The 62854-nt window shown below is 51.1% G+C and overlaps 1 protein-coding gene and 2 long non-coding RNA genes across 7 annotated transcripts; 2 read left to right on the forward strand and 1 right to left on the reverse strand.

The window, feature by feature from the left end:
- Positions 1-777: 777 nt before the first annotated feature.
- On the forward strand, positions 778-34375 carry LOC135180971 (uncharacterized). Of its 2 annotated transcripts, none has more exons than XR_010304629.1 (4): positions 778-1009; positions 18525-18698; positions 22097-22166; positions 34234-34375. It is a non-coding gene; the product is annotated as an uncharacterized LOC135180971 (long non-coding RNA). The 2 variants fall into 2 exon arrangements; XR_010304635.1 differs by having other exon boundaries at positions 778-1003.
- Positions 33569-35418, reverse strand: LOC135180978 (uncharacterized). 2 transcript variants are annotated; one of them, XR_010304637.1, is made up of 3 exons: positions 35211-35418; positions 34247-34530; positions 33569-33928 (listed from the first exon to the last, which is right to left on the reverse strand). It is a non-coding gene; the product is annotated as an uncharacterized LOC135180978 (long non-coding RNA). The 2 variants fall into 2 exon arrangements; XR_010304636.1 differs by lacking the exon at positions 35211-35418 and having other exon boundaries at positions 34247-35000.
- A 427-nt stretch (positions 35419-35845) lies between these two features.
- On the forward strand, positions 35846-59858 carry ACCS (1-aminocyclopropane-1-carboxylate synthase homolog (inactive)). 3 transcript variants are annotated; one of them, XM_064152488.1, is made up of 15 exons: positions 35846-36961; positions 38736-39352; positions 41934-41993; positions 44190-44260; positions 44736-44805; positions 47274-47340; positions 47769-47866; positions 51400-51477; positions 52424-52524; positions 53838-53927; positions 55077-55170; positions 56063-56204; positions 57083-57225; positions 57591-57744; positions 59277-59858. In XM_064152488.1, exons 1-15 carry the CDS (start codon positions 36322-36324, stop codon positions 59573-59575), a joined length of 2724 nt encoding a protein of 907 aa, XP_064008558.1. In that variant the 5' UTR covers positions 35846-36321; the 3' UTR covers positions 59576-59858. The 3 variants fall into 3 exon arrangements, with proteins under 3 accessions (XP_064008558.1, XP_064008566.1, XP_064008572.1); XM_064152496.1 differs by having other exon boundaries at positions 35847-36961; positions 55125-55170; XM_064152502.1 differs by having other exon boundaries at positions 35847-36784.
- Positions 59859-62854: the final 2996 nt, after the last annotated feature.

Here is a 62854-nt window from a genome sequence, read left to right on the forward strand (position 1 = left end):
TCTCAGCCTGGATTCTAGCCCTCCCATCACGGCTGTGGCCTCCTCTGGCTCCATTCCATCAGGGCCATGTCTCTGCTGTGCAGAGAGCTCCAGAGCCAGCCCCAGCACTGCAGGTGGGAACTCAACAGAACAGAGGGTCAGAATCCCCTCCCTCCACTGTTTGCCCACACTGCTAGGGATCAGCCCAGGACGGGGCTGGCTGTGAGCACATGGTGCCAGCTCGTGCCCAGCTCCCCCCAAGTCCTCCTCCACAGGGCTGCTCTCCATCCCTTCATCCCCAAGGCTGAGATGGTAATGGAGGTTGCCCTGACTCATGGCACACCTTGCCCTTGTTGAACCTCATGAGGTTCACAGGGATCCTCTTCCCAAGCTTGTCCAGGTCCCTCATTTTGCTGAGTGCTGTTTTGATCTAAGAACACCAAGTGAGGACGTAGAACTCCTCCTGATGCTGATGGAATTATCCACATGGATTAAACCAGGGGTCTCACAGAATATGGGGCTGAGGGTATTTAACGAGGCTCATTCCCATGAAACACACTCACTTCCCAGGGCTAAGGGAGACCTCCCTTCCTGCAGACACTAAAATGTGAACCACACAACGCCCCAAGCAACCTGACCACCTCAACATGCCTGTTTTGGATAACAGCTTGGATGAGGTGGCTTCTAGAGGTCTCTCTCCCAACTCCAGTTGTTCTTTAATTGACTAATTACACAGCTAATTAGGTCACTGCCTTTAATTGCTACTGTGCTTTACAGTGACCTTGCTTGAGGGATGCAGCTGGGATGCCTGCAGGTTTGGTGAGGGCTTCTTTCTCTCACACACTTTAGCCAAACAGAGGCAACCAGAGCCTGTGGCTGGTGTCCTTCTGTCCCTGGAGCAGGACAACTGGGCTGGCAGTGTCCAGGAGAGGTCACTCCTGTATGCCAGAAACTGCTGGACATGGAGCTGCCTCCTTACCCTGCCTCTGTCACCTGTGGTCAGAAGCAGAGTCATGTCTGGAAGGTGAGGGTAGGTGCTGTTGTTTTCCTTCCTTTCCCATCCTGGGTGCCTCCAGTGATATTGGGAATGCCAGGCAGGAGCCTGGCCCTTGGTTTCAATCAAACCTCTTTGATGCTAATTAATTCTAATAGCAGAATATTACCAAATCTTTCTGCTTTTGGCTTCTTCACCCTGATTGTGGTTCCCTTCCAAAATACTATGAAGAGCCATTCTCAACCTCCTGTTTTATTCCAGTAGCTTGGGATCAAACACACTGTAGAAGATCATTTATGCTGGAGTAGATCTCTGGTGGTCACCTCCTCCTTCCACTCACTCAAAACAGGAACAGCTTCAAGGCCATGTGGGGTTGCTCAGGACCATACGTGGTTGATTGATTCTAAGTACCTGAAGGGAGGCTGTAGCCAGGTGGGGTTGGGCTCTGCTGCCAGGCAAGCAGCAACAGAACAAGGGGACACAGTCTCAAGTTGTGCCAGGGGAGGTCTAGGCTGGCTGTTAGGAGGAAGTTGTTGGCAGAGAGAGTGATTGGCACTGGAATGGGCTGCCCAGGGAGGTGGTGGAGTCGCTGTCCCTGGAGGTGTTCAGTAAAAGCCTGGATGAGGCACTTAGTGCCATGGTCTGGTTGACTGGATAGGGCTGGGTGCTAGGTTGGAGTGGGTGACCTTGGAGGTCTCTTCCAACCTGGCTGATTCTATGATTATTGAGTATTTCCATGAAGGGTGATGCCACAGCTTCTGCAGGAGCTTTTTGCACTGCTTGACCACTTTCATCAGGATTGGGTTTTGACTTGATACCTAAGGGAAGTCCATTTGCTTGTGATCCTCCCTTAATGGGATCCTCTGTCCTGGCCAAGCTTTCTTCTCCATTTCCCGCATCAATCTTGCTGCCCTTTCTGAAGCACCTAAATTTAGCAGGGGCCAAGTGTGGACTTGATCTCAAAGGATTTGGGGCTCCTGCAAGCATGATTCCTTTTGAGGATGTGCTCTGGTGCTAGAGGGAAGTGTGCTTGCCTGGGTTGAGCTAGGACAGGACTAATTCTGCTTGGTGTTTACCTGATTTCAGGTCACAGACCTTCACAGGTGAGGTATTGGGCTGCAGTAGCTCATCTGAGCACTCACGGCAGAGAGATGTAGTTTCTTCCTGTGTCCTGGTTTGAGCTTGGACAGAGATGATTGTGCTTAGTGCTGTCACTTCCCAGCTCAGGCTCTGCTCACTGAGGGCACTTTCTGAGGCTCAAGTCAGTTTGCACAGCCAGAGGCTGCTTCTAGCAGGGAAAAACTGATGGGAAGAGTTCCTGCCAAGGGCTGGGTTGCAGAAAGGCTCTGCCTTAGACTTGTTTCTCTGCAGACTGAGGGCACTGCCACAGCTTGTAGGCTGCAGGAAGGCAGAGGTGGCAGCTGTGGGAGGAGCAGACAGGACAGGTGACCCTCAACTGGCCAAGAAGGGATTGCATCCATGGATGGCATCTTCAGGAGAAAGCTGAGAGATTCCCAGGCTCAGGGCTCTTCACTGACCAGTGCTTGAGGAGGACTTCTGCTGTTTTGCCTTCAATCCTGATCCGTACCCTCCTAAATCAAATTCCCAGTTCCCATCTGGTGCTGATTTCAGTCTGGGACTTCCCCAATGCCTGCCCCCAGCATCTCTGGTGCCAATGGTGCCTTCATTGCCATCAGGGCTCGGGTTCCACATTGGTTTGTGTCTGTCTCTATTCCATTGGACTGCTCTTTCCACCCCAGCTGGTTCAGTTTCTTCCCCAGCCCACCAGTCTCTCTGCCTTCTTCCCTTTCCTCTGGGAAGGCAGAGGGGTTCACAGAGAGCCTCTGGCACTGATTTGGTGGCTGGCCCAGCCCTAACTCTTGCCAAGGCAGAAACAGTAGGCAGCAGGGATCTCTGGCATCTCCCAGGGATGACATGGGGGACTGCACCCCCAGGCCCGTGTTTGGACAGCCCTTTGCCCACCTCTGTGGTGCATCCACTGCTGCCCGAGGCAGGCGTTGTCCTTCAGCTGCCTTCTCCGTTTGTTTCCCTCCTTGTGGGCTGGGTTGTTTTGCAGCTGGGAGGTTGAGTGGGTGGTTTGTGGTTTCTGTACTCTCTGTTCCTTGGGTGGGTTTAGTTTAGTCTGTGTGTTTTGAGTGCAGGTTGTGCTTCGTGAAAGGGACGTGACTGTCACTGAATGGCATCATCTAGGGGTTAGCTTTTACACCACAAAGCTTGAGGAGATCCAAGCTGACAGCTCCTTTTCTTCATCTGGTTAGAGGAAGTCACGATGTTTTTGCAGGGAAATCTTTATCTGGAGATCTGAAGATGTATAAACAAGTAGATACTTCCTCTGCTTCCCTTTGTCAGCCTGTCAGAATGTTCCCAGGCCAGCCTGGTTTGTGGTTTTCACTTTGTTATTCCTGCTTTCAGATGACAACAGGGACACAGATTGACGGGCAGCGGTGGTGGAGGCAATGAGCTGCTCTGGGGACAAAAGAGCTCAGCTCTAAGCGATTTGCTGTGCTTTTGGCAAGGCTGGGCTGGTGACCCTGCCCCAGAGCAACAGCTGCTTGCACGGTTATGTGTTAAGCTAGGCTTAAAGTGGCAGAAGGTGAGGACACGGCGGTGGTCGCGCTGGTGCGTGATGTGCCTGTGCTTGGCTGGAGACAGCAGTCAGTGGAGGCGTGGAAGAGGAATCAGCTGGAAAGCCCTGAAACAGTCTGCCCAGGGAAGTGGTGGAGTCACCTTCCTTGGAGGGCTTTCAAAGCTGTGTAGATGTGGTGCTGAGGGACATGGTCTAGTGGTGACCTGGTGCTGCTGAGTTAATAGCTTGACTCCATGAGCTTAAAGGTCTCTTCCAACCAAATGATTCCGTGGTTCTTTTCTAAGTAACAAGCAATGGGCCAAGAGAAAACAGCCTCAGACTGCTCCAGAGATCATGCTTCAGGACAGACATGAGGAATACTTTATTTTCCCCCAAAAGGTTGCCAAGCCCTAGAACAGGCTGCCCAGAGCAGTGGTGGAGTCGCCATCCCTGGAGCAATTAAAAAGCTGTGTAGCTGCAGAGTGAGGGACATGGTTTAGTGCTGGGTTAATGGTTGGACATGATGAGCTTAAGGGTCTTTTCCAAACAAAACAAGAGGTTGTGGAGTCTCCTTGCCTGGAGAGATTCCAAACCCACCTGGAAGTGATGCTGTGCAACCTGCTCTGGATGCCCCAGCTTTAGCAGGAGAGTTGGAGTGGATGATCTTCAGAGGTGCCTTCCAACCCTCACCCTGCTGGGGTTCCTTGTTTCCGTGACTCCCAGGTGGCTGCAGCTCAGGGTGTGCATCAAGCCTGGCACTGTTGTGACACTGCTCATGTGTTTCCTCCTCTCACCCACCACCTTTCCAGGGGGAAGCTGTGCCAATGACATGACTCCCCGTTCTTTGTCACAGAAATTGGCTATAATTGCTCCATTTTGTGCTGCATTTCGGTGGTTTTTGGAAGTGCGTCAAAGGAACAGGCTGGGCTCTTTCTGAAGTAATCAGTCAGCTGAAGCACTTGGTAGATGGCACATCAGGGCTGGGAAATGACTCAGACCTCTTTGTTAAAAGCAGTCTTTGGGTTCTGGGAATAAAATGGGAGGGAGAGAGCTGAGGCGGGTGCAGGAGGGGGAAGGAGCAGCAGACAATCGCTGTGTTCTCTGCCACTGTTGCAGCACCCAGAGGTTGCTCTCACCAGAACTCCATCATCCCTTCAGCCAAGAAGCACTTCATGGGCCAGCAAACCCGTAAGGGCCAAGGTGTCCTGAAGGGGACAAGCAAGGTGTCCCAGAAGGGAATTGTTGGCTGCTGGGCACAGCTGGTTTCAGCACAGCCCTGCTATCAGCGGCACCTGTGCTCTGCGTGGCTTTAAAGGGTGTTCCTTCTCCAGGGGTGCTGGGGGAAGCCCAGGCCTTTCTCCTGGGAATCTGGGGAGGTAAATGCTCTGACATCTGCCTAGATCCAACCTACCTCTTGCTTTCAGCTGAGCGTTGGAGGCTGTGCTGCCACTCAGTGAGGCCTGGCCAGGGTGGAGAGATGAGTGGGGGAAATGTCTGAAGTCCAACAAGGGCAAGAGTATGGTCCTGCAGCTAGGGAGGAGTCACCCTTTGTGGCAGTGCAGGTGAGGGGTGACCTGCTGCAAGCAGCTCTGTGGGGAAGGACCTGGGAGTGCTGGTGGCCTTGGGAGCTTGTTGCTCCCCATAAGTCAGCAGTGAGACCTCATGGCCAAGAAGGCAACTGGTCTCCTGGAGCATGGCCAGCAGGTTTAAGGAGGTGCTCCTCCTAATGATACCGTATCTGAAGCCCTGGGTTCAAGCTCCCCAGTTCAAGAGAGACAGGGCACTACTGGAGAGAGTCCAGTGAAGGCTACAAAGGTGCTGAGGGGCCTGGAGCATCTCTGTGAGAAGGAAAAGCTGAGAGCCCTGGGGCTGCTGAACCTGGAGAAGAGCAGCCTGAGAAGGGATCTGATCTTAGCAATATCTAAATGTTCTCCTGTGCCTTCCTGTCACAACACTGGGAACAGCCAGCAGGAGATCACCCTAGCCAGGAGCCAGTTCTCCTGCCTGGGCTCACAGAAGCCTTGTTGAGTGATCCTGCTGCCTTGACAGGGCTTGTGTGACAAACTGCCGATGGCAAACCAAGCTGCTTTTCGGTGGGTGCAGCAGAGACTGGCTCTGTTTGTTTTTCCTGCTGCCAAGGCCTTGCTTATCAAACCTCCATTTGAGTCCTCCTCTGCATGGAAATGTTCTTATTTATGCAGCTGGGGCAGAGGCTCTTTGGGGATTAACTCTTCTAAGGCTGAATTTGTCAAAGAGGGAAACAAAGTCTTTCAGGGTAGTTGTTGCCTTCTGCTGGGTAAAATGTGGTGCTTGATAGAGGGCTTGTAGAGATGAGTGCAGGTTGGTTTTCTGCTCAGCAATGAGCTGTGGGAGCATCCTCACTGCATTTACACACCCAGGCAGAATCACAGAATCATTGAGGTGGAAAAAAGACCTCTATAATGAAGTCCAACCTTCCACCCAATACCTCCATGACCACCAGACTGGGATCCAATATGCCACATCTAGTCTGGGCTTTTTTGGAACACCTCCAGGGATGGTGACTCCACCACCTCCCTGTTCATCACAAAGGGAATTTGGTCAGCAGTGGTTAAGTGTAACCTGTTTTTCTTCCCTGGTTGCTTTTATGGCCTGTCCAGGTATTCAAAGCAAAGATGACCTCTGTGGCTCCCCTCTGACAAGCATCTGTTTGTACCAGGTTATGGTAATAGGTGAAAGGTGACAGAGCTGTTGTTTAGTGATGCTCAGTACCACAGCAAACTGGTTGAAAGCACCACGTGTGCATGAGTTGCTCCTGCTGACAGAATGAGACCATTCCTCGCAGGATCTGCACTGGCAAGGTCCTCCTGATAGCCCTCCTGTAGCACCTGTGGAGAGAAATTAATCTGGGGAGGGGGGGAGCAAAACTGAGTGGAGTTGTTAGGAATGTTTCATGGAAATGTGGTTGGACAAAGGCTAATTGTCAGCCTTCACCTGGGTGATTTGCCTTTTGTGTGTTCCATCACTGCACAGAAATAGCTTCCACAGTTTGCCTCTGAGTTCCTACCCCCAGAGGTACCATCCTGGCCAAGATGGAACTTCTCTTGTCCCACAGAACACGGAGGACTGACTGAGTGAAACTGATGTGAATCTTCTCGCTCTGTCCTGTTGAGCAGCAGTGATGCTGGGAGGGGGAAAACCCAGCCATGGTGATCTTAAGGTTTACTTTAAGAATTGGAAGTCATGAAGTCCTGAGTGGTGTCCCCTCTTTTGGAAGCAGCAGGCATTTCTGCAGTGAGGATTTCAGTGTCAAACTGGTTTTGTGCCTGTTTGAAGTTATGCTTCTCACACAGAGGTGCAATCCTAGTATTGAGCTAGCCTCAAATCTGACTTTGGCCTTCCTGGTACAGAGATTTGGAGGCAGTGTGGTCCCACAAGAGAGATGTCATGGCAGCCACCACGGTCCTAGGTGGCTGTTGCTTTTCTTGCTATATAAAATACAGTGCACACTGAGGTCTGCTTGAGCACAAGCTTTGGAGGCCCCTCCAGAGCAGACAAAGTGCCCATCACCTTTGGATGTTCCTGAAACTTGGGAACTGGACCTAGGTGACCTCTAAAGGTCCCTTCCAATCCAAACCATACCATGATTTGCCACTGGAATGGGCTGCCCAGGGAGGTGGAGGAGTCACTGTGCCTGGAGATGTTCAAGCAAAGCCTGGATGAGGCACTCAGTGCCATGGTCTGGTTGACTGGCCAGGGCTGGGTGCTAGTTTGGACTGGATGAGCTTGGAGCTCTCTTCCAACCTGGCTGATTCTATGAGTCTGTGAAAACCTTTGGGGAAAAAGGCTAGTTTACAGGCTCTGATAAGATGTTGCTGTGTTCTGTCTCTACAGCATGAGTCTGAAGCTCAACAACACACACAAAAAAGGCATTTTCTGCATCTAGGAGATTCAGGAATTTGGTCATAATTTAGTGCTTAGGAGAAGGTGGGGGAAAAAGCCACCCTAGAGACTCCAACTCTCTAGAGAAGTTTATTGCCTGAAGAGCTCCTCTGACCTAATTCTAGGCAGTTTATCCTATTGCAGACTGACATGAGAGCTGAACTATTAGGGTTGTAAAATCATGGCTTGTCTACCGTGTCTACCTCCAGTCATACCAGCTGTGGAACACTTAGTTTCTCTCTCTGGCAGTTCTGGTGCCCATAAGCAAACTGACCCTGAGGTCTTCATGTGGTGAATCCAAGAGATGCAACTGACTTGCAAGCTACCACTTGTCTGCCTTGACTTCAGCAAGGCTTTTGAAGCTGTCTCCCATAATATCTTCATGGGTAATCTTAGGAGATGTGGGTCAGATGAGTGGACAAGTGAGATGGCTTGAGAACTGGCTGAAGGACAGAGCTCAGAGGGTTGTGGTCAGGGGTACAGAGGCTCCCCAGAGGTCATCACTGTGCCCACTCTTCTTCAACATCTTCATCAGCAACCTGAGTGGAAGGACAAAGTGTGTCCTCAGCAAGTTTGTTGAGGGTACCAAACAGGGAGGAGTGGTGGCACCACACCAGGCTGTGCTGCCCTTCAGCCACACCTGAAGAGTTGGGCAGAAGGGAACCTCATGAAGTTCAACAAGGGCAACTGCAGGGTCTTGCACCTGGGGAGGAATCGCCTCCTGCACCAGTACAGGCGAGAGGCTGACCTGCTTGAAAGCAGCTCTGCAGAGAAGGAACTGGCAGTGCTGGTGGATCACAAGTTCACCATGGGCCAGCAGTGTGCTCATGGCCAAGAAGGTCAATGAGAACCTGGAGTGTGTGAGTATGAGAGAGGTTTTCCTCCCCCTCTACCCTGCCCTACCAAGGCCATTTTGAGAGTACTGGGGATACTTCTGGGCTTTCCAGTTCAAGAGAGACAGGGAGCTACCGGAGAGAATCCATCAGAGGCTTCAAAGATGCTGAGGGGCCTGGAGCACCTCTGTGAGGAGGAAAGGCTGAGAGCCCTGGGGCTGCTGAGCCTGCAGAAGAGCAGCCTGAGTACAGGATCTCAGTGATCAGCAAGAGCTAAAAGGTGGGGGACAAGAGGATGGGGTCAGACTCTCTTCAGTGGTGCCGAGTGACAGGCCAAGGGGCAGAGTGCACGAACTGGAACCCAGGAGGTTCCACCTGAGCAGGAGAAACTTCATTGCTGTGAGAGTGCTGGAGCCCTGGAGCAGGCTGCCCAGAGAGGTTGTGGAGTTTCCTTGTCTGGAGAGATTCCAAACTCCCCTGGCCACTGTGATCCTGGGCAAGCTACTGTGGGTGCCCCTGCTTTAGCAGGGGAGTTGGACTGGGTGATCTCCAGAGGTCCTCTCCGACCATCATCATGGTGGGATTCTGTGAAATGCAAAATTCACCTGCACCCTTCAGTAGGTACATTCTAAATCAACTCTTGTGTCAAGCTGGGAGGAAGGTGCTGATAACTGAACTCCTTACTCTAAGGACTGGCCAACTGGTTTTGAGTTACCTTCTCTGCTGTCAGTGTTCTTGGAGTAGGGCCCAAAAGCTTTATTCCAGCTGTTCTTGCTCCTTGTTTTCAAAGTGGGGTTTGCAGTACTTTGTTGACCTGCAGGGACTTGTGAGAGGTACTTGGTCATTACTGCTTTGGAAGTATAATAAATGCACCTCTTCTCCTGGCTGTACGGATGGAAAAGGCAATATGAAGAGCTGGCTTTTTTCTCAGGCTGTGCCAGAAATGATGGAGAAGCAGGACCTGAGCAGGCAGTGTGTGCTTGCAGCCCAGAAGGCCAACGGCAGCCTGGGCTGCAGCAGAAGCAGCAAGGCCAGCAGATGGACAGAGGTGATTCTGCCACTTTGCTCTTGCGAGACCTCACTTAGAGCGCTGTGTCCAGCTCTGGAGCACTTGGTAGAGGAAGGACATGGACCTGATGGAGAGGGTCCAGAGGAGGCCACGAAAATGATCAGGGGCATGGAGCAGCTCTGCTATGAGGACAGGCTGAGGGAGCTGGGGGTGTTCAGCCTGGAGCAGAGAAGGCTTCTGCAGCAGCCTGCCAGTACCTGAAGGAGACTACAAAAAGACCGCAGAGGGCTGCAGGGGCAGGATGAGGGCAATGGCTTGAAATTACAGAAGAGCAGATTTAGACTGGATGTTAGGAACAAGTTCTGCAGCGTGAGGGTAGTGGAAGACTGCAACAGGTTGCCCAGGGAGGTGGATGTGACCCCATCCCTGGAGATACACAAGGTGAGGCTTGACAGGGCTCTGAGCAACCTGCTCGAGTGGAGGATGCTGATTGCAGGGGGCTTGGACTTTGAAGGTCTCTTCCAAACTGTTCTTTAATTCTGTGACTACTTAGTCTAGACTGAGAAGAACACTTTCTGATGCCAGATCCTTGCTTTGGTCATCCTGTTGCTGCCTCTGTGTTTGGCTCCTCATCCGAAGTGCAGAGAGGACTTGCACCTTGATGAGGAACCAGAGCTGAAACCTTCTCACGTTTCCTCTTTACCAACCACATTGTTGGTTTGTTTCTTTGTTCCTGGGACTGTCTCAGATAAGCTTGGTCCCTTGACTCCGATTCCTTCGTGAAGGTTTGTTTTTGCTGTCAGGCTGACAGCACGCTGATGTTTGGCACTTGGCTGTGGAGCACTTCCCATGACCTCAGCTCGAGATATTTTGGAAAGACTATTCAAACAAGCAGAAAGTGGCCCCGAAGGAGATGTTCAGCATGTGTGTGCCTTGCAAGCACTGACGTCAAGGGAGCCAGGCATCGCTGCAGACCTCTGCTCTCCCCAGAAGCCTCGTCCTGAGCTGGTGTTCTGAGGTGCTGGCTGCTGACGTGGAAGGACCTTCGTGATGTGTAAGCAAGGTCTGGTTGGCGTTCCCCCACGTGCTGACAGTGCCCTTGTTGATCCCGTGTACCAGTGGAATAGAGGAAGGCTTTGCTTCTGCCTTTTTGGGAGTGCTGAACATCTGCCTGGTACCAGAAAACCTGAGCTTCTGCTGTTTTGTTGGGTTGTCTACTCCAAGGCTGCTGACAAAGCTGCATGTGGGCCATAAAATAGGTCCAGCTGGGTTTAGGTGAAAATAAGGAGGTGGTTTTAGCTCTTTCTTGCAGATCTATTTCATTGGTGTTTCTGTAATGATATATTTTGTATTCTCCAGACTTGGATTCGTGGCTGCCAGTTCTTGTTGGGGTTTCCAGCCCACTCACAAGGGTAGATGACCTCCTGGTGGGAGAGACCCATTTCCAAGCCTCCTTCTGTAAAGCCTGATGCCCCAGGCTGTCACCAGATTTTGCTGTAGGGATGGTGGGATGGCCATGAAGATGCTCAGGGAGCTGGAGCCTTCTGCTGTGAGGCCAGGCTGAGAGAGTTGTTCAGGCTGGAGAGGAGAAGGCTACAGGGAGACCTTCTGGTAGCCTTTCAGTACTTTGCTGCAAGAGTGGGGATTGGAACAGGCTGCCCAGGTGGGTGGTGGAGTCACCATCACTGGAGGTGTTCAAGAAAGCTATGACCATGGCACTTGGAGGCATAGTTCAATGGCCATGGTGGTGTTGGGTTGCTGGTTGGACTTGATGATTTTAGAAGCATTTTCCAGCCAAAACCATTCTGTGATTCTGCTTAAAGGAAGCCTGGGAGAAAGCTGGAAATGGACATTTTAGCCACCTATGGGGACAGGAGGAGGAGTGATGAGTTGAAACTCAGAGGGGTTATTTAGACTGGAAGAGTCTTGTTTGGGTGTTTTCCTGTTTGACACTGAGGGTGGTGAGACCCTGGCTCTGATTGCACAGGGAGGTGGTGGAAGCCCCATCCCTGGAACCGTTCCACATCAGTTGTCTGGGACTATGAGCAACCTGCTCTAGCTGCAGATGTCCCTGCTGACTGCAAGGTCGGGGAGGGAGGGTCGGAGTAGCACCCTAAGCACTGCAGTGTGGGTGGGAGATGGAAAGCAGCTAAAGGGCTTTGCTGACCTCCAGAAGCAGCGAATCAAGCTGGCAAAACGAGCTCCTTAATTGCAGAGCGGCGCCGTTTCCATCCCCTCTGCTGTGCCCCCCGCGGGGCCGCGCTGCACGGATGCCTCTGGCTGGGGGGGCTGCCAGCAGGGCTCTGCAGAGGCTTTGTCTCTGGATAGGAGCTGTGCTCCGGCAAAGCGACTGCAGCTGTTAGCTGCTTGGGCAGTGCAGTCACGGCTGCAGCTTTATGTCCCTGCGCTGCTAGAAGACAGCTTGTTCCTCTTCCCCTCCCTCCCCCTCGCCTTGGTGAGGAGGGCAGGAGCCTTACCCTGGGCTGAGTAACAGAGAGGAGAGACAAGGCTGAGTAGAGGCACTGGAGCTGGAGGCGAAGGTATCCTGTAACACACGGGCAGCATGCCTGCGGGCAGAGCTGCTGGGCAACCACAGCCAGCGACAGGAGAGCGACTGAGGCCGTGGCACAGCCACCTCCTTGGCATCAGGGAATGGCATCAGGACCGTGGGCTCCTCTGGCCCCGCTTCAGCAGGTCCCTGTCGCTGCAGAGCTCAGGGCTCCAGAGCTGGCCTCGGCACTGCAAGTGGGGCCGCAGCAGAGCGCAGCAGAGGAGCAGAAGCCTCTCCCTTCTCCCTGCTGCCCATGCTGCTGGGGATGCAGCCCAGGAGATGGCTGGTTTCTGGCTCCCCAGTCCTTCTCCACAAGGCTGTTTTCCAGCTCTTCATTCCCCAGCCTGTATTGATACTGAAGATTGCCCTGACCCAGGTTGCAGTGCCTTACACTTGGCCTTGTTAAACCTCGTGAAGTTCACACAAGGTTTTTCCTCTTGGTTGTGACGAACCTTCTCTTTCTGTGTCTGATTCAAAATGCAGATCCCTTGCTGTAATTACTTTCCCAGTTGTGTCCCACTTAACCCTGTGCTGCCTGGGCACTTGGAAGTGCTAAATTCTGAGCAGTCGGCCTGGAGCATGCTCTTGTTTGGCTACTTGCCCGGACTCCTCCTGGGATATTACTGCTCTGGTGTGCTTCAAAGATGGCACAGAGAAATCTGCACTGACCCCTGCTGCACTTCACCTTCTCATTGTGGAGTCTCTTTCTGTGCAGAGATAGAGATGAGCTGGAGACAGAGGTCAGTGGACAAAGGGGTTTATTGGGGTCATGAGAGAGGGACATGAAACAGGCTGCCCAGGGCAGTGGTGGAGTCCACATCCCTGGAGGGATTTAAAAGCCATGCAGATGTGCTGCTGAGGGACACGGTCTAGTGGTGACCTGGCTCTGATGTCTTAATGTCTTGACTTGACAATTTTAAAGGTCCTCTTCCAACGAAAATGATTCTGTGCTTCTTCTCTAAGTTACAAGCAATAGGACAAAAGGAAGCAGCCTCAGATTGCTCCAGGCGGTTTAGGATGGGCAAAAGGAACACTTTTTTTTCCCCAAAAAAGGTTACCAAGGCTTGAAAGAGGCTCCCTAGGGCAGTGGTGGAATCACCATCCTTAGAGTAATTTAAAAGTTGTGTAGATGGGGGGTGTGGAGGACATGGTTCAGTGCTTGGTTAATGGTGGGACAGGATGATCTTAAGGGTTTGGGTTTTTTTCCCAACCAAAGCAAGAGTTTGTGGAGTCTCCTTGTCTGGAGAGATTCCAAACCCACCTGGAAGTGATGCTGTGCAACCTGCTCTGGTTGCCCCTGCTTTAGCAGGGAGGTTGGAGTGGATGATCTTCAGAGGTGCCTTCCAACCCTCACCCTGCTGGGACTACACTAACATGCATTGCAGGTTTTCTCTCTGACCTGGGAGATGGTGGTGAACATCCTTCCTTGTGCCATCTCCGGGCAGAGCTGAGCTCAGCTCCCTAGAGGAGGAGTCACCAAGCAGGGTGAGTCACTTGTGCAGCGTTCTTTCAGAGCCTGATTCCATGCTTGTTGATACATGGAGTGGTTTCTTCCTGCCTGCTGAAATCAGCGAGAGGACACATGCCACTGTGTCAGCAAACACAGGTTGCTTTAGGTCAGGATTAAGCACAAGGATAAGATGTGGTGATGAAAGCTGCCTCCATGTAACCTTTCTTATCTTATGTGTGCTTTCATGTCACAGAAGAGCTCAAGTGGTTTAGTAGCTTCTGGAGCTGGTGGGGTGGAGAGGTGGCATTCAGTAGGCCAGAAAAACATGCCATGGAAATGCACAGCTCTCTGTGGAGCAGGGAGATGGATATGGTGCTGATCTTCACTGCTTTTGTTTCCTGAGAAATCCTTGCTCCAGAAAAGACATAAACTTCCTCAGACTAATGGAGCTAAGTGCTCAGGAAAAGTCCTTAGATCTCTGAAATCACCCAAGAAGCTTTCCCCTGCGTGCCATGAAATAGATTTCTGATGTTTGCAGGAATAAACCCACCATAGCGGGGGGTTGGAAGGGACCTCTGGAGATCACCCAGTCCAACCCCCCCCTGCTAAAGCAGAGGCACCCACAGTAGCTTGCCCAGGATCCTAATGCCCAGGGGGGGTTGGAATCCCTCCAGACAAGAAGACTCCACAGCCTCTCTGGGCAGCCTGCTCCAGGGCTCCAGCACTCTCACACCAAAGAAGTTTCTCCTGTTTAGGCAGAACCTCCTGGGTTCCAGTCTGTGCCTGTTACCTCTTGTTCTGTCACTTGGCACCAGCGACAAGAGCCTGGCCCCATCTTCTTGATCCCCACAGATCCTTCAGCTCTTGCTGAGCATTGATCAGATCCCCCCTCAGGCTTCTCTTCTCTAGACTCCACAGGCCTAGGGCTCCTCACAGAGATGCCCCAGCCCCCTTGGCATCTTTGTAGCCTCCACTGGGCTCTCTCCAGCAGTGTCTTGCTTCTCACAAGCTGGGGAGCCCAGAACTACACCCAGTACTGCAGATGTGGCCTCAGTAGGGCAGAGTAGCAGGGCAGGAGGACCTCCACTGGCCACTCTCTCCATCTGCCCAAATCATTCCCTTCCCCTCCTGTCACTTCTGCTATAACAAACTCAGTCCCTCCGTCAGGTTCCTGAGTATCCTGGCCAGCCTAACTGGGAAAGACTTCTTGTACTGAAGCCTTCAGCCCTTCTGTGTGAGAGGCTTTGTCTTAGTCACTTCTCTCTCTTTCCAGTTAAACCTATTTCAGAGGCATAAAAAGGCCTTCTGCTTATTTTTGCCATGTTTGTAGTCTTGCAGGGATGTCTGGTTTGTGTCTCAGCCAAACAGCAGAGACAGCTCAGCTCTGGGAGTCAAACTCAGCTCTGTCTCTCTCTTGTCTGTCTTCTCTGCGCTCCCATTTTGAAGCCACCCATAACCAAGTGAGAGCATCCCAGAGGACATCACCCACAGAGCTTAACTGGGACTGTTCCTTCTCTGCTTCAAGACATGCTGTACTTTGTCTGATTCTGTGAAGAAAAAACCTCTTCTGCAGAACAGCAGCACTTCCCCTGGTACTGAAATAGGACTTTTGCAAGCTTTGACCCTGCCAGATCTAGGGCAAGAGACCCCTGAGGACAATAAAACAGGGTCCTGGGCTCCCACTGCACTCACACCAGAGTACTGGTGAGTCAGGCTGGCTTCTGTGCTGCCTTGTGAGCTCTGTCCTACTTCCTCTCCTTCCTTTATCCCTTTTTTCCCCTCTCATGGCACAAGCAGTTCAGCCTCTTCTCCTTTAGCCAGGAACTTTGTGGTGTTTCTAAAAATCCAGTTCTGTCTTCCCACGCTGCAGAGATCTTTTTCCATGCTGGCTGTGAGATCGCTGTGTGGAGGCCTTTTATTTCCTGGGACCCCTGGCAGCGTGGGTGAAATCTAGGTTCAAACAGTTAAGGAGTTTGTGGTGGGTTTGTTATCATTATTATTGTTAAAGACTTTCTCAAACAACTACCAGAGGCTTCAATGTTCTCATTTCCCAAGCAATTAGATAACAGAGTAGGTCAAGAACCTGCCTGCCCCACTTTATCACTTTCCACCTCCTTATGTCCTCGTTCTGCAGCTTTTAATCCTTGTAATAAAGAATCTCTTGGGAGCAAAGGTGAATCCTATGAAACTTGGGAGACCTGGAGTAGCTTTTCCCTTTGCAAGCTTTACCTAACTCATAAGACATCAGTGAAATGCAGAGCAGAGGAGAAGGGGAGGAGAGCAGAAGCTATGCTAGGAAGAATATGCTAGAAAAAGATCACAGGCTCACAGGATGTCAGGGGTTGGAAGGGACCCAAGGAGATCATCAAGTCCAACCCCCTGCCAGAGCAGGACAATGCTATCTAACACAGAGCACAGAGGAACACATCCAGACAGGCCTTGAAGGGCTCCAGAGAAGGAGACTCCACAACCTCCCTGGGCAGCCTGTGCCAGTGCTCCGTGACCCTACCAGTAAAGAAGTTCCCCTTGTGTTGAGGCAGAACCTCTTTTGCTGCAGCTTACACCCACTGCTCCTTGTCCTATCCCAGGCAGCAGTGAGCAGAGCCTGTCCCCCCACTCCTGGCAGCCCTCAGATACTTATAGACATTGATCCAATCCCCTCTCAGTCTTCTCTTCTCCAGACTGAGCAGCCCCAGGGCCCTCAGCCTCTCCTCATCAGCCATACCCTCCAGTCCCCTCATCATCCTCGTAGCCCTCCACTTGACCTTCTCCAGCAGATCCCTGTCCCTCTTCAACTGGGGAGCCCAAAACTGAAGGCAGTATTCAGGAAGAGAGTTTTCACATTATTCAAAAAGAGAACTTCTCCCACTTGGTTTAGCACCAGGCAAATGAGAGATGAAGAGGAGGATGAGCACAGCCAACCAAGCTCCTACTTCCAGGTCTCTGGGTGGTGCCCAGGGCTTTTTCAGGTCTCCTAGGGACAGCAGCTCTGGCTGCTTTCTCTTTGGCTCTCTGAGGTTTCACAGCTGGAGAAGTCTCATGGGCCACTTAGGCTCCATCTGTTTAGACTGTGAGATGCTCTGCAGGGCCATATCCATAGAAACAGAGTCTCTGCAGGCAGACGTCCCTTGGGACTTGAAGTTCTGTGCTTCACAGGATGAGCACGAAGCTGTCACCTCCTGGCAGAACCTCTGCCCCCTCAGACCTCCTCTGCAAGTGTCCAAAATCTCCAATCAGGGGTTTGTTATTGCTGTAGGTTTGCAAAATGTTTGCTCTTCACTATGTCTGGTGTCTCCAGAGATCTGAGACAGCTGTGAAACTCTACATGGTGTGCGTCACCTTCTGCAGTGTCTACCAGCCTAGAGTCATGGAGTCACTTTGCTTCAATCAAACCAATAAGATCATGAAGTCCAGCTGTTAATCCAGCACAAAGAATCATTGAATGCTTTGGGTTGGAAGGAACCATCTAGTCCAACCCCCCTGCAATCAGCAGGGACATCTGCAACTAGAACAGGCTGCTCAGAGCCCCGAACAACCTCACCCAGAGTGGTTCCAGTGATGGGGTTTCTACCACCTCCCTGTGCAACCTGGGCCAGGGTCTCACTACCCTCGGTGTAAAAAGTTTCTTCCTTCTATCCAGCCTGAATCTCCCTTCTTTCAGTTTGAACCATCAGCCTTTGTCCTCATGTTTTGGTTATAGAAGGCCTAGAGGAAAAGAAAGTGCCCCAGAGATGGAGCTCAGCTTGTCCGCTTCAAACCCTCAGCTTGGGCTTTGACTTCATTATTGCTCTGAGACAGTTCTGTCTGGAAGTGGAGGACGTAGGTCCTCCTTGCCTGTTCTTCTTGATCAAGACTTTCAGGTGTCTGTTTGAACTGTGACCTGAACTTCCAGGTCAGAGCCTGCCTTCTGATGAAGACCACCCATGGAAATGGGAGTGAAATTCTCAACATCTCTGGCTGCCCAGGTATTTACTGAGTTCTCCCACACAGACTGCAGCTGTTTGCTGGTCTGGCTGCTTCATTAATTCCACACTCCCCCTCCCCATCCCTGAAAAACCCACCCAGAAGCCCATCTCTAGAGCTCTCTGATTGCTCTGGCAATCCCTGCCCCCCCCCCCCCCCCCCCCCCCCCCCCGACTAATTCATCTGACTAATGATCCCCTGTGTCAGTTTGTTGTGAATGCAGAATTTTGGTGGCTGCAATTTGCTCTACCCTTGATGAAAAAAATCCCAAGTCCTTGAATAAGGATGATCAGGAAAAGCCATTTGCTAATGGAAATTCAGCAGCGAAGAGTGGCAGCCCTACTGGTGGGCTTGGCTGCCAGGTGGGAGAGTCTCTGCTGCAAACAGCAGAAATTTGGCTGCTTCAGAGAGGTTGGGCAGGAGTTTGCTTCATCATCCACTGCTGCAGCAGGTGCTGATTGTTTTCCTCAGCAAAATACTGTTTGATTCATGAGGGTCTTCCCACCGGGAAAGATGAAGGGAACCCACTGGGACCTGAAAAGGAGAGGTAGGCTTCCCTTGGTGGAAGTGTAACAGGTGGTAGGACAAGAGGAAATGGCCTCATGTTACACCAGGAGAGGTTTAGGTTGGACAGGAGGAACAATTTCTTCTCCCAAAGGGCTGTCAAGGCCTGGAGCAGGCTGCCCAGGGCAGCTGTGGAGTCCTTATCCCTGGAGAGGTTTCAAAGCCATGCAGATGTTCAGCCTGGAGACAAGGAGGCTGAGGCTGCCTTTCATTGCTCTCTACAACTTCCTGAAAGGCAGTTGGAGACAGGTGAGGTTTGGTCTCTTCTCCCAGGAAGCAAGCCACAGGAGAAGAGGAACCAGGCTTGAGTTGCACCAGGGGAGGTTTAGCTTGGACATAAGGAACAATTTCAGGTTGAACTGACGTTGGGGACACACAGACCTATTTTTGTGTACATGAACACACACTATAACTCAGCAGCTGACAGAGACAGACCTATGTGAGCTGTAAATAAACCTCCTTTTCTTCTTCCCTCTTGCCAATCGTCCTGTAAACAGCCACCACCAGTTTGGGACCAGAGGCCAGACCTTGAGCATGTTATCAGTGGCTCACCTGTGCTTTTTCCCCCCAGCATCACTTGGAAGCACCTGGCAGGTTCTCCAGGTGGGGCAGGAGCGTGGCTTCTACCTGGGTTTGGTAGGGAGACACCAGTGATCCCTTACTCTTCCCTCAGTCATTTGGAGCACAAGAGAGTTCCTGGTGAGCCAACACAGCTAAGAGCTGACTCCTGCTTTTTGATGTGAGAAGTCTTCCACGCTTTCCCCCTCCTGGAGACATGAGAGTGACAGACAACGTTGCCTCCTGGGTACAGAGTGACCACTGCTGTTGAGTAAAGCCCCTGCTAAAGGTAAGTCAGCTCTGGAGTGGTTTGAACCTAGATACTATTCTTAAAGCAGATGAATAGTAGCTTAATCTTTCCTCCTGTCTGCACCCAGAGGGGTTGGAACAAGATGGTTGGGAGATCTGTGTTGCCTCTCTGAACATTGCTCTGATTTCTCTCTCTGGATTTAGTGAGGATGAAGGGTTTTGGAAGTAGAGTGGATGAAATCCTATCCCTGGATGCAGGCAGAAGGCAGGGCTTCTGCTTGCCAAAATATTTCTTGCATCCAGTTGGAATGAGGCAGGTTATGAAACAAACAACCTCCTTCAGTCCTGGCCTCTGGGCCAGAGACAGACTTAATGGTTTTTCTGTGAGGTATTCATCAGTCCTGGCTTGAAATGCAATTCATTTACTTTGTGGAAGTCATCATAACTTTGGCCAACACTTAGCTGAAGCAGTTTCAGTACAAAAGAAGTAGAAATCACATGGAAAGAGGGTGGTGCACACGTTCCAAAGGGGAGCTTTGTGTGTGGCTACCTTGAAAATGACCCTGTTCAGCTGTGATTGGAGCCTAAAGTGCAGAGGAGAAGCGGGGAAAGGACATGACCTCAAAAACCTGGCCCCTTAGATTGGCTTTTAGGAGTGGAATAGAATTTAGGTTCAATTACAGTGAAGTCTCTGAAGGGTGGGAAGATATTCCTGGAGGATGGAGCCAGAGGATAACAGGACAGGTTGAAAAGCTGAGGAACTGGAGATGTGATGTGAAGGCTCTTGCTTGTAAGTTTGATAGTAATGCTGGTGAGATTGTGCTTCCTCTCTCCCACTCATCCTTGGTTTACTGCCACTGCGCTCTTGGTTACAGAGCCCTGACTCGAGCCCAAGGCAAGGAGCTCATATCCTTTTCAGGACCAGGCTCTTTCCAGCAACAGGACAAGGGGCAACAGACACAAATTGGAACACAGAAGGTTCCATCTGAACATGAGGAGAAAATTCTTTGTTGTGAGGCTACCAGAGCCCTGGAGCAGGTTGCTCAGAGAGGCTGTGGAGTCTCCTTATCTGGAGAGATTCCAACCCTACCTGGCCACTGTGACCCTGGGCAAGCTGCTGTGGGTGCCCCTGCTTTAGCGGGGGCATTGGACTGGATAATCTCCAGAGGTCCTTTCCAAATCCTCCCAGACTGTGAGTCTGTGATCTTTCTGCTGGGGATTTCCGTCTCCTTTCCTGTGTCAGCTGGTGTGGTGATGCTCCTGGATGTGCTCCTGGCAAGGACGCCTGGGCAGAAACCATTTCTGCTTGGTTTCTGCTGCACGGCTCCTGTGACACCAAAGCAGTTCCCTTTCTGAGGTCTTGCCAGATGCATCAAGGACTTAAATAAAGACTGAAAAGAATTCTTTGATCTCTTGCCATCACCCATCAGTTTCAAGCTGGGTAGCAGTGGCAGGGTGGCATGGGAAAGGTTTTCATTGTCAGCTGAGTATGATGTGCCCCTCCTGGCTTTGTTGAAGTCATGAGTACCCTGGCACTACCTTCACCTACTGTATTTAGATGCTACTTGCTAAACTAGAGCAGAGTGGTTTGCTTCCACCACCTCTCATGTTTGCAAAGCGACACCAACACATCAGCAGCAGAGTCTGGCTTGATAAATCCTGCAAAGGCTGCTAGTCTTTGACTTGCCAGAGAGGTATCAGCTTCAGAACTAACACAGGCTCTGGGATGGGAATTTTGGAGGATTGTGGAATGGTTTGGATTGGAAGGGACCTTTCAGGGTCATCTAGTCCAACCCTCCTGCAGTCAGCAGGGACATCTGCAACCAGAGCAGGTTGCTCAGAACCCCAAATGACCTGGCATGGAATGGTTGTGGGAATGGAGCATCTGCCATCTCTTTGGGCAGGCTGGGTCAGTGTTTCACCACTGTTCATCACATTTCTTCCTTCTATCTGGTCTGAGCAGGCACATTTGCTGGGATGGTCTCAGGTGAAGGAGGTAATCTCAGCAGAAACCCTCTAGTCTTTGCAAATCTGAAGTTAGGGGTTGGAAGGCCATGGTTAGTGCTCTGCAAGGGTGTGATACCCAATTGTTACGAATGTCTGTAGCCGAGCAGCCCTGCCTCTTGAAGAGCTGAAAGCATTTCCTGAAGTGTCTTCACAACCTTTTGTGGAGCTTCCTAGAATCAGTTGCTGCTGGACAAGAGCTTAGTAAGCATCATGCATGGAATCGTAGAATTGCCAGGGCTGGAAGGGACCTCAAGGATCATCCAGTTCCAGCCTCCCTGCCATGGGCAGGGACACTTCACACTAGATCAGGTTGCTCAGAGCCACAACCAGCCTGACCTTAAAAAGATCCAGGGATGAGGCTTCCACCACCTCCCTGGGCAACCTGTGTCAGCGTCTCAGCACCCTCACAGTGAAGAACTTCTTCCTAACATCCTGGACATGGTATAGTTTGAAACAGGGATTGAGGTCTCAAAGACAAGGTTTTCCAAACAACAAACTCTAATCATAGAATCAACCAGATTGGAAGAGAGCTCCAAGGTCATCCAGCCCACCCTAGCACCCAGCCCTGGCCAATCAACCAGACCATGGCACTAAGTGCCCCAGCCAGGCTTGGCTTCAACACCTCCAGGGATAGTGACTCCACCACCTCCCTGGGCAGCCCATTCCAATGCCAATCACTCTCTCTGACAACAACTTCCTCCTAACATCCAGCCTAGACCTGCCCTGGCACAGCTTGAGGCTGTGTCCCCTTGTTCTGTTACTGGTTGCCTGGGAGGAGAGCCCAACCCCACCTGGCTACAGCCTCCCTTCAGGTAGTTGTAGACAGCAATGATGTCTCCCCTGAGCCTTCTCTTCCCCAGGCTAAACAACCCCAGCTCCCTCAGCCTCTCCTCATAGGGTTTGTGTTCCTTGCTGCAATAAAACATAGAATCCCAGAATGCTACTATGGTTAAGGTTGGAAGGGACCTCTGGGGATCATGCAGTCCAACTTTCCTGCTAAAGCAGCATCACCAGAGCACCTTGCCCAGGATTGCACTGTCCAGGTGCGTTTGGAATCTTTCCAGAGTAGATTCTGCAACCTCTCTGGGCAGCCTGCTCCAGGGCTCTGGCAGCCTTTGAGAAATCAGATTTTAAGACCCTTGTAGCAGTAACTGTGATTTCTGAATGTTCTCTCTCACCCCATGGTTAACAACCAGCACACATGCTGCTCTTTAAACACCGCAGGGAGGGCATGTGAGCCTCAGCCAAGGGCAGAGGCAAACAAGGACACTGCTTCTGATCAGGGCAAACCTTGCAAGGGGGGGTGTGATTCTCACACGTGGCTTTTGTGGGAGCTCCTCGATCAGTCTAAGAATCACACCTGCGAAAGCAAACAAAGCCCAGAGAGAGCAATTCCATAGCCTTTCTTGTCTTTCTTTCTTTTTTTGCCAGAGGTACAACAGAAGCTGTGCCCAGGATCATTAAGCAAAATCCAACCAGCTGTCCACCAGTCCCCCAGCAGGTAAGAGCAGAATAGGACTCTCTTGTTCCAACTGTCTTCTGCTTCAGCTGTGAGTCGTGGGGCAACACTTTTGTTGGCTTGATGCAATGGGTCTAATTTCTGGGATATCCAAGTTCCAGAGAAATGATCCTGCTGCTGTGTTGCAGGGTACAGGACTTTGAAAGGGCATTTCTTCCTGGTACTTCTCCAGATGTGTTCTTTCTGACTTGCTTATAACTCACAAGGAGCAATGGGTGTAAGCTGCAGCAAAAGAGGTTCTGCCCTAACACAAGGGGGATCTTTGTTACTGTAAGGGTCCCAGAGCCCTGGCACAGGCTGCCCAGGGAGGTTGTGGAGTCTCCTTCTCTGGAGGCTGTCAAGGCCTGTCTGGATATCTAACAAGGCACTGTGTTAGATAGCATTGTCCTGCTCTGGCAGGGGGATTGGACTAGATGATCTCCTTGTTGTAAAGGTGCTGGAGGCCTGGAGCAGGCTGCCCAGAGAGGCTGTGGAGCCTCCTTGTCTGGAGGGATTCCAACCCCAGCTGGCCATTGTGATCCTGGGCAAGCTGTTGTGGGTGCCCCTGCTTTAGCAGGGAGCATTGGACTGGGTGATCTCCAGCGGTTCCTTTCTGACCTCCACTATGTTAGGACCCTGTGACAGAAGCATACAATGGGTATTGAGATGAAGGAGGTGTATGCTGGGCCAAATCATCTCAGGATCAGTGGATCCAACGAGCTCTCTGGGTTTACACCACTGTAACACAGACCCAAGAAACAGTGGGACCTGGACAAGACGGTGAGGTCAGAGCAGCTAGCATCACATGGATGTGATTGCTCTCTTTGAGGACTGAGTTGGCTCAGGACCAGCTTCAGAAGGAGTGAACCTCTGCCAGATTGGAGCTGGCTTTGTGTAGCACTGCTTGGCATGCAGCACAATTTTGGCACTGCTCTGGCATTGCTTAGATCCATGTCTTCATGTTCACTTGGGGAAGACCAGTGTGGAGGAAAGTGGCTGAGACAGCTGCAGAAGAGTTAGGAATTATTTATCCATGAGGTATTATGGAGCATTGGTGGGAAAGGTAGGACAGGAGCGCACAAAATGCGGCAGCCTCTGCAGGAAGGAAGGAAAGAGGTGAAAAAAACTGGGTAGCAGCCACCTCTTTTCCAGCTCCTGGGACAAATGAAGTGAAACAAATGAGGCCTGCATAAGCACAGAGAAGATAAGGTGGGAAGTTGCATACTCACAGGTCTGTCAGAAGAAATCCCATCAGAGCAGCCTGCCCTCTTTTCTTCTTCTGATGGAGTAACCAACTAGGGGGGGACAAGAAAAAGGAGATGTCCTATATTCTGATCTGCTTCTTCATATGATCTCCTTGTAAGGCAGCTGTGGGCACACACCCTTAGTGGAACGAGTGAGATGTGTGTGCAGAGCCCCATGGAAGAGCCTCTTTGCTGAGCAGCTCTTGGAGCTCTGCAGCAAACAGGGAGGAACTCAGGAAGGGACCTGTGGAACTTGACATTGACAGCTCCATAGGTGCAACAGAAATAATGCTTGTCAAAAGAGATGGCAGTGCTGTGCTGGGGCTGTGCAAGCACGTGGGAGAACTGGGTCAGAATGCAGAAGGGTCTTGTGGTGGTAGTGGAATGAAAGGAAAGAGGATTCTGTATGGACAGGCCCCAAATGGGAATGAATCATTCATTGCACCAACTCAAGGTAGACCATGAAAGGGACCTTAAAGATCATCTAGTTCCAACCACCCAGCCACAGGCAGGGACACCTTCCACCAGCCCAGGTTGCTCAAGGCTCCATCCAACCTAGCCTTGAACACCTCCAGGGAGGGAACATTCACAGCCTCCCTGGGCAGCCTGTGCCAGTGTCTCACCACCCTCACTGCAAAGAATTTCTTCCTAATCTCCAGCCTAAATCTGCCTGCTTCCAGCTCAAAACCATTGCCCCTTGTTCTATCTCTACAAGCTCTCACAAAAAGTCCCTCCCCAGCTTTCTTGTAGCCCCTTGCAGTTACTGGAAGGCTGCGCTAAGGTCTCCCTGGAGCCTTCTTTTCTCCAGGCTGAACATCCCCAACTCTCTTAGCCTGTCCCAAACTTGGCTTCAAATGTCTTGGGACCATTTGCTGTAGAGGGATTTCAGGTTCTGGGTTCCCGTGGGAAACTGGAGGGATTTCCAGTCTTGGGAAAGGTGACTTCCAGCCTGACAACTTCCAAGTTTCTTTCCTTGACAATGATGGTTTCCCAGCCTGTTCCCAGGAATTCTGCACTCAGATACAATCTAAAAATAGGAGTTTCTCTCCTGAGAAAGGGACAATAGACAAAAATTGAAACCCAGGAGGTTCCACCTGAACATGAGGAGATCAAGGGGACACAGTCTCAAGTTGTGCTGCGGGAGGTCTAGGCTGGATGTTAGGAGGAAGTTCCTGGCAGAGAGAGTGATTGGCATTGGAATGGGCTGCCCAGGGAGGTGGTGGAGTTGCCATCCCTGGAGGTGTTGAAGCAAAGCCTGGCTGAGGCACTTAGTGCCATGGTCTGGTCGACTGGCCAGGGCTGGGTGCTAGGTTGGACTGGATGATCTTGAAGGTCTCTTCCAGCCTGGTTGATTCTATGATTCTATCTACCACGCTATGATTCTATGATTCTATCTTCTCTGTTGTGAGGGTGCTGGAGCCCTGGAGCAGGCTGCCCAGAGAGGTGGTGGAGTCTCCTGGTCTGGAGGGATTCCAACCCTAGCTGGCCATTGTGATCCCGGGCAAGCTGTGGTGAGTGCCCCTGCCTTAGCAGGGGGGTTGGACTGGCTGCTCTCCAGAGGTCTCTTCCAAGCCCACCATGCTGGGATCCTGTGATTTCAGGCAGAAGTGGTGCAAATGCTTTATTATGTTAAATGAAAGTACAGAAGGATTCTCTCCCATGGTTTTATCTTGCAATCTAACCACGACTGTTTTCTGTCTCAGACCAAACGTGGAGTTCTCTGGGTCTGTCTTTAGAGCCAGCTTAAGGGCCAGTTAAACATTTGCTTTGCCTCGTGTTTGGCTTTTCTCTTTTAAGGTAAATGGTTACAAATCCTGAATCCACTTTACTTAAAGCCAGAGGGAGGAGCCAGCTGATGGCAGATAAAGGGTGAAGTCCAGCCAGCCTCGGAGAGGGGAGCACATTGATACCTGCTTTTGTTGTGTTATTCCTCAGGGCATTTCATTTCTTGTACGTACCTCAGGCATGCAATTTAGAGTTACCAAGTCCTCATTTTGTAGGGCAATCATAGAATTGTTTTGGTCAGAAAAGACCTCTATAATCATCCAGTTGAACCATCAGCCCAACACCACCAGGGCTGTTAAACCATGTCCCAGGTGCCATGGCCACACATTTCTTGAACTGCTCCAGGGGTGGTGACTCCTCCATCTCCCTGGGCAGCCTGTGCCAATGTCTGACCACTCTTGCAGCAAAGAGATCTTTCCTGGTGGCCAACCTAACCCTACCCTGGCACAATTTCAGGCCATTTCCTCTTGTTGTATCACTTGATAGTATAGTAGAGAGAAGAGCCTGGCCCCCACCTCTTCATGTATCCCTGTAGGTTGTTGCCACATTTGCAAGTGTTTTGGGGTGTAATGGCCCTTTCAAGATAAAGGAAAATATCATCAAAGCACTGTGATAAAACCTTGTCAAGCTGAGGTCTTTGTGATCTGTAGATGTGAGGTTGGAAGCCACGAAAGGGGCTCCTTGGCTCAGTTCTCCAATGACCCATGTTGTTTTCTGGCAGCAGCTGAGATGGAGGGAAATGTTTACATGTCTCCTTCCAAAGAACTCGCAGTACAGGATAGAGCCAGCCCAAGAAGCAGCAGTGGCCAAAAAAAAAGAGACAGAAACCAGACAAAAATGCACAACTGGCTCACAGAACCACGTAAAGAGGAAAGCGACTTTGAGGGCTCCTTTTCCAGCCAGACACCCTCCTCCTTCTCCTCTTTACCTCTTCAGCATGGCTTTTCCCTGCACTCCTCTCCCAGAATCAGTAACTGAGAAGAAGCTGCACACAGAGAGAGGTGGCTTGGCCAGCTACAACACAGTGTTGTGCCCTTCATGGTGAGAGGCCAGGCTGAAGGAGCTCTTCAGCCTGGAGAAGAGGAGCCTGAGGGGTGACCTCATGCATGTTGATAAATATGTGAAAGGTGAGCGCTAAGAGCATGGAGCCAGGCTCTGCTCAGCCATGCCCAGTGACAGCACAAGGGGCAGTGGGTGGAAGCTGAAGCATAGGAAGCTCCATGGAAACAGGAGGAAAAATTTTGTCACTGTAAGGGTGGCAGAAGCCTGGAAGGGGCTGCCCAGGGGGGTTGTGTAGTCTCCTTCTCTGGAGGTATTTGAAACTCACGTGGATGTGTTCCTTTGAGATCTGGTATAGGAGACCCTGCTCTGGCAGGGGAGTTGAACTGGTTGAGCTTTTGAGGTCCCTTTCAGCCCCTAATGTTATGTGATCCTGTGAAGCCTCTGTCCTACTTGGTGAAGTCTCTCAGGGTTTCCTTCTCTAGGGCAATGCAATATCTGCCCTGCAAGGAAATTCAGTGGACATGTGAATCTGTGCCAAGCATCTTGACTTTGCTTTGGCCAGGAGAAGCCTGGCAAGACTTGGTGGAAGGGTAGACATGCAGGACATGAAGAACTGCCAGAAATTCTTCTCCCCATAAGAACAGGCTGCTCAGGGAGGTGTTAGGGTGACCATCCCTGGATGTGTTCATGGTACATGTGGACACAGCACTTTGAGACATGGTTTAATGGCCACTGTGGTCTTAGTTTGAAGGTTAGACTCAATGATCTTGGAGGTCTTTTTCACAGGATGTGAACAACTGCAAGAAATTCCTCTACCTACAAGAACAGGTTGTCCAGGGAAGTAGTGGAGCCGTCATCCCTGGATGTGTTCATGAAACATGTGCACATGGCACTTTGGGAAGTGGTTCAATGGCTCTGGATGTGTTCATGAAACAAGTGCACATGGCACTTTGGGAGAGGGTTCAATGGCCATGGATGTGTTCATGAAACATGTGCACATGGCACTTTGGGAAGTGGTTCAATGGCCATGGATGTGTTCATGAAACATGTGCACATGGCACTTTGGGAGAGGGTTCAGTGGCCATGGATGTGTTCATGAAACATGTTCACATGGCACTTTGGGAGAGGGTTCAATGGCCATGGATGTGTTCATGAAACATGTGCACATGGCACTTTGGGAGAGGGTTCAGTGGCCATGGATGTGTTCATGAAACAAGTGCACATGGAACTTTGGGAGAGGGTTCAGTGGCCATGGATGTGTTCATGAAACATGTGCACATGGCACTTTGGGAGAGGGTTCAGTGGCCATGGATGTGTTCATGAAACAAGTGCACATGGCACTTTGGGAGAGGGTTCAATGGCCATGGATGTGTTCATGAAACAAGTGCACATGGCACCTTGGGAGAGGGTTCAATGGCTCTGGATGTGTTCATGAAACATGTGCACATGGCACCTTGGGAGAGGGTTCAATGGCCATGGATGTGTTCATGAAACATGTGCACATGGCACTTTGGGAGAGGGTTCAGTGGCCATGGATGTGTTCTTGAAACATGTGCACATGGCACTTTGGGAAGTGGTTCAATGGCCATGGATGTGTTCATGAAACATGTTCACATGGCACTTTGGGAGAGGGTTCAATGGCCATGGATGTGTTCATGAAACATGTGCACATGGCACTTTGGGAGAGGGTTCAATGGCCATGGATGTGTTCATGAAACATGTGCACATGGCACTTTGGGAGAGGGTTCAGTGGCCATGGATGTGTTCTTGAAACATGTGCACATGGCACTTTGGGAGAGGGTTCAATGGCCATGGATGTGTTCATGAAACATGTGCACATGGCACCTTGGGAGAGGGTTCAATGGCCATGGATGTGTTCATGAAACATGTGCACATGGCACTTTGGGAAGTGGTTCAATGGCCATGGATGTGTTCATGAAACATGTGCACATGGCACTTTGGGAGAGGGTTCAATGGCCATGGATGTGTTCATGAAACATGTGCACATGGCACTTTGGGAAGTGGTTCAATGGCCATGGATGTGTTCATGAAACATGTGCACATGGCACTTTGGGAGAGGGTTCAGTGGCCATGGATGTGTTCCTGAAACATGTGCACATGGCACTTTGGGAGAGGGTTCAATGGCCATGGATGTGTTCATGAAACATGTGCACATGGCACCTTGGGAGAGGGTTCAGTGGCCATGGATGTGTTCATGAAACATGTGCACATGGCACTTTGGGAGAGGGTTCAGTGGCCATGGATGTGTTCATGAAACATGTGCACATGGCACTTTGGGAGAGGGTTCAGTGGCCATGGATGTGTTCTTGAAACATGTGCACATGGCACTTTGGGAAGTGGTTCAATGGCCATGGATGTGTTCATGAAACATGTGCACATGGCACTTTGGGAGAGGGTTCAATGGCCATGGATGTGTTCATGAAACATGTGCACATGGCACTTTGGGAAGTGGTTCAATGGCCATGGATGTGTTCATGAAACATGTGCACATGGCACTTTGGGAGAGGGTTCAGTGGCCATGGATGTGTTCATGAAACAAGTGCACATGGCACTTTGGGAGAGGGTTCAGTGGCCATGGATGTGTTCCTGAAACATGTGCACATGGCACTTTGGGAGAGGGTTCAATGGGTCTGGGGGTCTTAGCTTGAAGGTTGGGCTCAATGACCTCAGAGGTCTTTTCCAACCAAAACAATTCTATGATTCTGTAACAGGTGTCAGTCTCATATGGAAAGTTCAAGTTATTTACCCTAGTAGAGAGGTTGGGTTGGATTCCTTGCCTGAAGCATCAGCTGCTGAAGAAAACACAGCCCCTGTCACTCCCTGGTTAAACTATGTTGTGCTCATTGGTTTAGATGTGCTATCTGCTCCTGCCCTGACATTTGTCACCACTTCATCTGTAGCACAAATGCTTATTTAGTCATGACTTAGAGGAACTGTGTTGTGGCAGCTGAATCTACAGGGATTTAGATCTCCTTGAAAAAGAAAATTGGTTTCTCATCATTTCAGTCCTGTCTGTGCCTAGGGCTGCAGAAGTAAGCTTGGGTGTAGAAATCTGGATCCATTCCTTTGCTTCAATTCCTCTAATACATGAATTTAGACACTCAGGTTCACTTATCTCTGTTTTTTATTAGGCACAAGGTTAGCTAGCACTTAAACCACCACCCCCAACCCTATCACTGCATCCAGCTCCAGGGAATATCAGCAACTAGTTGCATGGGATGAGTAAGCAAAGTGATTTGTGCAGAAAGTAGGAAAACCACGATTTCCCCCTGTTTGTGTGGGTGGAAACCTCTTGGCACTTCCAATACCTCCCTCACAGCCGACAACGAGACTGGCCTGTGGGGATGGCCCTGTTTAATTGGTTATGAACCTGACACTTGGGAAGCCAAAAAATGACTCCCAGAAAATCTAGGTTCTTAAAAACCAAAACTCTAATCTTCTCCTGCAGTTTTCCTTGCCCAGTTCTTACTGTAAAGGACCTTAAATAGCTCTCGGGGCAGGTGGTGGGAGCATGAATGCTTCAGAGACTTTTGTTTCTCTCATGCCCCTGTGCTGCAGATGCTTATTGAAATGATGTCTTCATTTAACAACACCAATTGTACTCTCACTATGCCTGCAGTTAGTATAAGAGAAGACTTCTATAAGTGGTTGTTTGGCTTCTTTGCTCTGACATCTGGTGAGATGAGGGTATAGAGAGGCTCTTCAGAGGGACTTGGGTAGGCTTAGATCAAAGAGCCAACATTAATGAGATGAGTTTCAACAGGGCCAAATGCCAGCTCCTGCACTTGGGCCACAACAACCCCAAGCAAGGCTACAGGCTTGGGGCAGTGTGGCTGGAGAGCTGCCTGCAGAAAGGGAGCTGGGGTTTGTAACAGACAGCAGCTGAACAGGAGCCAGCAGTGTGCCCAGGCAGCTGAACAGGAGCCAGCAGTGTGCCCAGGCAGCCAAGAAGGCCAATGGCATCCTGGCTTGTATTAAAAATGCTGTGGCCAGCAGCAGCAGGGAGGTGACTGTGCCCTTGTACTGGGCTCTAGTGAGGCCACACCTCGAGTGTTGTGTTCAGCTTTGGGCACCACAACATGAGATGTGGAGGTGCTGGAGTGGCTCCGGAGGAGGGCAAGGAAGCTGTGCAGGGCCTGGAGACTAAATCTGATGAGGAGTGACTGAGGCAGCTGGGGATGGTTAGTGTGAAACAGAGGAGGCTGGGGGCAGACTTCACTGCTGTCTACAACTACCTGAAGGAACACTGTGGAGAGGCTGCTGCTGGGCTCTGCTCACAGGTGATTGGAGACAGAACAAGGGGGAATGGTCTCAAGCTGAGACTGGGGAGGTTTAGGTTGGATATTAGGGAAAAAGTTTTTCATGGAGAGAGTGGTCAGGCACTGGAATGGGCTGCCCAGGGAGGTGGTGGAGTCACCATCCCTGGAGGTGTTCAAGCAAAGCCTGGCTGAGGCACTTAGTGCCATGGTCTGGTCGATTGGACAGGGCTGGGTGCTAGGTTGGACTGGATGATCTTGGAGGTCTCTTCCAACCTGATTGATTCTGTGATCCTATGATCCTATGTAGGAGATCCTGCCTTAGGTTTGGTTTAGATGCTTTACTTCAGCCATCATCCTTCAGCTTTCAGGGGCTGTTTTTTATTTTTTAGCAGTGTCATCTCTGAAGAAGTAGACCTGAGTCTGTTCAAACCCTCTGAATCCAAGTCAGTTCTGATTTTGATTGTGGTGCTGTTGGACTTCCAGTAAACTGCTGCCAGCAGAGGCTGCACATCCCACAGAAGTAATCACCTTCTGGCCTACAGCATTGTTAAGAGTCAGTCCAGCATCCTCTTCCTCATCACAGGCTGATGAGACTTATGTTCTACTTAACTGCAGCAGAAGCTTCCCTCTATACCATGTACTGAACCTTGAATATTGTGCTTGTTTTTGGGCTCCTCAGTGCAAGAAGGACATTGAGGTGCTGTAGCTGGTCCAGAAAAGGGCAACAAAGCTGGTGAAGGGTCTAGGGAATAGGTCTGTTGAGGAGCAGCTGAGGAACTGGGGTTGTTCAGCCTGGAGAAAATGAGGCTGAGGGAGAGAAAAGTTTGGAGTTGCCATCTTCTCCCCAGTAACAAGTGACAGGACAAGAGGAAAGGGTCTCAAGTTGCACCAGAGAAAGTTTAGGTTGGATATCAGAAACAATTTCTTCCCCAAAAAGGTTGTCAAGCCCTGGAACAGGCTGCTCAGGGCAATGGTGAAGTCATAGCCCCTAGAAGAGTTTAAAAGCTGTGCGGATGTGGTGCTGAGGGACATGTGTTAGTGGTGACCTGGCAGTGCTGGGTTAATGGTTGGACTCGGTGATCTTCAAGGTCTTTTCCAAGCTAAACAATCCTGTGATTCTACGAGCTTCTGAGAAACAGCCCTGCCAGGCAACTGTCCCTCCGGCTTTAAACACTTCACTGATGCATTCCCAGCCTGCCAAGGTCCCTTCGCTTGCCTCTGCTCCTCCCCACCCGAGGATTTCCACAAACCCCTGCAGCCTGCTGCAGCCCTGCTCCAGCTGGAGGAAAAAAGCCGGGACTGGAGCACCCTCTGCAGGGATCTTTTCCCCATCACTGCCTGCCTGCCAGAAACACCTCCATCCTGCTGCACCTCCTCCTGAGGACTGGAGATAGATGTGACCCAAAATTCTGAGGTTTTTCTTTGCAAAGCTTCAGCTTGAGTTGTGCCAACAGTAGGAACCCCTAAACATTTTCTCACTTGGGAGGGGATGCAAGTGGCTGTATCTGAGAAGAGTAGAATCACAGAAGCCATGGTGTGGATTGGAAGTGACCTTTGGAGATCATCTGGTTCTACCTCCCTACTAAAACTGGGTCACCCACAGCAACTTGCCCAGGATCACAACAGGCAGGTGGGTTTAGAACCTTTCCAGATGAGGAGATTCCACAACCTCTTTGGGCAGCCTGGTGATTATTGTGGACATGCTAACCCAAGCTGCTGCTCATTCTCAGGCATCTGCTGCACAGCATGGAGGCCTCACTAATTTTAAGGTGCCTTTTTATATTAATAGACCAAAGGAAATTATTGTGAGATTTTAAATGTGCTTCAAGTCCCTCACTTGCTTTGGTGAGGGTTTTCTCCACCAAAATGACCAGGAGAAACTTCTTCACTGAAAGGGTTCTCAAAGACTGGAACAGGCTGCCCAAGGAGGTGGTTGAATCTGTGTTCCTGGAGGTGTTTCCAGGCTGCAGAGATGTGGTGCTGAGGGACGTGGTTGAACAGGTGACTTGGCATGAATCAGAGAATGCTTGAGGCTTGAGGATCTGAAAGGTCTTGTCCAACCCAAATGTCTTCCATGATTTCATGCTGCCTTTATTTGTATTTGCTGTTCACCTCTCCTCAATGGCTCTTATTCACTGTTGCCCAGGTCTCTGTGTCCTCCAGCAGCTGGTCAATGTCAATAGCCTTATTTAATTATTGTTATTGGAGAACAGAGCTGCTCCTTCTGCTAGGGAAATAAAACCACCTCTTCCTCACAAGGGTGTGGACCTACAAACCCTACTTAAGCAGCCCAGCAGGGAAAAATCCTAACTGATCACAAGTTATTAGAATCATAGAATCAACCAGGTTGGAAGAGACCTCCAAGATCATCCAGTCCAACCTAGCACCCTGCCCTATCCAACCAACCAGACCATGGCACTAAGTGCCTCATCCAGGCTTTTCTTGAAGACCCCCAGGGACGGTGCCTCCACCACCTCCCTGGGCAGCCCATTCCAATGGGAAATCACTCTCTCTGTGAAGAACTTCTTCCTAATATCCAGCCTATACCTACCCTGGCACAACTTGAGACTGTGTCCCCTTGTTCTATTGCTGGTTACCTGGGAGAAGAGGCCACCCCCCACCTGGCTACAATGCCCCTTCAGGTAGTTGTAGACAGTAATAAGATCACCCCTGAGCCTCCTCTTCTCCAGGCTAAACAGGCCCAGCTCCCTCAACCTCTCCTCATAGGGTTTGTGTTCCAGGCCCTTCACCAGCTTTGTTGTCCTGCTCTGGACATGTTCCAGCACCTCAACATCCTTCTTGAATTGAGGGGCCCAGAACTGGACACAGTACTCAAGGTGTGGTCTGACCAGTGCTGAGTACAGGGGAAGAATAACCTCCCTTGTCCTACTGGCCACACTGTTCCTGATGCAGGCCAGGATGCCATTGGCTCTCTTGGCCACCTAGGCACACTGCTGGCTCATCTTCAGCTTACTGTCTATCAGTACCCCCAGGTCCTGATAGAAAGCCTTAGGAAAGGCTTATCACCATTTTGAAAGCCAAGTTCTATCCTTTTCTTTTTTTGTCCTCCCCAAAGTATTTCACAAAGCAGAACGAAGACCAAGATGTTTATTTTCACCTCACAGACACACAAATGAATCACAGGTGCTAGGATTTGATCTGTTAAAATCCAGAGGGAAGTTTGTATAGTTAGATTAAAAAAAAAACCCAGTGCTGCAGTGAAGCAGGCGGTCTGTTCTCATGACACCTCACCTGGAACACTGCCTCCACTTCTGGTGCCTTCAACACAAGGAGGACATTAGGCTGTTAGAGGAGGTCCAGAAGAGGGTCACAAAAATGACCCTTTGTCTGAAGAACTTCCCCTGTGGGGACAGGCTGAGAGAGTTTGGGTTGTGCAGCTTGGAGAGGAGAAGGCTCCAAGACCTTTCAGCAGCCTTCCAGTACGTGAAGAGGGCTACAAGAAAGGTGAAAGGGATGTTTTATAAGGGCTTGTAGTGATGGGACAAGGGTTTGGATTTAGACTGGAGATTAGGAAGAAATTCTTTGCAGTGAGGGTGGGGAGACACTGGAACAGGTTGCTCAGGGAGGCTGTGGATGCCCAGCCCCAGAGGTGTTCAAGGCCAGGTTGAATGGGACCTGGAGGAACCTCGGCTAGTGGGAGGTGACCCTGCTGTGGGACACCTGCTCATGGCAGTGGGTTGGAACTAGATGATCTTTAAAGTCCCTTCCAACCCATTCTATGTTGTTTTTCTCTAAAAGGTAAACCACAAACCTGGTGCTGGAGAGCCTGCACACCAGCTGCAAAAAGGGTGATGCAAGGTACAGCCACACTGTGTTTTGTTCTGGGTTCTTCTCCTAAACCCCAGGGTTTATGTTCATACTTGCTGCCTGAAGACTCAGTCCTTGTCCTGGCAGGCTGAGGTTTGGTCTGAAACTTCCAAACCAGTGGGCCACAGTGCAGCGTGTTCCCCTGAGGCCATTGTCAGGGCTGATGTGGCAGGACAGCTCTGTGAAAAGTCAAGTTCTGCAGCCACAGACCCCTGCAGGGAATCTGGCCTGGTGATGCGGGCAGAAAATAGCAAAGGTAGGCATTAGCTCTCTCCAGTCCCCTCCCCCTCATTTCAGGGATGCAGCAGAGGACCAAGGGGCTTTGGAAGGGTTTAAACCATAGCACTAACTGACAGAGGTGGTAAGGAGAGGAGTGAACTAGTGTCGTGTCTGGTCCCTCCCTGCTGCTTCTAAAGCTCCCTGGGCATGAGAAGGAAGACCTGGCCACACAGGTCCGTCACTGATGCCCAGGGGCTGCCGGTACTCATTTGTTCCCCCTGGCCCTGCCTGAGTGGCCTGAGGGTCTGCCATGGGCAGTCGCTAGCACATCCCCCACCCCATGCAGTACTTGCCAAGCTGAGAGCCACAGAACCCCCTCCAAGCAGAGAAGTTGCCACCACAGAAACCCCTGTCCCAGCAGGGATCCCTCCTCACGCCTGCTGTAAGAGACCCTGCAGCTCAGACTTCCCACCCCAGACCCCTCTACACAGACAGACTCCTCCTCAGACCCATAAATACGAAACCCCTCACTTCGGATCCCCCAGCAACATCCACCGACCCAGCACCTCAGCCGACCCAGCACCTCAGCCCCCCCAGCACAGACTCGGCCTCCCCACCAGACAGCCACCCTCACCGACCCTCCCCACCACGGCTCTCCAGACCCCTCACCGCAGCCCCCCCGTGCCCACCTCCCGCTGGCTGCCGCCTCCCTGGCCCGGAGCGCCGCGGGCGCGGCCGTGCCGAGCTGTGCCTGGCCGCGGCAGGCAGGGCAGGGCGGGACAGGGGCGGTGCCGGCTGCCGGGGACAGGCGGGGGAAGGCAGCCCGGACCAGCTCGGCTCGGCGCTGCCTGCCGGGGACAGGCGGGGGAAGGCAGCCCGGACCAGCTCGGCTCGGCGCTGCCTGCCGGGGACAGGCGGGGGAAGGCAGCCCGGACCAGCTCGGCTCGGCGCTGCCTGCCGGGGACAGGCGGGGGAAGGCAGCCCGGACCAGCTCGGTACGGTGCTGCCTGCCGGGGACAGGCGGGGGAAGGCAGCCCGGACCAGCTCGGCACGGCGTCGCCCGCCGCGGGAAGGCAGCTCGGCACGGCGCCGCCCGCCGCGGGAAGGCAGCCCGGCGCAGCTCGGCACGGCGCCGCCCGCCGCGGGAAGGCAGCTCGGCACGGCGCCGCCCGCCGGGGGAAGGCAGCCCGGCGCAGCTCGGCACGGCGCCGCCCGCCGCGGGAAGGCAGCTCGGCACGGCGCCGCCCTATTCCGGGGTAGCTTCAGCCCGGCGCAGCTCGGCACGGCGCTGCCCGCCGCGGGAAGGCAGCCCGGCGCAGCTCGGCACGGCGCCGCCCGCCGCGGGAAGGCAGCCCGGCGCTGCGGCCGCCTGGCCCGGGCTGAAGCTACCCCGGAATAGGGCGACACGCATGTGCGTCACCCCGGATGTGAACATGCCTGCCCGGCTCGCCGCTAGCTTGCTCCGCCCGGTTCCAGCGGCCGTGCCGTGCCGAGCCGTGCCGAGCCGTGCCAGCGACCGCACAGCCCATTAGAGGCGTGCGGGAGGGGCAGAGGACGAGAGAAGGAGGCAGGGTCGGCCGGGCGCCCTCCCTCCGGGGCGGTCGGAGCTTCCTTCCGGTGCGGGGCCCGACCCCCAGGGCCGTGGCCGGCCGGCACCGGGGACAGGTGCGCGGGGCCGGGCCGGGCTGGGCTAGCGGCGGGCGCGGCCTCCGCTCTCGCCGGGACTGCCCGCGGCGGGGCTGGGCAGCGCGGAGGGGCACCTCCCCGCCGCCCCGCGGAGCACGGCGGGCCCCGGCAGCGATGGATTTCCGTGGGAAGAAGTACGAGCGCGGCAGTAACTGGTCGGACCCCGAGGTGGTGGAGCTGCTGCAGCTGTGGGCCGACGAGTCGGTGCAGCTGGAGCTGGAGAGCTGCCTGCGCAACCAGCACGTATTCAACCGCATCGCCGAGGTGCTGCGGCAGAAGGGCATCCACCGCACGGGCGACCAGTGCCGGGAGAAGATCAAGAAGATGAAGCTGGAGTACCGGCGGATCAAGGACAACAGCAAGGCCCCGCGGGGCGGTCGGACGTGGAAGTTCTATGAAGTGATGGACCGGGTGCTGGCCAGCCGGCCCCCAGCCTTGGCCTACGGAGCGCTGAGCGGCACCATGATGGCTCAGCAGGTGTTGCAGGGCACCATGGTGGAGACCTACCATCACCAGTTCGCCTCCTCTGCCCTGCCCTTTGGACCCTCTCCGCACCCTGAACTGATGGAAATCAAATGTGAGGAGGTGAACTCTGATGAGCACAGCTTGACCCCAGAGCCCCCACCACCCATGTCTTACCAGCAGGGCTCCCCTGAAGAACATGAGATGGAGAGAGCCTTCTTGGAGAGGGCCCAGGACGACTCTCCCATCTCCAGGGTGGAGATTCCCATTGAAAGCAGTGTTTCACCCTCAGGTACGGATAGCCCTTTACATCCAGGGTGGAGATTCCCATTGAAAGCAGTGTTTCACCTCCAGGTATGGATAGCCTTTTACATTCCAGCCTGGTTTTCCCCAGAGAGAGATGTGGTTTTTCTCTAGGGCAGAGATAGACCCCTGGTTTTCGCACTGACGTTTGGATCCAAAAAGCTTTCCAAGTAGAAGGCTGGTGTCTGCTATTTGTGGTCTCTTGGCCATTCTTGAGAAGTATCTCACTGCTGGTAAAGTCTAAAACCACTACGTTGGGCTCTTTATTGTGGCTGAAATCCAAAGGGCAGCCACAGCTTCCATAAGCTGGGCAAGGTGTTCATGCTAGGTTCCTGCCCAGAATGCTGACAGTAACCATCTTGACCAAAAATCCTGGAAAATTGCATGCTTTTTGGTACCTTCTGAGTGTCACCATGGCTGTCTGTCTGTGCTCCTCATGCTGAGTTGTGTCAGGAAACCCTCTTCTGCCACGGCTGTGCTGTAAACCTGCAGGTGAAACTTTCCATGCCTTCCTTTCAAAATATTTCCCATATCTAAAATGGTAGAGGAGACTCCACAATGAAGAACACCTGGGAGCAATCATGGCCTGGCTATCCAAGCTCTCCAGCAGGAAAGAAGATGGTTTTAAAGGTCACTGACAGAAATGGTGTAGCTGTGGTACAAGGAAATGAGACTCCTGCATTCAACGTGCACTTGGCTGTTGCTTGGCTGCTAGGAAGGGCACAGCCTGGAAATCCTGGGGATTTCAAAGTAGGCTGGGACAGGCATGGCATGGTGTGAGGTTAATGACTGGGAGCAGGAAGAATTGTTGTGCTCACATCCTTGTGGTTAGTCTAGTGGAGGGAACTAAGGGTCACTGAGGTTAATCACCCAGAATCCCAGAACTGAGTGAGGTAATTCTCCTTCTCTGCTCTGCACCAGAACTGGAGCACTGTGTCCAGTTCTGGTGACCCCAGTATAAGAGGGACCTCTGGAGGAAGGCCACAAAGATGATCAGAGGGCTGGAGAACCTCACCTATGGGGACAGGCTGAGAGATTTGGGGCTGTTCAGCATGGAGAAGAGAAGTTCCAGGGAGACCTTTCAGCAGCCTTCCAGTACCTGAAGTGGGCTACAAGAAAGCTGGTGAGGGACTTTTTACGAGGGCATGTAGTGGCAGGATGAGGGGTAATGGCTTTGAGCTGGAAGAGGGGAGATTGGGGTGAGATTACGAAGAAATTCTTTCCAGTGAGGGTGGTGAGACACTGGAACAAGTTGCCCAGAGAGGTCATGAGCACCCCCTCCCTGGAGGTGTTCAAGACCAGGTTGAATAGGGCCTTGAGCAACCTGGTCTAGTGGAAGGTTTCCCTGCCTGTGTCAGCGGGGTTAGTTCTAGATGATATGTAAGGTCCCTTGCAACCCAAACCATTCTATGAACCTGTGGCTCTGTGACCCCCAGCAAGGTGGGTTTGGAAGATCATTTAGTCCAACCCTCCTGCTAAAGCAGGGTCACTCAAAGCAGGTTAACATTGCTCAGCTGCAATCAGATGCTGAGGATGGCACTGGGAGCATCACAGAGTGCCCAATGTGTGAAGTTAAAACGAAACTCCAACCAAACTTGCCAAGCTTCAAGATGTACCTGAGAGGTTTGAGCCTGGCTTCCCTGGACAGCTCCACAGGAGAGTGAAGGATGGTTCCTAGGAGGGGCAAGGGGAGGCATCAAAGTGTATGTATGCCGCTTCTCATGCTGTGCAGTTAAATCTTCCTTGCTCTGTCCTGCCCACAGGTTTCAGCGAGCCCAGCATGGCAAACTCGTCACGGATCCAGAACGTGGTTCCCCGGCCTGGCTTCTCTGCCTTGCATCGGCTGAGGAAGAAGCGGAGAGGCCAGTGGGTGAAGGACCCACTGGATGAACTCCTGCTGAAGACTCTGACCTCTCAGCGGGCCATGGAAGAGCGCTTCCTGCAGATGGAAGAGCGCCGGTTCCAGCGGGACGTGGAGGTGGAGGAGCGCCGGATGCAGCTGGAGCAGCGCCGCTTCGAGCAGGAGCGGGAGCACGAGTTCCGCATGTTCAGCGTCTTCGCCCAGATGCTCAGCATCCTCAAGCAGAACCACAATGGCTCCTCCTCCTCTGCGGTGATGCCTCGAGGCTTGGACTTCAACCAGGCGCTGTCTGAAGTGATAGGGATGGGAGGAGGAAGAGGGGGTGACCCGCAAGGGGCGAGGGCTCGGCCGCTTAGCCAGGGGAGGGTTGATATGCAAGGATTCTGCAGCCCCAGGGACTTCCAGAAGAGCCCCTACCTTTCTGCTCGAGGCAACCTCACCAACCTTTTCCATGGCTCCACTGAGGAGGGGTACAAAGCCTATCATGCTGATAAGTATGATGAAGACAAGAACCCCAATGTAAGTCAGGGCCTCAGAGTGTTTTCCTGAGGCTTGTGTTTTGACATCTTCTGCCAGAAGTGCTTAAAGCATGTGGGCTTTGGTTTCTTTCACTAATCTGTGGTTGGTCAAGTTTTTTCTCTGTGCAGAGTAGTTTTGAGATCATCTGAGATGAGTGGTGTGTTCAGCTCAGGCTTGCTGACTCTGATTTCCTTCTTGGGAAAATGGTAGGAGACCTTGAAAGAAGCCTGCAGGAACAGAGCTCCTGTTCTCCCTTACACTGTGAGGCTGAGGAGAGACCTCATTGCTCTCTACAGCTCCCTGAAAGGAGGTTGGAGTGAGGTGGGAGTTGGTCTCTTCTCTCTAGTATAAGGTGATAGAGAGGAAGGAAATGGCCTGAAATTGTGCCAGGAGAGGGTTAGGTTGAGGATTAGGAAAAAATTGCTGCAAGAGTGATCAGGAATTGGAACAGGCTGCTCAGGAAGGTGGTGGAGTCCCCATCCCTGGAGGTGTTCAAGAAACCTGTGGCCATAGCACTTGGGGACATGGTTTCGTGTCCATGGTGGTGTTGGGCCGATGGTTGGACTCTCTGATCAGAGATGTCTTTTCCAACCCAAACAATTCTGTGATTCTATGATCATGTCTGCTACCTACTGAAGACTGTCTCTGATGTCCTCCAGTTATTACAGGTGATGGGTACGGGAGGTAGAGTAACTAAGGAGTGGAGATTTGGGGGGGGAGATTACTTTAGCTAATCAAAGACACCATCAGAGGTGATTCTAAGTAACTTTCAGCACTTTTTCTCCCTTGTGCTGGTTTGAGACTAATTGGAATATTTTAATGAGAGAAATAAGATGATAGGCTGTGAAAAGGAAACAGTGGTGATGTCTACTTCACTCATAGGCTTGCTGAGATGTATGAAAGCAAGGACACAAATATAGATAAGACAGTGTGAGTCTCTATCTGTCAGAGTTCAGCGTCTGTGTTTTTCTCTCTGGGCTTCTGCTGCTCTGCTTGGATCTGTGTAACCCAACTAATCATTCTGCTCCTAACCCCCCTTGCTGATCCTCCCAGCTTACCTTGCACGTAAGGCAGGCTCTGGGATAAGGTAGAGAGGTGGAAAGAAGGTGGAAGGGTGGTTGGGAGCCCCTGCTGGGCACTCTGATTTCTGGGAGGGCTGTTGTGTTTCTGTATTACTTTTATCTTGTTTATTTCTGTCTATAGCTGTAAATAGTTGTAATATATTGGAAACATCTGCTTGTATAATTGTGCTAAGCTGTGAATATAAAACTTCATTCCTTCCAGGCAGCTGAGTCTAGTCTGGGTGAATTAACTGGGGGGGTAGGGGAGGCGAGGCAAAGCAGGTAACTGCCAAACCAGCAGACCCTTGATTACGGCCAGCTGCTCAGCTGCAGGTAGCTCATCTGAACCCCTTGTGGCACCAAGGCTGAGTGGTAGCAGCTGAGGGAAGTTATTACTAAGTTTACTAAATAACGATTTGAGGGCTAGGAAGATGTCAAAGGGCCTGGAGCATCTCTGTGAGGAGGAAAGGCTGAGAGCCCTGGGGCTGTTGAGGAAGAGCAGTCTGAGAGTGGATCTGAGCAATGCTCAGCAAGAGCTAAAGGGTGAGGTGCAAGAGGATGGGGCCAGGCTCTTTTTAGTGGTGCAAGTGGCAGGACAAGGGGCAACAGGCACAAATGAACCCAGGAAGTTCCATCTGAACATGAGGAGAAACTTTTTGTTGAGAGGGTGCTGGAGCCCTGGAATGGGCTGCTTAGAGAGTTTGGGAGTTACTCGCCTCCCCCCACCAGTGAAATCACCCAGACCAGACTCAGCTGGCTGGGCATTAGGGAATGAAGCTTTCTATTCCCAGCTTAGCACAAGATACAAGCAGATACTTACAATAATTACAGCCATAGACAGCAATATACAGGTTAAAGGTAACACAGAAATGCAGTACCCCTCCCAGAAACCAGAGTGCCCAGCAGGGGCTCCCAACTACCTTTCCACCCCCGTCCCTTGTCTCAGAGTCTGCCTTATGTGCAGGTGAGTTGGAAGTATCAGCAAGGGAGGGGCAGTTAGATGCAGAACGATTAGTTGGGTTACACCGATCCAAGCAGGAGTTAATACAGCAGAAGCCCAGGGAGAAACACAGATTCTGACTGCCTTGTCTGTGTTTATGTCCTTGTTTTTGTATCTCTCAGCAAGCCTATGAGTGAAGTAGACATCACCATTGTTTCCTTTTCACAGCCTATTGTCTCATTTTTCTCACTAAAATATTCCCATTGGCCTCAAACCAGCAGAAGAGGTTGTGGAGTCTCCTTGTGTGGAGAGATTCCAACCCCACCTGGCCCTTGTGGGGCAAGGTGCTGTGGGTGCCCTTTCTCTAGCAGGGGGATGCTCTCCAGAGGTCCCCTCCAACCCCCACTGTGCTGAGCTCTGTATGTACACACACAGATAATCTTCAGTTCCATAGGGTGAAGTTTGTGAGCTGTGTTTTGACTTTTTGTCTGGAGGCTTTTGGGAGGCTGTTCAGTGAAGCTAAGGTGGTGTACAGACTTGTGTTTAATGTCTCTAAAAACAAATGTTTACTTCTTTTTAGGGCATAATAAACTTTGGCACTAGCGAGAACAAACTCTGCTTTGACCTGATGTCTAAGCGGGTAAGTAAGACCTGTTCCAAGAGGACTTTGTTGTTTAGTTCCTCCTCAGTGCTTGCCACTGCTGTTGCTCAGGCTTCTCTGGTGAGGTTTTTCACTGTGTGTTCTGTTACTCGTTGGACATTCAGCTCTGCCCATTTATTGATGTTACTTTTGTTCCAGGAGGATAGGAAGCAGGGTGTTTTTCTTTTCCTCTTTTGAGTTTCCCTTTGGGGAACGCAATTTAGACACACCAAAATGTGCCAGGGTGGCAGCAACAAGCAGTGGCAGCTTTTGAGATCTCTCACAATCAGACTTGGGCAGCTGCTACCTGCTTGCTTTGGTATGACAGCTCCAGAAATAGGAAAAACCAAGAAAAGAGCAAAACCCTGCTGGGGAGGAATGTTTCTTGATTTCCATTCAAAGTACTGCCTGGGTAGCAGCTTCTCCTACCTGAAGGCGTCTGTTGGTGAGGGAAGGTGGCTCGAAGTCAAGCAGTCCAGCCTCTGTGGTTTTGAAGTTCAAGGTTGCTCCCCTTCCACCGATTCCCACCCTCAGAATGTTCCTTGCTTTGTTCCTGCCTGCCACTCCACTGCCTCGGGGGATGCTGCCCCACCACTCGTCTTCCAGCTAAAAGAACAGGTAAGGCAGAGCTGCTGCCTGCACCAAAAAGGCGCCTTCTGGGCTGCAGGGTGGTCCCTTCCTTCCCTGTTCTTTCCCCTTCAGACTAACACCAAACCTGCAGTACATAATGCAGAGGGAGATAGTAGTCAGCAGCCTCTTTATTAGCCAGATGAATAAGAAGAGTTAAGGCTTTCTCGGCCATTGTGCTTGTGGCAACACACAAAGCAAAGATCTTGTCGGCAGTTTGGCTGCAGCCTGGCGTTACAGCATGGATCACTGAAGGCAGCACCAGCTGGGACTGCAGGCAAAGAATGCATTGCTATTTGGGATGATAAATCCTCACTGTTCCCAATGGGTCGTGTAGCAGCTCTCTGCGGCTTTTGACCCTGCATTCAGAGACCATTTTGTGGTGTGAGTTCTCAACTGGTCTTCCGTTCAGCTGTCCCACTTGGTTTCCTCAGCCCAGGGGTTCTCTTTCTTACTTCATAGTCATTTTTTGGCCACCTCTGCTGATATCTTTTGTGTTGCTTTCTCCAGATTTAAGTTTAGGAGAAAGAGAGCTAAGGAGGCACAGTTCTGTGCTATGTAGGCTTTCAGAGCATATCTACAGCTGAACTCTAATCCTGTAAGATCAGGTTGGAATTCTGCATGGGATAAGGAACAGAGTCTTTCAACTCCAGACTTTGGCACTGGTTACTAAAACACCAACTCAGACCTCGTGGGTTTGTTACTCTGGGAGAGACTTTCACACTGCATGTTGAGCTTCCCTCCTCCCCCACGCTGTCACCTACCTCTGTCCTCCACCCTCATCTTTATTAACTAACAGATTTGGTTGCCAGTAAATATTCAGAAGGTATCTTGTACTGGATATGTCTTTATTCCCATTTTGTGTGTATGAAATGTCTTCTCTCTGCCCCTATCACCACTCAGCTTGCTCCTTGCAACTTCAGAGAACTAGTTTATGTGAACCCCTGACACTAACAAACTTGGAAACATGTAGATACCTACCTAAATATGAACATTAAAAAGGGTTCCAGGTGAATCTGTCTTTGAGATCAACCTGAGCTCCTTAATAAGGAGCAAAAAAGTGCCTGCCCTGGGCAAGAATTCTTAAGCAGATCATTCAATTTTTGTCTCCTGTTACACTTCATCAAAACTTACCAGGATTATGGAGCTGAAGGAGCTGATGTAGCTTAGAGCCTTCTGTCTTCTTCTGACAGCCTAGAGCTGAACTTGCACAGTTGGGACCTACTTTCCAACTGCAAGCTCTTCTCAGAGCTGCAGTTGCTTCATTTGTTGAGGAGGTCTTGTAGAGGCAGCTTGGTTCTGGGCCTTGGTGTGGTTATGGTTACTCAGTTTGGGCTGCAATAACTTGGCTGAAGCTACAGCTTCACACCACCCCAGGTCAGCCTTTACCACTTTGCTGGTCCTTGCTTCTCCAAGCTGCATTCATGCTGATGGTCAGTGGCTTTCTTAATCCAGTTTTACAGCTGTTGAAGATGCTCCTTTGTGTGTGTATGTGTACATGGATCTTACCCAGCTCCATGTTTCTGATACAGTGATCATACTTTTAATGGTTCTTCTCGTTGTTCCCAGCTGTCACAGGCAGATATGAACCTGATGGAGCCTCCCCTGCTTCAGTATCCTGACTGGAAGGGGCACATGTTGTAAGTCTCCTCTTTTCTGTCACCTTTCTCTTTGTCTGTTAAGCAGAATGGCTGAGAGCAAACCTCTACCCTCCCAACTTCAAACTTTCTTAGGTCATTTCATTGCTGTTTTCTTTGCAAACCCACAAATGAGCTGCCCTACCTGTTCACCCAGCTAAAGTTCCTTATCTGGGAGAGAAGATGCAAATTTTCTGGAATCAACACAGCTTAAGAGCATTTTATAGAGGTTAACAAATGAGCTAACACTTGGGGACTTTAATCCTTCTCTTCCTTGCCTGCATTAAAATTCAGCAGCAATCTGTGCACCGTGCCCAAGGCTATCCGTGACGTGTTTGTGGTGTGGGCCTCAGCTATCCTGTTTTCTAGCTATCTTTACTGTGCTCTGGTTTTATTTTCCTGAGATGTGGGCCTGGGGAAGCCCAGCCTCATGGAGAGTAAGCTCAGTCAGTAATGTCTTGCTTTTGTGTCTCTTCAGTTTACGGGAGGAAGTGGCTCAGTTTTTGACCTATTACTGCAAGGCCCATGCGCCGCTCAAGGCAGAAAACGTGGGTAACTCGCCACTGTGGTGTCGCTTCTGATGGCTTGTCAGTGTCAGCTTTGTGCTTAAACATTTGTTAAGATGATCAAGTCCCAACAAGACCAAGTGCAAGGTCCTGCATCTAGGGCAGAGCAATCCCAAGCACTGATGTAGGCTGGGCAGTGCCTGGCTTGAGAGCAGCCCTGGGCAGAGGGACTTAGGGGTGCTGGCGCATGAGAAGCTCAACGTGAGCCAGCAGTGTGCACTGGCAGCCCAGAGAGCCAACCAGAGCCTGGGCTGCAGCAAGAGAAGTGTGGCCAGCAGGGTGAGGGAAGTGATTCTCCACTCTGGTGAGACCTCACCTGGAGTACTGTGTCAAGTTCTGGGACCACTATTACAGGGGAGATCTGGACATGCTTGCAGGTGTCCAGAGAAGGGCCACGAGGGTGATCAGAGAGTTGGAGCTGCCCTCCTACAGAGACAGACTGCGAGTTGGGGCTGTTCAGTCTGGAGAAGAGAAGGCTCCAAGTAGAACTTATTGTGGCCTTCCAGTATCTGAAAGGGGCCTGCAAAAACGCTGAGAAGGGACTTCTTAGGCTATCAGGTAGTGGCAGGACTAGGAGCAAAGCTGGAGGTGGGTGGGTTCAGACTGGATGTGAGGAGGAAGAAGTTCTTCACCATGAGAATGGTGAGACACTGGAACAGGCTGCCTAGGGAGGTGGTGGAAGCCTCATCCTTGGATGTTTTTAAGGCCAGGCTGGATGTGGCTCTGAGCAACATGATCTAGTGTGAGGTGTCCCTGCCCATGGCAGGGGCTTTAGAGCAAAGTGATTCTGGGGTGTCCTTTCCAACCCTGACAATTCTGTGATTCTAAGATGACAGCCTTCTGCCATGTAAATTGAGACTGATTCACAGCCTTTTCAATAGCTTCTGATGCACAGTTCAGCCACCACCAATGTGTGTTTGCCTCATGCTTTACTCCTGTGTGCCAGCTCCTCATGGCAGTGATCTCACTGGGGCTCGATGTTTTTGTCTCCCTACTCAGCTCTGGGACAAAGAGCTCTCATTGTTTCAGCTGAGTTTAACTTCCTCCAGTTCTGCTGTTAAACCTCAGGATAAAATAATCTGTATTTGAGCCAAACATTAGTTTTAGCCTGGAAAAACAAACTTTCTGCAGCAGTGTTGTATGGATGGCATCAAGACTCGATTCTCTGCTGACCTGGGAGAGTCTTGCTTGTGTAGTTCTGCTTCTGCTGAGTGCTGATGTTGCAGTGCTTTGCTAACTTCATTAACTCAGCAGAAGCCTTGAAGTTACCACTGATCAGTTTGCTGCTTATCCAAGGCGGCAGATTCTGCCTGCTGCTTGCAGTGAAACTCAGGGGACCTATGAGCACCTGTCTCAGCATGGTTTGGGTTGGAAGGGACCTTAAAGATCATCCAGTTCCAACCTCCATGGCCCATGGCCAGGAGCATGTTTCACTAGAACGGCTTGCTCAAAGCCCATCCAAGCTGGCCCTGAACACTCCCAGAGAGGGGCACCCCCCAGCTTCTGAGTAATGTGTTTCAGTGTCTCATCACCCTCAGGCCAAAGATTTTTTTTCCTAGTATCCAGTCTAAATCTCCTCTCTTTCAGTTTAAAGTCACTATTCACTCCCTGAAGAAGAGTCCCCCCACATCTTTCCTGTAGGCCCCCTTTAAATACTGAAAGGTCTCCCGAGAGCATTCTCTTCTCCAGGCTGAACAGCGCCAGCTCCCTCAGCCTGTCCTCATAGAAGAGCTGCTCCAGCCCTATGATCATCTTTGTGACATCCTCTGGACCTGCTCCAACAGGTCCAGGTCCTGGTCCTGCTTATGTTGGGTGTTCCAGAGCTGGACACAGCAATGCAGGAGAAGGCTCATCAGAGCAGATGGACAGAATCCACTCCCTCACCTGCCAGCCATGCTTCTCTCTTCTTTGATTTGAAAAAATACTTGAGGAAAAAAGCCCCAGACAGGAACACAGTGCTAAGTACTAAGCTTTAGTACTAATGGCTAAGCTTTAGTACTAAGTCGTATTACTAAGTGTTAGTACTAAGTGCTAAGTCTCACTGAGTCTTCTAGAAGTAGGAACTTAACCATGCCGTAGTTTCCACTTCAGAATGAATTTGGCAGGAGATTGGAGCTGCCTTTGCCACAGAGAGATGATTACATGTATTAGCTGGTGAAAAGTACTTTGATTTTCCAGCAGCTCAGAACCTGCTCCCCAGTTTTCCTTTTTTTTGTCCCCCCTACCCTTTCTCTAAATTGCACTTTAGAGGGAAAAATGGCACTGGGACAAAGAGTCTCTGAAGCCAAAGAACAGGATTAAAGTTATTTCTTTAAGAAGTGGGATTTAAGCAGGAAAATATCCATGCTAGAATGGGAAGATATTTCCAATGTTAGGGTCAGGAATGACTATTTTATAGTATTGTCTTTCTACAGACAGATTTCTCACAAGCCTTTATCTCTCTTCTATAGGTGATTGTTTTAAATGGTTGTGGCTCTTTGTTCTCTGCCTTAGCCACAGTCCTTTGTGATCCAGGGGGTAAGTGGATGGAGAGTGCGGGGGGGGGGGATGTTATCTGTGCTGGGGAAGAACCTGTTGCTCCATTGAAATATTGTTAGTGAAGCAGTGAAATTGGCCTTGACCTACCGCAAAGTTCTTGTTTCTTGCAAGGTGATGCTGTGAAATTCATCCTCTCCACGATCTGCAGGTGTCACACAGTGAAGCTTTAGTATCTTGCCCTAGCTGCCTTCTCTGATTTCTTGGTGCCTTGTTTTAAGCTCCTTAGACTAAATGTGGGCTCTGGTCTGGAGTTCTTGCAGAAGATGAAGGGGTTAAAGGGGAGGAGGAAAAGGCAGTAACATCAATGTTTATAGAGGGCAGTGCTGGTTGATGTTTGGCTGAAGTACATTAGAAAAGAGAGAAGGGCCTTGACCTGCTGATAACCCATTTTGTTTCCTTGCTTCCAGAAGCTGTTCTGATTGCTACTCCCTTTTACAGTGGTATAACCCAGAGCATCTTCCTCTATGGCAATGTCAAGCTGGTCTATGCCTATTTAGACAGCAAGGTAAGGTCATGGAATCAGGGAATGGTTTGGGTTGAAAGGGACCTCCAAAAGTCATCTAGTCCAACATCCCTGCAGTGAGGGACATCCTCCACTAGCTCAGATTGCTCAGAGCCTTGTTGAGCCTCACCTTGAATATTGCCACGAATGGGGCCTAAACTACCTGCTGGGCAACCAACACCCTCATGGTTCAACTTGTTCCTAACATCCAATCTAATTCTGCTCTTTACTAGTTTCAAACCACTGCCCTTTGTCCTGTTACTGCAGGCCTTTGCAAACAGTCCCTCTGCAGCCTTCTTGTAGCCCACTTCAGCTACTGGCAGGCTGCTCTTATGTCTCCCCAGAGCCTTCTCTTCTCCAGGCAGAACACCCCCAGCTCCCTCAGCCTGTTCTCATAGCAGAGGTGCTCCAGCCCCTGATCCTTTTCATAGCCTCTGGACTGGCTCCATCAGGTCCATCTGCTTCCTGCATTGACAGTTCCAGAGCTGGACACAGCACTCCAGGTGAGGTCTCACCAGAGCAGAGCAGAGAGGCATAATCACCTCTGTCCATCTTCTGGCCATGCTGCTTCTGATGCAGCCCAACCTGCCATTGGCCTTCTGGACTGCAAGTGCCCATTTCTGGCTTATGTCCTGCTTCTCATCCACCAGTGCCCCTGTGCTGGTTTGAGGCTAACTGGAATATTTCAATGAGAGAAATTAGATCATTGGTTGTGAAAAGAAAACAGTGATGATGTCTGTATCATTCACTGGTTAGCTGAGAGGGATTAAAAGTCAAAACATAAACAGCATTCTCTCACCTTGTCGTGGGACGAGGGGTTTGTTTCTCTGCCTGATCTGTGTCCTTAGATCTAATGACTTCCCATTAACCCTGATCTGCTTTGATACCTGACCTCTAATCTTGGCAGACAGCATGTAAGCTTTGCTGGCTGCTACTGGGGGCTGCCTTGTTTATGTTTGTCCATCTGAGATGGAGGGGGGAGGAACGGAGGGGAGGTAGCTGAACCCTGCTGGGTAGTTTGTTTTATCCTGGGAATCAGGATTTCTCTATTGTTTCTAACTTGTATGTAGTTGTAAATACTGTGTGTGTCTATGCTTATCAATTTTGGCATGCTGTAAATACAGCTTCATCTTACCTCCAAACTCTCTGAGTTAGCCTGGGGAATTTCAAATAGTGTGTGGGAGATAGTTCCTAATCCATTGCAGCCCCCAAGTCCTTTGCTGCAGGGCTGCTCTTAACTTCATTGTCCCCCAGCCTGGATTGATGTCCAAGATTGCCCCCACCTTGGTGCAGGACCTTGTACTTTGCCTCGTTGAACCTCATGAAATTCCCCTCGGCCCACCTCTCCAGCCTGTTCAGGTCCCTCTGGATGCAGTCTTATCCTTCAGACTTATCAACAGCACCACTCAACTTTGCACCATCTGCAGACTTGCTGAGGGAGCCTCAGTTGAGCTGCTGGAAGGTGTCCAGAGAAAGGCAATGAAGCTGGTGAGGGGCCTGGAACACAAACCCTATGAGGAGAGGCTGAGGGAGCTGGGGGTGTGCAGCCTGCAGAAGAGGAGGCTCAGGGCAGAGCTCATTGCTGTCTGCAGCTCCCTGAAGGGAGGCTGTAGCCAGGTGGGGTTGGGCTCTTCTGCCAGGCACCCAGCAACAGAACAAGGGGACACAGCCTCAAGTTGTGCCAGGGGAGGTCTAGGCTGGATGTGAGGAGGAAGTTGTTGGCAGAGAGAGTGATTGGCATTGGAATGGGCTGCCCAGGGAGGTGGTGGAGTCAGCGTTCCTGGAGGTGTTGAAGCAAAGCCTGGCTGGGGCACTTAGTGCCATGGTCTGGTTGACTGGCTAGGGCTGTGTTGTGGAGGCAGGGAATTAATGTGGCCGAGTCAGGGATTTTTACACAAAAATAGAGTTATTTTATTTTCCCAAAAGCCTGCCCCCCAAACTGTATATGCAGAAATTAATTTAGTTTTAATTACCAGATTCAGTTGCCTTGAGAATATCTACAGGATGCCATCGATAATCTGACTATTTTGGAAGTCAGAAGTAGGAAAAGGCTTTAGCTATTAAATTATAGCGTTTTTCTGACTAATAAAGCTGAGCCAAAATAACTCAGGGTCAGGCTGACTTCCTAGCGGCCTGTCCCTCTGGCTCCCTTTCAGAAGCCATAGAAGAGTCGTTAAGAGGTATTCAGCTCTTACAAAAGGTGTCAATGGGTGAAGCAATCCTTTTGGAGCAGAGCACCAGGTGAGGGGGGGGGAGAAGTCTCAGGCAGGCACGAAGGCTCAGACAGGAACGAACTGCAAGGCAGGAACCCCAAAGGCAGGAAGCCCCCAATATTTATACCCTCTCTAGACAAGGAGCAGAGTTACCACTTCCTTAAGCACAAAGAGCACAGCCAATCCCAGCCCGATTCCAGCGCAGGCACTGCACGGTGCTGGGAGGAGCCTGTTCACCCCCTTCACGCCTGGGAGGAGAACCGGCGGCTTTTCCTCTCCCATTCAAGCCACAGAGGGAGAGGAATTTAGGGGTACACAGGACTCCAGGACAGGGCTGGGTTCTAGGTTGGCGTGGATGATCTTGGAGGTCTCTTCCAACCTGGGTGATTCTGTGATGAAGATCTGAGGGATGGGAATTGCTAACCTCTGTGGTTAACAAATAATTGATACTGAAATGTGCTGAGGTGCTCAGCTTTGGGAGCCTCTGAAAGCAATCTTCAGAACATGGACAGCCTGCAGCATGTGGACATTGTCCCAGTTTAACCCTGGGAAACTGGGCATGTAATTTGTAAGCAAGTTGTCAGGATCCATAGATCTGGTCTGTAACATCTACTCGTGTCCTTTCCTTGTCTCTTACTCCTGATAACAGTTCTCAGAGGGTTAAAATGGTCATTTTGAGCCTTGGAGACAGAAGTATCAACTGTCCTAATAAAGATGGTCCTAGGGATGGAAGAGCAGATGGACAGCTTGCATTGCTCCAGTTACTGAAGGATGACCAGTGAATTCTCTCTGTGTGGCCAGCCTGTGATGGACATTCCTTTGATTGTATTAATTGATTTATTCTCCCTCTGGTTAAGTAGATGGTCACTAGAGAAGAGTGGATTTAGATTGAGTGTTAGGAACAAGTTCTGCACCATGAGGGTGGTGGAACACTGCAACAGGTTGCCCAGGGAGGTGGTTGAAGCTCCATCCCTGATATTCAAGGTGAGGTTTGACAGGGCTCTGATTGGGTGAAGGATGTCCCTGCTGACTGCAGAGGGGGGTTGGACTGGATGGCCTTAGGAGGTCCCTTCCAACCCAAACCATTGTATGATTCTGTCATTCTATGACTATAACCTGATCTAGTGGAAGATGTCCTCTGTTTACTACAAAGGGCTGGGCTTGGACTAGATGACCTTTAAAAGTCCTTTCTCACCCAAAACATTCCACAATTCCGTTGTTGGGTTTTGATTTTCTTTTTGGGGAACAGTTCTCAGGGGCTTGGCTCAGGGCAGACTCTCCTGAAATAACTTGGCCTGCTTTTGTCTTTGTGATGCCTTTCAGATTACTGGAACAAGCACTCGTCCCTTTCAGCTTACAGTGGATAAACTGGAAAAAGCCTTGCAGGATGCCCGGGCAGAGGTGAGTTTAGCTGAGGTGCACAGCACCACTTAGATCTATGACATCCCAGAAGTGGCCTGAGGATCAAGTCGATGTCAAAGCTCAGCACCTGCCTTTTTTCCTATGGTCCACACAACAGCTTGCAAATTCAGGGGCAGCCTTAGGTGGGATCCTATTGTGTCATGTCTCTTGAGCAGAAAGGGTAATGCTAGAGTACCAGACCCTTCACAAAGCACTGGAGCCCGTTCATGTCATCATCAAGCCACTTGGGCATGCCCTCAAAGTTGAGGATTCCCCAGGGTGTCTCCTTCAGGCAGGAGTTACCCCCAAAGTGGCTGCTCAGCACAGTAGTGCAGCTGAATCCATCACCTGGGCATGCACGCAGGAGTGGGGTCTCTTTCAGGCAGGAGTTACCCCCAAAGTGGCTGCTCAGCACAGTTTCAGCAGGAGGAAGAGGGGTGTATGTCTAGAGGATAAAGCAGATGTGTGTCACCTTCCTGAGGAATGAATCTCTAAGTTTTGATGTTGCCCTAAGCCCTCTCTGTTTAGCTGCATCTTTAGATCGTTACTGGCTGATGTCTCCAGCCAAGTGTGCTCTAAAGGAGGACAATTTTCACCCACAGAGCTCTTTCCTCCCTCATTCATCTAATCTTCAGCAGTCTGTTACTTTCCAGTTGCTGATGCAGCTCAGAGGAAGTTCTCCATGCCTAGGACACGTGAGAGCCTCTTTCAAACTCAGAGTCTTTCTAGCATCTTCTCTGCTGTTCATTTTGCAGGTGATATCATTGTGGGGGAAAAAATCACTTCATTTGTGGCTTGAAGTTTTCTCCTACCAATCTAACCTCTGAGGTGAAGAGGGCAGAAGCTCAAGGAGAAGCCTGCCTCACACTCGGTGCTCAAGCAGGGGGACTGAGAATTGGTCTGGTGGTGGGTGCTCTTTTAATATGGTGGTGTTTGTTCTCTGCAGGGCATCTCTGTCAGAGCCTTCATCCTTCTGAATCCCCAAAATCCCCTTGGGGACATCTACTCCTTGTCAGAGCTTCAGGATTACCTAGAATTTGCTAAAAGGTATGTCACTTTGGAAGGCTGAGGCACCCCAAGCTGGTGGAGAAGCTGGCTGTTGCTGAATTGAGCTGTGACTAGTTTTGAAGTCAGGCAAATTGTCTATTCCCTACAAGCAGTGGTGGGCTGGAGCATGGGGACAAGAGGATGTGGGCCATGCAGTCACGGAGAGTGGCACAGCAGCTGGCATCAAGGAGCGCAGCTTGTGTTTGTTGGTACATCAAGTAAATGCTGTGGTGTTCTGCTAGGGAGCCGAGTTGTTTTCCTCTGGTTCCTCTGCAAAGACAAGAGGAGTAGACCAGTAGAATCAGTTTTGTTTGGGTTGGAAAAGGTCTTTCAAGATCATTTGAGTCCAGTCATCAGCCCAACACCACTGCGGTCATTAGGCCATGTCCCAGAGTGCCATGCCCACAGGTTTTGTGGACGCCTGCAGAGGTGGTGACTCCACCATCTCCCTGGGCAGCCTGAGCTCCCTGACCACTCTTGTAGCAAAGAACTTTTTTCCTAACCCCTTCCTGGCACAATGTGAGGCAGTTTTGTCTAGTTCCATCACCTGATACTAGGGAGGAGAGATTGACTCTCACATAGCTCCAGTCACCTTTCAGGTAGTTGTAGAGAGCAAGAGGTCTCCTCTCAGCCTCCTCTTCTCCAGATCCAGACTAAACCACCCCAGTACCCTCAGCTTCTCTTCCCCAGCCCTGTTCTCCAGACCCTTTACCAGTTTCATTGCCCTTCTCTGGACCTGCTCAAGTACCTCAATGTCCTTCTTAGAATGAGGGGCCCAAAACTGAACCCAGTACTTGAGGTGTGGCTTCACCAGTGCCAAGTACAGGAGGCCAATCCCTGCCTTGGTCCTGCTGGCAACACTATTGCTGATCCAAACTAGGATGCTGGTGGCCTTTTTGGCTTCCTGGGCACATCTTCAGCCAAGTGTTGACCAGCACTCCCAGGTCCTTTTCTACCAGACAGTTTCCAGCCACTTTAAGCCTGGAGCGTTCATGGGGTTGCTGTGCTCCACGTGCAGGACTCAGCATTTGGCCTTGGATGATGATGATACAACTTGCTTGAGATGGTTCCTAAGCAGAGAGTTCATTTTCAGTGAGGCATTGGGGAAATGCCTGAGTTTTGACTTGGTTTGTGGTTGCAATGGGTGACAGGTGGATATATCTCAAACCACTTCAGTCTACGTGTAAGAGACCTTCAGAGCTGTGGTGGAAATGCCTTTCTTCTCTCCTTTGTCTGAAGCAATGCTTTGCAGGCCTGTACTCACCTCTGCTTCTCAACCACCATCTGTCCTCTCCCTTTTGTCCTTTTTGCAGGCATGAATTGCATGTGATAGTAGATGAGATCTACATGCTGTCAGTTTTTGATGAATCAGCCACCTTTCACAGTGTCCTAGGCATGGACAGGTAAAATCTGCTCCTACTTCCCCTGGCCATCTTCCAGTGACAGTTCCACCATGATGCCTTGCTGAGAACTTGTGACTGGAAGTTAAGTCATGAGCGAGCGAATTCTGCCTCTGCCTCACGCTCCTTTCTGCTTTGGCTTTTACTGAGTTCTGAAGAGCAAATGCACTGCACAGTGCAATCTACCCAGTCAAAAATTAGTTTCTTTGCTGGTCCACTTCCCCAGTCTGTGCTTTGGGATTTCCTTGGGACAGTGTCCCCCCAAAAAACTGCAATCAGTTTTGTAACTGGTTGAGCCTGAGGATTTTCTTCCTACCTTAAACATTTGTACTTCTTCCCTGTGTTCCTGTTGGTGCCTGGAAAGACTCTTCTCTTGCTGTTTATAGATCCATAGAATGGTCTGGGTTGGAAGGGACCTTAAAGATCATCTAGTTCCAATCCTCCTTGCCATGGGCAGGAACACCTCTCACTAGACCAGGTTGGTCTTATCCAACTTGGCTTTCAACACATCCACAACCTCCCTGCGCAACATGTTCCTGTGTGCACCGCTCTCACTGTAAAGAATTTCTTCCCAATAGCCAGTCTAAATCTGCCTCTTCATAGAGTAACTACAGTTGAGAGTGTTACTACAAACTGATACTACAGGTTTTATTAGGTATTGATTTAATGAGATCAAAAACTCTTCAAATCTCACCTTTTAAAACTCTCCCCTGCGGGGGTTGTGTTTGATTTTTTCATTTAAACCTTTAGTTTTCACATTTCTTTCTGTGCTGTGTTGCAAGGAAATAAAATACCCTTGCTCCAGTGCTAGCTCAGTGTTGCTGGACAACACTGCACATGGAGAATTTTGCCTCCTCCTGCAAAACCTTGGGGGTTGAAAAGAAAGGGAATGACTTTTTCATTCATGGTAAATACCTTGGCACAGGCCTGACTTCCAACACCAGCTGTTCTGCAGGAGATCTGTGCGCGAAACGCAGCACTCCACAAGTATTTGTCATACCCCAAATGATTCCAAATCCTGTCTAAAACTAGTTGCAGGGTGTTCCTAGCTCCTCAAATGGATCTGAATTTCCTTACCTGCCTGCTGTCCCATGATGCACTTGTGTAATGTTGCCTCTCTGTTTCTGCACTGCTGCCCTGGTGACCCCAAAGCTTCAGCGCCCATGACACTAACTGCCATCTGCATCCTTCTACATACAGATTGCCTGATCCGCAGCGGACTCACGTCATGTGGGGCATAACCAAGGTGAGGAGGGCTGCTTGCCACCCTGCCCTGCCTTCCTGGCAGCTTGGCTTCACCTGCTGTCCTCCGGTTCCTCATGCTGGAAGGAACTAGAACTAGAAAGAGTAAGAGCTCAGAATCCCAGCGTGGTGAGGGTTGGAAGTGACCTCTGCACACCATCTAGTCCAACCCCACTGCTAAAGCAGGGGCACCCAAAGCAGCTTGCTCAGGAGCACGATGGCTGGGGGGGGTTAGTCTCTCTCCACTCAAGGAGACTCCACAGTTTCTCTGGGCAGCCTGCTCCAGGGCTCCAGCACCCTCACACCAAAGAACTTTCCCCACCTATTCAGGTGGAGCCTTCTGGGTTCCAGTTTGTGCCCGTTGTCCCTTGTCCTGTCACTGGGCACCAGTGACAAGGGCCTGGCCCCATCCTCTTGCCCCTGACCCTGCAGCTCTTGCTGAACGTTACTCAGATCCCCTCTCAGGCTGCTCTTCTCCAGGCTCAACAGTCCCAGGGCTCTCAGTCTTTTCTCCTCACACAGTCTCCCTCAGCATCTATGTAGCTCTGTTGGACTCTCCAGTAGTTTCTAGTCCCTCTTGACCCAGGGAGCCCGGAATTTGCCCCAGTCCTCCAGATAGGGCCTTAGGGCAGAGAAGAAGGAGAGGAGAATCTTCCCTTGACCTGCTGGCCGCATGTTACTTAATGCACCACAAGACCACCACCTTGCCCATGAGGTCTTGTCACCACCACTCCCAGGTCCTTCTGGGTGGAGTTACTTTCCAGCAAGTCAGCCTTTAGCCTGTACTGGTACAGGTTCCTCCCCAGTTGCAGGACCCTCCACTTGCCTTTGTAGAATTGAAAGAGCAGATCTTGGTCTTGCTGTGACACAGAACATTCTCTCTGTGTGTTCTGCAGGACTTTGCTGTCTCTGGAATTCGTTTTGGTACTTTATACACAGAGAACCAAGACGTTGCCAATGCTGTGGCTTCCTTGTGTTACTTCCATGGGGTTTGCGGACCTGTCCAGCACAAGGTTGCACAGCTGCTTCGAGACAGAGGTGGGTCAGTTGCTCTGTGGTGTGTCTTGATCCATGGGGGATCCATTGTTTTAACTTTCCTGAGTCATCTCCTGTTAGCTCAGTCTTCTGTAGCTCTGAAGCTGCCCATGGAACACAGGGTTGACAGGAAGGGACCATTTCTACAGAATGAGAAGAGCAGCGCTGAAGAAGTGTGATAGCTCCACAGAATGGTAGAGGTTGGGAGGGACCTCCAGAGATCATAGAGTCCAGCTGGATGACCTTTGGAAGTCCCTTCCAACCCAGACTATTCTATGATTCTGTGATCACAGACATGTAACTGCTAACTCATGTAATGATTTGGGTTGGAAGAGACCTTCAAAGGTCCTCCAGTCCAACCTTGAAATGGTTCCTGTCCCTCTTCTTGCTATCTGAGGAAACCGCAAGAAGGAAGTGAAGGGTGAGGTGCAAAGAGGCACTGCAGGTGGTTTGGACATCGAATCAGTCAGGGTTGGAAGGGACCACAAGGATCATCTAGTTCCAACCCCCCTGCCACGGGCAGCGACACCCTACCCTAGAGTAGCCTGGCCAGAGCCCCATCCAGCCTGACCTTAAACACCTCCAGAGATAGGGCCTCAACCACCTCCCTGGGCAACCCATTCCAGGCTCTCACCACTCTGATGCTGAACAACTTCCTCCCCACCTCCAGCTTTGCTCCATTCCCTCCAGCCCTGTCACTCCCTGAGAGCCTAAAAAGTCCCTCCCCAGCTTTTTTGTAGGCCACCTTCAGATACTGAAAGGCCACAAGAAGGTCACCAGACTGAACAGCCCCAACTCTTTCAGTCTGCTCTCATAGGAGTTGAAACAAAGCTGAGTTCTTGCTCAGTTTGTGCTGTTTGTTACCTTCTCCTTCTGGCCAGACTGGATCAACGAGGTGTACCTGAGGGCCAACCGTGCCCGCCTAAAGGCTGCCCACACGTACGTGACAGATGAGCTGAAGACCCTGGGGGTTCCCTTCCTCAACCGCAACGCAGGCTTCTTTGTGTGGATCGACTTCCGAAAGGTGGGTGGGAAGGGAGCCTTCTCCCGGGGGCAGGCTGCAGCTAGAGGAACCTTCCACGCTCTGATAAGCAGCTTGCTTTGGCAGCTCTGTTGCCTGCTGGAGCAGAGGGGGAAGGGCTGCCTGCTGTTTCTGCCCGCTCTCTTCCTTCTGTCTATCTGTGCATTTCCCTCCTTGCAGGAATCTTACTGCTCTCCAGCCACTTCCCTCCCCATTTCTTCCTTTATATCACATCTGCCATGCTTCAGAGGTAAAAGGTGTCTCCCCTGGCCTTCGCAGACCTCATGGGAATCACAGATTCATGAGGATCTCACCAATTCTCACCTGTATGTTGCTAAACTCTGGTGTCCCTCTGCTGACTCTCCTAGTACCTGAGGACAGGCACGTTTGAGGAGGAGATGCTGCTCTGGAGGCGTTTTCTGGACAACAAGGTTCTCCTGTCCTGTGGGAAAGCCTTTGAGTGCAGCGAACCAGGATGGTTCCGTATCATCTTTGCTGACAAAACCCACCGGCTGCAGCTGGGTGAGCAATGGTTCCTCCTCTTTGTCCTCTCACCACTTCAGAAGTGCTGTTTCCTCCTCTCCCTAATCCTAAACTCTTGTGAGGAGCTGGGCAGGAGCTGGCACTGTGCATTCTCACCCCAGAGCCAGGTGTGTCCTGGGGGAGGGTTTCTGCTGCTCTTCTCTGCTGAGACCTAACCTGCAGTGCTGGGGCCAGCTCTGGAGTCCTCAGCACAGCAGAGAAGGGGACCTGTTGGAGCAGGGCCAGAGGTGGCCACAGCAATGCTGTGAGGCCAGGCTGAGAGAGTTGAGGGTTGTTCAGCCTGGAGAAGAGAAGGCTCCAGGGAGAGCTTCTGGTGGCCTTTCAGTGCTCAAAGAGACTGATCATAAAGCTGGGGGCAGACTTTTTAGCAGGGCCTGATGTGGACAAGAGGTGATGGGTTTAAACCAAAAGAAGGAGATTCAGACAGGACAGAAGGAAAAAAATGTTTGACACTGAGGGTGGTGAGAGCCTGTCTCAGGTTACCCTATTCCTTAGGACCATTCCAGGTCAGGTTGCTGGGGGCTGTGAGCAACCTGCTCTGATTGCAAGAGGGTTGGACGAGGTGACCTTTAAAGGTCCCTTCCAACCTAAAACTTTCAACGCTAATGTTTATAAAAGGTGTAAAAGGTGAGTTGCAGAGTACGGAGCCAGGCTCTGCTTGGTGATGCCCAGTGACAGCACAAGGGGCAACAGGCAGAAGTTGAGGCATAGAAAGTTCCATGGAAACATGAGGAGGAACTTCTTCCCTGTGTGGATGACAGAACACTGGAACAGGCTGCCCAGGGGGTTGTGGAGTCTCCCTCTCTGGAAATAATCAAACCCCGCCTGGACGTGCTCCTGTGTGATCTGGTATAGGTGGCTCTCCTCTGGCAGGGAAGTTGGACTGGATGAGCTTTCGAGGTCCCTTCCAGCCCCTGACATTGTGTGATTCTGTGATTATAGAGTCATAGAATCAACCAGGTTGGAAGAGACCTCCAAGATCATTCAGTCCAACCTAGCACCCAGTCCTAGGCAGTCAACCAGACCATGGCACTAAGTGTCTCAGCCAGGCTTGGCTTCAACACCTCCAGGGAGGGCAACTCCACCACCTCCCTGGGCAGCCCATTCCAATGCCAATCACTCTCTCTGCCAACAACTTCCTCCTAGCATCCAGCCTAGACGTCCCCTGGCACAACTCGAGGCTGTGTCCCCTTGTTCTGTTGCTGCTTGCCTGGCAGAAGAGACCAACCCCACCTGGCTACAGCCTCCCTTCAGGTAGTTGTAGACAGCAATGAGCTCTGCCCTGAGCCTCCTCTTCTGCAGGCTGCACACCCCCAGCTCCCTCAGCCTCTCCTCATAGGGTTTGTGTTCCAGGCCTTTCACCAGCCTTGTTGCCCTTCTCTGGACACATTCCAGCACTCTCTGGTTTTCTTCCCTTTCTTTCCACCCTCCAACTTTCTCTGCCTCTGGTGGGTTGGAGGACTCCTGCGGCTTAACCCTAACCCCCTGACGCTCCTCCTCCTTCGCTGCAGGCATGCAACGGATCCGCAAGGTTTTGGAGGAACGGGAGCAGGAGCTGCTGGCCGAGGAGGAGCAGCAGCCTTGTCAGTCAGATCAGGATGGCAAAGCAGACAGCACTGATGAAGTCATTTTTGTCTCCCGCCACCAAGAGCCTAGCAGTGCTGGCAGCTCCAACCTTGGTGACCTTATTGGCCTCCTGCAGCAGCAGATGCGTTCATCTGACTGGCTGCAGAAGAACACAGCCGAGCAGTTCGCCCAGGAGAAACCAGAGATCTACGATGTCTTCAGCAAACTGGTGGGGAAGCAGTAGGGTCCCCCTGGACCTTCAGGGACTTTCCTGAGCTGTGACTGACCCTGGGCCCTGAAGAGCTGCCTGGTGACTTCCAGCAGATGATCTCTTTTCTGTATAGCAAGGAAATCAGTTTGTAAACCCCCTTCCTCTCCTCGCCCCATCCCCGTTTGAGATCTCTGGTTTGTATTATATGGGTGCAAATCCTTGGACTGAGGTGAGGACAGGGAATGGTGGGGATCCTGCTCACCCTGCCTGGTCTTTTGTATTTCATTTCTAATGATGATGCTCTTAACACTCTTAAGAGGTCCTTTGGCTCTGATTCTGTTAATGTTTCTTGTTTCATGCTTTCCAGGAAGACGGAGACTTGAGATTGTTCATGAGGACATGCTGAGGGAGCTGGAGTTGTTCACCCTGGAGAAGAGAGGATATAGGTTGGACTGGATGATCTTGGAGGTCTCTTCCAACCTGGTTGATTCTATGATTCTAGGGGGGACCTTAAAGCTGCCTTCCAAGAAGTCTACAGGAAGGCTTTTCCTAAGGGTGTCTGGAGACAGCACAAGGGGGGAATGTAGTTTGAAGCTGAGGGAGGGCAGGGCTAGACTGGATCTTGGGAAGAAGTTCTTCAGTGCGAGGGTGGTGAGACTCTGGAATAGCCTGCCCAGAGACATTGTGGGTTCCCCCTCCCTGCAGGTGTTTAAGGTCAGACTGGATGAAGCTTTGAACAACCAAGTCTAGTTGAGACGCCTCCCTGCCCATGGCAGAGAGGTTAGAGTAGGTGATCTCTGTGGTCCCTTCAACCTAAGCCATTCTATGGTTCTATGATTGCTTAAATGCCTACAGTTTCCATTTTCCTGAGTGCTGATCAGATCTAACTGACTATTCTGGGGGCAAAAGATGTTTGCTGTTGCAAAGAGGTGTTTGGGGCAGCTAGAGTCATAGAATGGTTTGGGTTGGAAAGACCCTGAAAGATCATCTAGAACAGAGAGGTGCAGTGGTGTTGTTCATGTCTGTGCAGGCAGCTAAATACTGTCTGCTTTCAGGCTGGGAAACACTGCTGTGTGGGAGCTGATGCTGGTCTCCTCAGTTTCATGTTCTGCAGGTCTGAGAGTTTTGTGTGAGGAGCAGACTGCAGTTTGTAGAGTTCCATCTGGTGGCCAGAGAGATGTAGTAATTGGAATGGTTTGGGCTGGAAGGGATGTAAAGCTCATCTAATTCTAACGCCTCTGCCATGGGCAGGGACACCTACTTCTAGGACTTTTCCAACCTGGCTTTGTATAATTCCACGCTTGGAGCCCCCACAGCTTCTCTGGGCAACCTGTTCCAGTGCCTCACTACCCTCATGGTGAAGAATTTCTTCCTAATGTCTCATCTCATCTTCTGGTTTGAAGCTGTCACTGCTCATCCTGTCCCTACATGCCTTTGCAAAACCCAGTGTCAGCCCCAACAACAAACCCCTGCAATGCTCAAGGCATACTGATGAGTAGCTGAAAAGCTGCCCAGAAGAGAAAGACCTGGGGTGCTGGTTGACAGCTGGCTTAGGATAAACCTCTGTATACCCAGGTGGCCAAGAAGGCCACCAGCATCCTGGTTTGGACCAGGAAGGTTGTGTCCAGCTGGAGCAGGGCAAGGATCATCTATCTCCCTGTGCTGGGCATGTGTGAGACCACACCTTGAATACTGGGTTCAATTTTGGGCCCCTTGCTGCAAGAAGGACATTGAGGTGCTGGTGCTGGAGTAGGTCCAGAGAAAAGCAACACAGCTGGTGAAAGGTCTGGAGAAACTGGGCTAGTGAGGAGCACCTGAGGGAACTGGGACTCTAGTTTGGAGAAGAGGAGGCTGAGGGGGACCTTCTGGCTGAAAGGAGACTGGAGCCACATGAGTGTTGGCCTCTTTGCCCAGAGAATGGGAGAAGAGGAAATGGCCTCAAGCTGTGCTGAAGAGGTTTAGATTGGACATGAGGAACAACTTCTTCCCTGAAAGGGTTGTCAAGCCCTGGAACAAGCTCCCCAGGGAGGTGATTGAATCCTGATCCTGTGTTTAGAAGACCCAGAGATGGGGTGCTGAGTGCCATGGTTTAGCACGAGGGTCCTGGACATAAACAGTTATGGGGAGAAATGGTGAGCAGTGAGAACATCTGACTGGAGGTCACAGAGGGAACAAACAGTTTGGACAGGCAGAGCCTGTGGTTTTCCTCTGTCGGCAAGTAAGAGTTTAACTTCTGTAAACACAGAGGACTTCCTAAATATTTACCCATTCCTTTCAAACAGTAAAAGCCATTTTCACTGCTTATGAGGTTTTAGAGTCAAAACAAACATTGTTTATCCCAACAGCAGCCTCACAACATCCCACATCTCTCTAGCCTCGTTCCTGATTAGAGCTGGAGTCAGCATTCCTCACTGGAGATCTCCTGAGGCAGGTTTGACTTGGATACACCATGGGAAATATTCGTGCCCCGGCGAGTTGTGCCCTGTTCCTGGAAGCTTTAGCGAGCTCAGATGGAACTGGCCATGGGCTGCTGTTAACAGTTGCTGTGAGGATGAGGAAAATGTCTGAACACCAAGAAATACACACAACCCCCCAAAAAAAAACCCCAAGATATAAATAGGAGTAATTGGTGAGTTGAGTTCAGTGTGGGAATCCCCTGCAACACCAGTTCCACTAATCGAAGAGTGGGTAATGAGGTGGATTGACAACTGGCTGAAGGACAGAGCTCAGAGGGTTGTGATCTGCAGTGCAAAGTCCAGCTGGAGGCCTGTAGCTAGTGAAGTTCAACAAGGGCAAATGTAGAGTCCTGCAGCTGGGGAGGAATCACCTCCTGCACTGTTGCAGATGAGGGTTGACCTGCTGGAAAGCTGCTCTGCAGAGAAGAACCTGGGAGTGCTGGTGGGCAAGTTTCCCATGAGCCAGCAATGTGCCCTCGTGGCCAAGAAGGCAAATGGGATCCTGGGGCACATGAAGAAGAATGTGGCCAGGAGAAAGAGGGAGGTTCTTCTCCCCCTCTACTCTGCCCTAGGGAGGTCACACCTGGAGTCCTGGATCTAGGACTCGGCTGCAGAGTTCAAGAGAGACAAGGAGTTACTGCAGAGAGTCCAGCAGAGGCTACAGAGATGCTGAGGGGCCTGGAGCATCTCTGTGAGCAAGAAAGGCTGAGAGCCCTGGGGCTGCTGAGCCTGGAAAAGAGCAACCTGAGAGGACATCTGAGCAATGCTCAGCAAGAGCTAAAGGGTGGGGGCATCTGCAAAGAAGGGCTCAGGAGTACCAGTGGACAGCAAGTTCACATAATGTTCTCTTGAGGCC

This window comes from Pogoniulus pusillus, chromosome 1, assembly GCF_015220805.1.
Source record: "Pogoniulus pusillus isolate bPogPus1 chromosome 1, bPogPus1.pri, whole genome shotgun sequence".
In the NCBI taxonomy this organism is placed as follows: Eukaryota; Metazoa; Chordata; class Aves; order Piciformes; family Lybiidae; genus Pogoniulus; species Pogoniulus pusillus.

Coding starts and splice junctions, on each gene's coding strand:
- ACCS (XM_064152488.1), top strand. CDS start 36,322: ATGGATTTCCGTGGGAAGAAGTACGAGCGCGGCAGTAACTGGTCGGAC. Junction 47,867..51,399: donor ATGCCTATTTAGACAGCAAG/GTAAGGTCATGG, acceptor GATGCCTTTCAG/ATTACTGGAACAAGCACTCG. Junction 52,525..53,837: donor TACCTAGAATTTGCTAAAAG/GTATGTCACTTT, acceptor TCCTTTTTGCAG/GCATGAATTGCATGTGATAG.